The sequence below is a fragment of the Coregonus lavaretus genome, assembly GCF_964263955.1.
Source record: "Coregonus lavaretus genome assembly, chromosome: 20".
Lineage (NCBI taxonomy): Eukaryota > Metazoa > Chordata > Actinopteri > Salmoniformes > Salmonidae > Coregonus > Coregonus lavaretus.
The window spans coordinates 10,265,729-10,331,056 of record NC_140007.1 but is presented as its reverse complement, the minus strand read 5'-3'; the positions used below and the strand labels follow the sequence as shown (position 1 = coordinate 10,331,056).

At 44.6% G+C, this 65,328-nt stretch overlaps 3 protein-coding genes across 3 annotated transcripts in view; 1 reads left to right on the top strand and 2 right to left on the bottom strand.

Annotated features, from left to right (window-relative positions):
* The window catches only part of LOC311147605 (voltage-dependent L-type calcium channel subunit beta-3-like), a gene marked incomplete at both ends in the record, with an annotated part of 22,705 nt that extends 19,236 nt beyond the window's left edge, over positions 1–3,469 (top strand). The window contains one exon of the mRNA XM_084184345.1: positions 3,044–3,469. Within this exon, the coding sequence (XP_084040471.1) occupies positions 3,044–3,469 (426 nt within the window). The remainder of the gene's footprint in view (positions 1–3,043) is intronic.
* Positions 3,470–11,420: 7,951 nt separating this feature from the next.
* On the bottom strand, positions 11,421–20,671 carry ddx23 (DEAD (Asp-Glu-Ala-Asp) box polypeptide 23). Its single transcript, XM_084185175.1, has 17 exons — positions 20,582–20,671; positions 19,535–19,710; positions 18,522–18,647; positions 18,121–18,214; positions 17,940–18,005; positions 17,461–17,599; positions 16,842–16,975; positions 16,385–16,497; positions 15,713–15,856; positions 15,358–15,583; positions 15,093–15,238; positions 14,797–14,974; positions 14,444–14,686; positions 14,125–14,276; positions 13,922–14,030; positions 13,464–13,638; positions 11,421–12,272 (listed from the first exon to the last, which is right to left on the bottom strand). Exons 1-17 carry the CDS (start codon positions 20,582–20,584, stop codon positions 12,049–12,051), a joined length of 2,448 nt encoding a protein of 815 aa, XP_084041301.1. The 5' UTR covers positions 20,585–20,671; the 3' UTR covers positions 11,421–12,048.
* Positions 20,672–40,010: 19,339 nt separating this feature from the next.
* LOC311148283 (rho-related GTP-binding protein Rho6-like) lies at positions 40,011–50,551 on the bottom strand (the record flags this gene model as incomplete). Its single annotated transcript, XM_084185196.1, has 5 exons — positions 50,374–50,551; positions 49,302–49,389; positions 40,799–40,908; positions 40,476–40,610; positions 40,011–40,256 (listed from the first exon to the last, which is right to left on the bottom strand). The coding sequence occupies exons 1-5, from the start codon at positions 50,491–50,493 to the stop codon at positions 40,011–40,013; spliced, it is 699 nt and encodes a 232-aa protein (XP_084041322.1). The 5' UTR covers positions 50,494–50,551.
* Positions 50,552–65,328: the final 14,777 nt, after the last annotated feature.

Here is a 65,328-nt window from a genome sequence, read left to right as displayed (position 1 = left end):
GCTTCTATATGGATGGAGGAGGGAAGGTGGAGGGGAACAGAGAAAATTGGAGACGGGAGAATGGAAAGAGGACAGATAATGGGATAGTGAGGTTTTTTTAGGGCAGTGTTTCTTAATCCTGGTCCTGTGGAGTCAAAGATGATGAGTTGATCATTTGAATCAGCTGTGTAGTGCTAGGGCAAAAAACAAAAATGTGCACCCCTTTGGGTCCCCAGGACCAGGATGAAGAAACACTGCTTTAGGGGGATGGGGGTTGTTTATGTGGTTGTTGTGTGTTGCATCTGTCCTTACAGTACTATGCCAGATTCCCTCTTTCCCCTTTCTCATGTCTGTCGTCTGTCCGTTTGTCCATCTTCTCACTCATCCCTGCTTAACGTTTTTGCAGTTTTCTGAAACACAGGAATTAATTGAATGATCGCTTGCCATACAGGGTGAGTAGGAGGGTTTATGTATGTACATTACTTCTCCACCCCGATAACCCCCCCCCCCCCTCCCCCCCTACACCAACCACACTTGGTGGAATAAGATCAACCAATGTGTCTTATTTCCCTCTCACACAATAAACTCCACACACACACAAGTCACCTACAGTATGTAGATCTCTTATCCACCTGCCACCTCCCAGTCCCTGCATATTTGATTGACACTGTGCTACAAGCTTCAAAGATTATATGATGAAATCCAAAAAGCAGCAGCAGGTTCAGGGCTTGACATAGAAAAAGTCATGTAACAGGCTATATTAAACAAAGTGTAGTAATAAGAATGTAAGGAAGTCTGCTAAATGGCATATACAGGTAACTGCTAAGATAAAAGGAAACACTAACATAAAGTGTCTTAATAGGGCGTTGGGCCTCCACGAGCCAGAACAGCTTCAATGCACCTTGGCATAACGTCTAGAAGTGTCTGGAACTCTATTGGAGGGATGCGACACCATTCCTCCACGAGAAATTCCATTATTTGATGTTGTGTGGTGGAAAATGCTGTCTCAGGCGCCACTCCAGAATCTCCAATAAGTGTTCAATTGGGTTGAGATCTGGTGACTGAAACACACACACACACACACACACACACACACACACGCTCCCTTTAAACCCCCATGATCCTTTGAGACCCCTCTTTCAAAGTCACTGAGATCTCTTCTAGCCATGGAAGCCAAAATAATGGGCAACTGGGCATTTTTATACATGACCCTAAGCATGATGGGATGTTTAATTGCTTAATTAACTCAGGAACCACACCTGTGTGGAAGAACCTGCTTTCAATATATTTTGTATCCCTCATTTACTCAAGTGTTTCCATTATTTTGGTAGTTACCTGTACGTTATAATGCACAGTGGATGTATTATATATCTGCCATAAACAAATGGAGCTGTGCCATGATCATACTCATGCTTTGTGAATGGCACACCCTCTCACGCTGGCACAGAATGCTACCTCGCATAAAATTATTGAAATGATGGTCAAATTGAAGCACGACGAAACAATGCATAGACAATGTAATGGTTGAGATTGCTCCAGTGGAAAGGATATTGTTATGAGGTGATCTCAATGTGATTGGTTCAGAACATAAAAAAATCTAAATGCAAAACATACCAATAATTTAAGAGACTGTATAAAGTTAACAATGTTATTAACACTGTAATACCATGTTATCCATTTAACTGTTCCACTGTCATTTGTGGTGTTTCCTTTGTGTAGAGTAGTGTTATTGTTGGAGCTTGGAGCTCAAAAATGTCACTGTACCCTGTACCAGCATCCTGACTGGTTGCATCACTGCCTGGTATGGCAACTGCTCAGCCTCCGACCGCAAGGCACTACAGAGGGTAGTGCGTACGGCCCAGTACATCACTGGGGCCAAGCTTCCTGCCATCCAGGACCTCTATACCAGGCGGTGTCAGAGGAAGGCCCTAAAAATTGTCAAAGACTCCAGCCACCCTAGTCATAGACTGTTCTCTCTGCTACCGCACGGCAAGCGGTACCGGAGCGCCATGTCTAGGTCCAAAAGGCTTCTTAACAGCTTCTACCCCCAAGCCATAAGACTCCTGAACAGCTAATCAAATGGCTACCCGGACTATTTGCATTCCTCCCCCTCCCCCCCTTTTACGCTGCTGCCACTCTCTGTTTATTATCTATGCATAGTCACCTTAACCCTACCTACATGTAAATATTACATCAATTACCTCGACTAACCTGTGCCCCCGTACATTGACTCTGTACCGGTACTCATGTATATAGCCTCGCTACTGTTGTTTTACTGCTGCTCTTTAATTATTATTATTATTATTATTTATTTTTTACTTATCTATTTTTTACTTAACACTTATTTTTCTTAAAACTGCATTGTGATTTGATTTGAATTACATCTGCAACCCTGTACATGTAATAATAATAATAATATGCCATTTAGCAGACGCTTTTATCCAAAGCGACTTACAGTCATGTGCGCATACATTTTTACCTATGGGTGGTCCTGGGGATCGAACCCACTATGGGTGGTCCCGGGGATCGAACCCACTACCCTGGCGTTACAAGCGCCATGCTCTACCAATTGAGCTACAGAGGACCACATGTGACTATTAAACTCTCTAATCTAATCAGTTAGTCTTACAGTGCATTCGGAAAGTATTCAGATCCCTTGACTTTCTCCACATTTTGTTACCTTACAGCCTTATTCTAAAATGGATTAAATCATTGTTTTCCTCATCAATACCCCATAATGACAAAGTGAAAAAAGGGTTTTAGAAAAAACCCGAAATACCTTATTTACATAAGTATTCAGACCCTTTGCTATGAGACTCGAAATTGAGCTCAGGTGCATCCTGTTTCCATTGATCATCCTTGAGATGTTTCTACAATTTGATTGAAGTCCACCTGTGGTAAATTCAATTGATTGGACATGATTTGGAAAGGCACACACCTATAAGGTCCCACAGTTGACAGTGCATGTCAGAGCAAAGACAAAGCTATGAGGTCAAAGGAATTGTGATGGATCTCTTATTTAATCTATTTTCCCCTCTCTCTCTCCCCCCCTCTCCAACACCAGACCCAGAATAAGAACCAGCCCCCAGCCCAGCACAGCGGTGTGGGGGTGGAGGGTGAGGAGGAGGTGGGGGAGGAGGCCCACTCCCCCCTGGAGCAGGACAGCCTGATGCCGTCTGAAGAGGGCAGCGACTCCCTGTCCCGTGGCCTCCTGGGGGGCCCACGCCTCCGGGGGGACGAGGAGGACGAGGAGCTGGTGGAGGAATTAGAAGAGGAACTAGATGAGGAGGAGGAGGATGCGTTCGAGTCCCCCTGCCACGCCCAAACTTACAGGGACAGGTACCCCCCTCACCGCGGGCACCGCGGGGGCGTCCACAGCGCCAACGGGCTTGAGTCACAGGACAGGCTGCTCCAGCGCGATGCCCAGCAGGGGCACAACCAGCGCAACAACTGCCAACGCAGCCGCCCTTGGCCCCGAGACAACTACTGACATCTCTAACGTACCCCTGACCCCAAGACAACTACTGACATCGCTAACGTACCCCTGACCCGAGACAACTACTGACATCTCTAACGTACCCCTGACCCAAAGACAACTACTGACATCTCTAACGTACCCCTGACCCAAAGACAACTACTGACATCGCTAACGTACCCCTGACCCGAGACAACTACTGACATCGCTAACGTACCCCTGACCCGAGACAACTACTGACATCTCTAATGTACCCCTGACCCCAAGACAACTACTGACATCTCTAATGTACCCGAGACAACTACTGACATCTCTAATGTACCCCTGACCCGAGACAACTACTGACATCTCTAACGTACCCGAGACAACTACTGACATCTCTAACGTACCCCTGACCCCAAGACAACTACTGACATCTCTAACGTACCCCTGACCCCAAGACAACTACTGACATCGCTAACGTACCCCTGACCCGAGACAACTACTGACATCTCTAACGTACCCCTGACCCCAAGACAACTACTGACATCTCTAACGTACCCCTGACCCCAAGACAACTACTGACATCTCTAACGTACCCCTGACCCCAAGACAACTACTGACATCTCTAACGTACCCCTGACCCAAAGACAACTACTGACATCGCTAACGTACCCCTGACCCAAAGACAACTACTGACATCTCTAATGTACCCCTGACCCCAAGACAACTACTGACATCTCTAATGTACCCGAGACAACTACTGACATCTCTAACGTACCCCTGACCCGAGACAACTACTGACATCTCTAACGTACCCCTGACCAGAGACAACTACTGACATCTCTAACGTACCCCTGACCCCAAGACAACTACTGACATCTCTAACGTACCCCTGACCCCAAGACAACTAGCTATACCCAGACTACAACTTTGGCCACAAGACACCCATTAATACACAGTAAGTGTGCTCCTTGTCCCCCAACACTCACCCCAACTATGGAAACAATGTAGTATCAATTGTCCCCATAACAATTACTGACTGCTGTGCACATTACCACCTTCTACAATCACACACTTCCAGGCTTCCAGTTCTACTCATTCTGATTAGCTGGGGTCATGTTAATCAGATAAAAGGCTATACGTCAACAGGGCTACTCACCGCCACAATAGCAGGCTATAACTACTAGCTATAGATCAAGTTAAATTTTAGGCTTCTTCGCATAAGGTTTCCCTAATGTAGGATGACACATTTACTGGCCTTAAATCCCTAAGACGTTTATGTATCTTTATTATTGCATGTATGATTATTTTAGGACTATTTGCACATTATGGTCAGAACAGGAACCATAGGCTCTTTCTGGATAAACAAAAGTAGGAATGTCTACATTTTACTAATCTGCTATGGGAAATAGTAATGCATCCGAATATATTGTACATATTGAATGGGTACCTGGTTATAATCAACCTGGTCTCAGAGAATTTAGTATTATTCTGTATGCAAATCCGGGACTCTCCATTTAGTATGATATGTTACATTTCATATGGTATGTATTAAATTGTGAATGTCCATCGTCCATTTTGTATGATATGCTAGAATTACAATTAATATGATATGTTACAAATGTGCAAAATGTGCAATATGTTATGAATTTTCAAAATGTATAATATGTTACGAATTCCAATTTGTTGTGGCTAATGTTAGTTAGGTGGTTAATGCTAACGTTAGCTACGCAAGGGGTTAGGGTTAAGGTTAGGAGATGGGTTAGGGGAAGGGTTAGCTAAAAGAGTTAAGGTTAGGGTTATTGTTCGGGGTAGGGTTAGCTAAGTAGTTGCAACGTAGCTAAAAAGTAGTAGTTGCTAATTAGCTAAAATGCTGAAATTATCAGCGATGAGATTCAAACGTGCAACCTTTGGGATGCTAGACATTCGCATTATACGCCCACCCATCCACTCCGACCAATCACCCTCCTTTCATTTTTGCCTTAAGTAACCTTCTGTCTTATGTAACCATACCAAACATAACATATCATACTAATTTGAGTGTCCCGGATTTACATTATGTTATGTCTAGTCTATGAAACCAGGCTGTTATAAGTATTAATGATATTTTCAGTTTAATTTGTTTTATTTTGTCAGAGAAATATTGCCATGTTTTCAGTTCAGATTGTTTTTACTGACAAGATGCTGAATGTTTTGGGAGAGGCAGAGATGTGCAGGCCTCTATATGGTTATATGTATGTTAGTGGCGTAAAGCTGCAGTATATTCACATATCTTGTTTCTGTCATTACACATATCACACAGAATGAGTTATGAAGGGAATGTGACAAATCAATATTACTCTTAACACACACACACAGGCAAGCACGCGCACACCAGTGGAGGCTGCTGAGGGGAGGACGGCTCATAATAATGGCTGGAACGGAGCAAATGGAATGGCATCAAACATATGGAAACCATGTGTTTGATGTGTTTGATACCATTCCACTGATTCCGCTCCAGCCATTACCACGAGCACATCCTCCCCAATTAAGGTGCCACCAACCTCCTATGGCACACACAGGCACATGCAAGCAGACACACACACACAAATTCAGGTATCAAAAAAATGTAATATCACATGCCTTTGTGACTCTGGCAGCCCCCAAGTGGTGGGCTGATCTCACTCCTTCCACTGATTGTGCTCCAGTTGTGTGTAGCACATTTTTGTATTGTAGCATCCACACAACGTCACTTTCACACTCACTTATCATATGAGTCTCCAAACACCAGACGAGACACAGCACCTCATAACAAGTATAACCTATTCAGGCTGTTGGAAGTGTTTGTCAGACACGTTCAGCACATAGCATCTCCTCTGAACACATTTGTTTTAACCGTCTCTATACTGTATGTGTACTGCAGTTTTACTGTCAACATCACGAGGCAGATCCTCAAGTCTACCTGTACAGGCAGGTTTTTGATCTAACCAATCACTTATTCGTGCTCAACTGATCACGTCATTCATTGGCTAATCATGTGTGGAACTTGTGGTGTGGTCTCCTGTATTTCTCTTCAATCAATCAATCAATCAATCAAATTTATTTATAAAGCCCTTTTTACATCAGCAGATGTCACAAAGTGCTATATAGAAACCCAGCCTAAAACCCCAAACAGCAAGCAATGCAGATGTAGAAGCACAGTGGCTAGGAAAAACTCTCTAGAAAGGCAGGAACCTAGGAAGAAACCTAGAGAGGAACCAGGCTCTGAGGGGTGGCTGTGCCAGGTGGAGATTATAACAGTACATGGCCATTAAGGCCAGATTCTTCTTCAAGATGACCAGAAGGATCAAATAATAATCACAGTGGCTGTAGAGGGTGCAACAGGTCAGTACCTCAAGAGCAAATGTCAGTTGGCTTTTCATAGCCGAGCATTCATAGGTCGAGACAGGAGGTGCGGTAGAGAGAGAGAGAATTAGAGGGAGCATACTTAAATTCACACAGGACACCAGATAAGACAGGAGAATTACACCAGATATAACACACTGACCCTAGCCCCCCCGGCACATAGACTATTGCAGCATAGATACTGGAGGCTGAGACAGGGGTGGGTCGGGGGACACACTGTGGCACCCTCCGACGATACCCCCGGACAGGGCCAACCAGGATATAACCCCACCCACTTTGCAAAAGCACAGCCCCCATACCACTAGAGGGATATCAACAGACCACCAACTTACTACCCTGAGACATGGCTTAGTATAGCCCACAAAGATCTCCTCCACCGCACGAGCCCGAGGGGGCGAAAAACCAGACAGGAAGATCACGTTTGTGACTCAAACCACTCAAGTGACGCACCCCTCCTAGGGATAGCATTGAAGTGCACTAGTAAGCTAGTGACTCAGCCCCCGCAATAGGGTCAGAGGCAGAGAATCCCAGTGGAGAGAGGGGAGCCAGCCAGGCAGACCGCAAGGGCGGTTCGTCGCGCCAGTGCCTTGCCGTTCACCTTCGCACCCCTGGGCCAGACTACAGAGATGAGTCTTCAGTAAAGACTTAAAGGTCAAGACAGAGTCTGCATCTCTCACATGGATAGGCAAACCATTCCATAAAAATGGAGCTCTATATTTCAGAAAACCCTGCCTCCAGCTGTTTGCTTAAAAATTCTAGGGACATTATGGAGGCCTGCGTCTTGTGACCGTAGCATACATGTAGGTACAGTGCCTTGCAAAAGTATTCATCCCCCTTGGCGGTTTTCCTATTTTGTTACATTACAACCTGTAATTTAAATGGATTTTTATTTGAATTTCATGTAATGGACATACACAAAATAGTCCAAATTGGTGAAGTTTCATAAAATTCTAAAAAATAAATAACGGAAAGGTGGTGCGTGCATACGTATTCACCCCCTTTGCTATGAAGCCCCTAAATGAGATCTGGTGCAACCAATTACCTTCAGAAGTCACATAATTAGTTAAATAAAGTCCACCTGTGTGCAATCTAAGTGTCACATGATCTATCACATGATCTCAGAATATATACACCTGTTCTGAAAGGCCCCAGAGTCTGCAACACCACTAAGCAAGGGGTACCACCAAGCAAGCGGCACCATGAAGACCAAGAAGCTCTCCAAACAGGTCAGGGACAAAGTTGTGGAGAAGTACAGATCAGGGTTGGGTTATAAAAAAATATTCGAAACTTTGAACATCCCACGGAGCACCATTAAATCCATTATTTAAAAATGGAAAGAATATGGCACCACAACAAACCTGCCAAGAGAGGGCCACCCACCAAAACTAACGGACCAGGCAAGGAGGGCATTAATCAGAGAGGCAACAAGGAGACCAAAGATAACCCCGAAGGAGCTGCAAAGCTCCACAGCGGAGATTGGAGTATCTCTCCATAGGACCACTTTAAGCCGTACACTCCACAGAGCTGGGCTTTACGGAAGAGTGGCCAGAAAAAAGCCATTGCTTAAAGAAAAAAATAAGCAAACACGTTTAGTGTTCGCCAAAAAGCATGTGGGAGACTCCCCAAACATATGGAAGAAGGTACTCTGGTCAGATGAGACTAAAATTGATATTTTTGGCCATCAAGGAAAACGCTATGTCTGGTGCAAACCCAACACCTCTCATCACCCCGAGAACACCATCCCCACAGTGAAGCATGGTGGTGGCAACATCATGCTGTGGGGATGTTTTTCATCGGCAGGGACTGGGAAACTGGTCAGAATTGAAGGAAAGATGGATGGCGCTAAATACTGGGAGATTCTTGAGGGAAACCTGTTTCAGTCTTCCAGAGATTTGAGCCTGGGACGGAGGTTCACCTTCCAGCAGGACAATGACCCTAAGCATACTGCTAAAGCAACACTTGAGTGGTTTAAGGGGAAACATTTAAATGTCTTGGAATGGCCTAGTCAAAGCCCAGACCTCAATCCATTTGAGAATATGTGGTATGACTTAAAGATTGCTGTACACCAGCGGAACCCATCCAACTTGAAGTAGCTGGAGCAGTTTTGCCTTGACGAATGGGGAAAATCCCAGTGGCTAGATGTGCCAAGCTTATAGAGACATACCCCAAGAGACTTGCAGCTGTAATTGCTGCAAAAGGTGGCTCTACAAAGTATTGACTTTGGGGGGGTGAATAGTTATGCACGCTCAAGTTTTCAGTTTTTTTGTCATATTTCTTGTTTGTTTCACAAGAAAAAATATTTTGCATCTTCAAAGTGGTAGGCATGTTGTGTAAATCAAATCATACAAACCCCCCAAAAAACAAATGTAATTCCAGGTTGTAAGGCAACAAAATAGGAAAAATGCCAAGGGGGGTGAATACTTTCACAAGCCACTGTATGTACAGCAGAACCAAATCGGAGAGATAGGTAGGAGCAAGCCCATGTAATGCTTTGTAGGTTAGCAGTAAAACCTTGAAATCAGCCCTAGCCTTTACAGGAAGCCAGTGTAGAGAGGCTAGCACTGGAGTAATTTGATTCAATTTTGGGGTTCTAGTCAAGATTCTAGCAGCTGTGTTTAGCACTAACTGAAGTTTATTTAGTGCTTTATCCAGGTAGCCGGAGAGTAGAGCATTGCAGTAGTCTAATCTAGAAGTGACAAAAGCATGGATTAGCTTTTCTGCATCATTTTTGGACAAAAAGTTTAGGATTTGTTCAATGTTACAAAGATGGAAAAAAGCTGTCCTTTAAATATTCTTGATATGTTCGTCAAAAGAGAGATCATGGTCCAGAGTAACGCTGAGGTCCTTCAGTTTTATTTGAGACAACTGTACAACCATCAAGATTAATTGTCAGATCCAACAGCAGATCTCTTTGTTTCTGGGGACCTAGACCTGTTTTGTCCGAGATTAAAAGTAAAAAATGTGCCGCCATCCACTTCCTTATGTCTGAAACACAGGCTTCCATGTTAGGCAATTTTGGGGCTTCACCATGTTTCATCGAAATGTACAGCTGTGTGTCGTCCGCATAGCATTGCATTTCAAAAGGACTCACAGCTATAGCAACTGTGACATGATGTCATATACCTGCATGGTTAGTCTATGAACCGATCAGTTGGGCATTTTGTGGAACAAAGATCTGCATGGTTAGTCTATGAACCGATCAGTTGGGCATATTGTGGAACAAAGATCTGCATGGTTAGTTTATGAACCGATCAATTGGGCATATTGTGGAACAAAGATCTGCATGAACAGGGGTCCCTGCAGACCAAGTCTGGGGACTAACTGGTCTACTACTTCCATGTCTAACAGGCAACTTTATAGTGTTCTGTATTTTTTGAAAAATCACAGCATGATTGAAAAAATAAGAAAATAATTCTATGCAAGTGTTGCATGAAACCTGATTGTTTATTTTTGCAGTTCTTCTACACTTTATTATTAATGCATCGATTCTGATTCTCCTTGTTATTTCTTAGTAATATTCTTGTCGACGATTCTCTTTGTAAAAGGCAGTCACTCCTCCGAGTTACAAATTAACCACAATTATTAACCATTTAAAAAGCAGAATGCATCTCAAATATGGAGTAACCTGACTATAACGTTGAATAATGTAACATTTTTTATTACAACAGTAATGAATAAGGAGTAGTGTGGGTACAGGTGCCGACACTTGTATTCACTAGAAACGGAAAAGGGAAAACAGTTGAGTATTTTCTTCCCCCATAATTATATCTCTTAGATACAAACAAAAAGGCAAACAGAAAGTTCGTATTTTTAATTGCACAAAATGTTTTACTTTAGAATTTGTGTTCTATTGAGCACAATTTGGATTGGCTCTAAAATTATTTATTCCCACCTGCTCCTCGACGACTAATCCGAGAGAGGGATTGAGCGATTTGCTAAATGCAGCCTTGCATGTTTTAGCTCACTTATTAGCGATTTTCACTTTACTTCGGCAGAATATGATTTTCAAAGCGGACCAATGTAGTAATTGATAAAAGGTTTTTCGATTTATGAAGCACAATTTTTACAAGGGTTATAGTTTAGTTTCCTCTGTCTTATATTCTGTATGCAATACAAAGCCTAACAGTGAAAGACTTAAAACGCCTTAGCCCATCTGGACTTCCTCTTTTTGTGTAAGTAGAAAAAAACATTGCACTAATTTAGTTTTTTTATGGTTGCTTTGTAATGCAATAACTGCACTAAATATAACCATGTATTATCTATTCACCGGACTCTATCACAGTGTGCTAGCGTGGCCCAACGGTCATTTCCTCAATTTCTGAGAAGAAAATAAGAGATTTCCTGCCTGTCGCTATATAGAATGCTTTCTATTTAAGAATATATATAAATAAAAAAATGCTAAGTAAAATACGACTAAGTGAAATAAACATGACATTTTATGTACTTTTAATGCTGCCATTGTCTTGTGCTTTCTTGAACGTTGTAGTTCTTAGGACAGAAATCTTGTCAATCGAGTCCAGGGAATTGATATCAGAGAACCTTTGTAGGGCTCTGGTGATATCTGTTTATGAAACATTTATTTTAACAGTGTCAGTCAAAGTTGGTTTTATTTGGTTTTATTCACTTCATAGATATCAATGTAGGAAACATCACATTCCAAAATACTCATCATAACCAGCCGACTGATGAAAGAAAAACCACCACATCTACCAGGTTCCTCTGGGAGACAAAAGTTATGCAATGTATTGGTATTTTTACACAATTTTAAAACTGTCACAAAAGGGTTATCTAATAAAATTAAAAAAACACAATGACAACCACTTCTGTGTGGTTACAGGGGCTCTTTGAAATATGTGTAGGTTTGGAGCTCACATTACTTTCCATACCTTCCCCACACAACAGACCAAGAGCCCTCTATTCTATTGTCTCTAAACCAGACAGCTATATGAACCCCAGGCCCTTACATCAGCCTAACATTTCATACAGTAGCCAGACTACAGTGGAGAAAGCCGAACTATGGAGGAATGAGAAAGGAGGAGAGAAGATAGTGGCAAGAGGAAGAGAAAGCCAAAAAAGCGGATGAGAAAAGTACAGAAGACAGCGAGGGAAGGAGGGGGATACCGTAGATGTTGAGAGACAGCAAAAAGAGAGATGATGAAAACAACTGAACACCCAGTGTGTGGTGGCAGGTCCAAGGGGGGTGTAACCATATAACATGATCTGGCACATCAGGCGAAGATGGTCTCCTCGCGTCTCTTCTTGGTGAGGATGGTACCAGGCTTGTGCTGGGCGTCGGGGTGGTTGGACAGCTCGGGGGGGCAGGTGGACACGGGGCTCTCCAGGAAAGCCTGCTTCAGGTCGTAGAACACTGACGAGTCCTCCTTGGTGAGGAAGGTCAGGGCCACACCGCTCTTCCCAGCACGACCTGTACGACCAATACGATGGATGTAGTCTGGAGGGGAGGGAGAGGGGGAAATGTCACAATAGGTAGTAAGAAAAAGTCTACACGGGTTAAAGCAACAAACAAACAAAATCACGTGACTGAAACTTAAGTCGATCTCGGATCGATTGTCTGGGGCCAAGTTAACCCTGCAGAATATACATGCATTATGATCTGCATGTTATTGTGTCAGTAAGGGGAAAACACTGCATTAAACCTTCTTTACTCTTACACACTGCTCCAAACTTTTAAAATGTTAGCCACCAAACAGAATTAAAGGAGCACCAGAAAGAGATTGATTTTGGATATAGTTAGGTTTACATTAGGCCTATATGAATCTCATGAGCAGCAGACCCTTTTCCTTTCATCCTGTGCTAATCAAATGTGCCTAGACGTACTGTCAAGTTACCAGGTTGTTAGCTAGCTAGGTAGCATGACTGAACAACGTTGTTTGTTATCAACCAATAATTAGAGGCCCGGGATTACTTTAAAAACGGCCTGCGACATGGTTTGTGAAATTATATAAAATGTGTGAATTCGGGATACAAAGGAAAAAAGGTAGCTCTGGTAATATGGGTCATATTTTTGGAATGGTTTGAGCTAGTGACAAGCAGTTTTCTTCGCTGTCAAGCGTGACTGTCGCAAAGATGTGCTCCATTTGTCCTCTATGGCATTCAGGAGGCTCAAGACAGCGAACTTGATCTCTAAATTATGTACATTATATTTTTTTAACTGATGGAGGAATAGATGCTCCTTAATCCATTTGCCGCAGTGAAGGAAAACTTGAACCCCTGTCTACAAATACGGAAGGCTGTGCAAAGTCGCTTTGACGTAATGAAAATCCAACAGACAGGTGAGTGACCTAGAGCTGGAACGATAAATTGAAAATTATCGACACCGACTATACCGATCACTTATCGCAGGCATTTTGCTAAAATTGTTTATTACGATAAGTAGCCTATACTAGAAAAATTTGAAGTTTTAAATGATTGGTGATTGTTAAATGGGACAATTGATGGCTACAACCAAACGAGTAGTTGAAACTATAATTTTAAAATAAATGTGATGCACATTAATGTTATAAACTTATCGTTCTATTTATCGTTATCACATAAATTCAGGCAATTTATCGCAATATGGATTTTTGTCCGTATTGCCCAGCTCTAGTGACCCCAGGGTCAAAGGTCATGGTGGTGGTCTTACCCTCGATGTTCTTGGCCATGTCGTAGTTGAGCACCATGGAGACGTCGTGGATGTCGATACCTCTCCCAGCCACGTCGGTGGCCACCAGGATGTCCTTGGCTCCAGCCTTCAGGTTGGACAGAGCAAACTCTCTCTGCTCCTGGCCCTTGCCACCGTGCAACGTGCAAGCATTGTACTGAGAGAGGGGGGGAAAGTAGAGAAATATAATTAGAAAGGGACCATTATCAACCTCCTGGTTCCTAGATTAGCCATAGTGGTGAAAGACCTGGATTTTAAAAAACATAGGTCAAAATATAAGTATTTGAGGTGCCCTTGATTTAGCACTGAGTTTGCACTTTTGGAGCTATTCCAGTTGTTACATTGTACCGGGAAAACAAACCAGCAAAGCTCAGGTATTAGAAAGTATTTGACCCAGTTCAGTGGTAAACATATCCCCTAATAAGAGCCTGAGGTCTCACCCCCATCTTCTCCAGAGACTTGGCCAGCACGTCGACACCCTTCTTCTGGTTGACGAAGATGATGATGGGCGGCTCGAACCCGCGCGCCAAAACATCCAGCAGCCTCTTCCTGGAAGACGAGAAAACAAGGGAGACTCGGCATTAGCTACAGCTTCAGGGATAGAAGTGGTGTGTGTGTGTGTCTCTGTGTGTGTGTGTGTTACCTCTTCTCTCCCTCTCCCATGAGCAGGACCTTTTGTTCCACTCTCTCGTGGGGTTTACCGGCTGAACCGATGTACACCACGGCCGGACGACGCAGGTAGTTACGGGCCAACCGCTCTACCGCCGCGGGCATGGTAGCTGTGAACATGACCGTCTGAGAAACAGAGAGGAGAGAGACGGATGGAGGAAAGGAGAGAGAAAAATGGAAGGAGGAACGGCAGGGGAGAGAGAATTATCTTCTTAAATTGTACAGCTAGCTTTAAGCTGATATTTTCTTCTGTGTGTGTTTATTTATCTGTCTAGGCTTTAACAATCTCTTACCTGTCTGTACTTGTGTTTTCCCATCTCGAAGTTCATCTTCATTTTCTCTGGGTCCTCTGCCTCGTCAGTGTCTGGTTTCTGATTGGTCACAGGGATGTACTCCAGGATCTTCTGGACGTCAGGCTCAAAGCCCATGTCTATCATGCGGTCAGCCTCATCCAGTACCACGTAGGTACAGCGACCCAGGACCAGGTATCTGTTCTCCAACACGTCTATCAGACGACCTGGGGTGGCTATTACTATCTGGAACACACAGACACGTTTACTCAGACGTCACAAGCATGCGTCTTCATATTGGCAATAAAATTGTGTGTGTGTGCGTGTGTGAATCTGCATGTTTTCTAGTGTCTGACCTCGCAGCCCATCCGGAGGCGGAAGCCCTGGTCCTCCCTGGAGATACCTCCGATGACGGCCACGGTGCGGATACCCAGAGGTTTCCCAAACTTAAGGGTCTCCTCCTCGATTTGCTGCGCCAGCTCACGGGTGGGGGCCAGGATCACTGCATACGGACCCTGGTCCGAGTCCTCAATCCTACAGGGCCAGGGGAAAGAGGGTGTGAGAAGGGTGTGTGTGTGGTTCGAAAGAAGGACATGCAACACTTGGAGAGTAGTTTGAGGGGTAACCCTCTGGCTGGGGTGGTGTGGCTCACCTTTCATCCTTGGGCAGGGTAGTGATCCAGACCAATAGGGGGATGAGGAAGGCAGCCGTTTTACCGCTACCCGTCTCAGCCACGCCGATGATGTCACGGTTCTGTAAGCCAATGGGGATGGCTTGTCTCTGGATAGGCGTTGGATCCTGGACAACAAGGGAAACAAAAAGGAAGTCATTTTTTTATACAGCAAGTAATGGCTTCAGTGCTGGATCAGGGGAAGACCCAAAAGGTGGCGTGTGCATCCGAAGTCTTCACAGCTGACCTTGTAGCCACAGTTGTCGATGACCTCCACGATGTGCGGGGGCAGGTTGTACTCCTTCCAGTTCCTGATGGGGTGGGGGATCTTGCCACCCTTGGTGGTGATACTGTAATCCTCCCTGAAGATACGCCAGTCCCTGTCCGCCATCTCCTCCAGCTTCTTCTGGGACCAGTGTCTGTCGTCCCACCGCTGCTTGGCCTCCTTCTTATGAACCTTCTTCAGCCGCACCCTGAGGAGCGGGAGGGGAGGGGAGGGGGATGGCGCAGAGATTAGAGAACGACAATCAACCTTTTTAAGCTGTTTCGATTTGATGTGTTTGAGAGCATGCTAGTTTGTCAGGTGTGTTTATGTGACTCACTCCTCCTGCTCCTTCTCCTCCAGTGTGCGTCTCGTCTCCATCATGTCGACGTAGAAATGTGACTGGTCTTTCTTCTGTTGCTTTAGGTCGATCCCAGCGATAAAGCCCCGCCCATACAGCTGGACCTGGTGCTTCTCCTTATAACTGAGAGACGGAGGCAGAGTGGGATATTAGAAGGGAAGAGAGCAGGTGCATTAGAGAAAGCCAAATGTCTATTGAAGGAGCAAAGTGGTTAATGGTTGCCCGTATCCAAATTAGAGGTCTTCACGGGTCCAAAAAGTTGGACCCGTGGATTTCCCACCTGACCTATACGCATAAATTAAGTTTAAAAGACCTGTGAAGGACAGTCAGACCCGTTCTGAAAAGGACCGTGGAAAAACAGACCCCTGCCAGTTCGGATCTGAGAGACTCGTTCAGATCCAAGAGAGAGAGAGAGAGAGAGAGAGAGAAACCTCCAACCAGGCGCTGCCAGCGCCATAAATAAACAAGTGACATTTAGCCATAGTTACGTGTCCTTAAAAACAGCCTATAACAAATTACTCAGAATTTCATGTCTGTTGGACCCGTGAAGACCTCTAATCCAAATAATAGATCTAATTCGGACACATCTCATGTAACACCATGTTTGTGAAACTGTGAATGTATCGTCCCAGCGTTCATCTGCAGACTCACATGGGGTTGTAGTCTGTAGATGTGTCTTCAGAGGCGTCCCACTCAAAGACAAACTTCCTGTCGTTCAGGTGACGTGTCCGCCGGCGCTTCTTAGTCCCGCCCAGGTAACGCTCCTGATTGGACAGAGACAGACGGGTGTGAGATGGCACAGTACACCTGCTCAAACACTTAGTTCAACCAATCATATCAAAGCTCATGATTGAACTAATCAGAGAATCTCCAGTGAACATGCTTTTTAGTCAAGGGTCATATTCACTAGGAATCAAACACAGGAAGACAAACTCAAACAGGCAGGGACGACATTACGTTGTCCAATAAGAAACGTTGTTTTCATTTTCTGTTGCAAAATGTTTTGCTAGGTTTTGCTACAGTGTCCATGAATGAATACAATCCAGAAATGGGCTTAACCTGTATTCCTGAAACCAGCCCATGGCAGATCCTCAATCTCCAGACTAACCTTGATGGCCTGGAGCTCCTTGCCCTTATCCTTCTCCTCTCTGATCTTCTGTCTTCCGTCGTCCGCTTGGTCCCCGTTGTTCTCTCGCTCCATCCGTTCTCTCCGTTCTCGTCTGTCCCTCTCCTGGGGGTCCTCTGGGACACGGACAGACATCCACTTTGAGCCAACAGCAGGTTCAATGGAACTATGAAAAAAACTTCAACCCTAACTCCAAGCACTGTCAGAGACCTAACCAGAGGTCTAACAGTGTGATATCTAACTGCCAGAAACCTAGGCCGTATTCAGTGGGGTGAAACGTTACTGAACGTCCAGATAGAAACATGATGTAGAACAGCCATGCTTCTATGTCATGTAGAATATGGAATCAGTTAAGTTCTTTAGAAGACATTTCTATCAGAAACATACAGAATATTGTGACCTGACTAACCCCAAGCCGCTCCTACTCACCCACATCTTCCTCCTGACTAACCCCAAGCCCCTCCTACCTCACCCATCATCTCCTCTCCACTAACCCCAAGCCCCTGCTACTCACCCATCATCTTCCTCCTGACTAACCCCAAGCCCCTCCTACCTCACCCATCATCTTCCTCCTGACTAACCCCAAGCCCCTCCTCCTCACCCATCATCTTCCTCCCGATGTCCTGGAACATCCTCCTCTTCTTCCGGTCCTCATCGATAGTCTTCTTCTTCTCCTCGGTCTGCTGCTGCCTCCTTTTCAGAGCCTCTGCCTCGCGCTCCGCCTTGGACAGGAACTTGGGCTGAGAGAGAGAAAGAAAGAGAGGGAGAGAAATAAAGGGGAAAATGTTTTGAACTACGAAAACATTCAAATTCAATGTGGAGAAACATAGCTTAACATTCTTAATTGTTACACTCCCATCTTGCTCCTCACTGCAACAGGGCCTCGTGTAGCTCAGTTGGTAGAGCATGGCGCTTGCAACGCCAGGGTTGTGGGTTCGATTCCCACAGGGGGCCAGTATGAAAAATGTATGCACTCACTAACTGTAAGTCGCTCTGGATAAGAGCGTCTGCTAAATGACTAAAAAATTAAATAAAAAAACACCAAACAGATTGACTACCAAATGGGCACTATGGTCTCACCTTTGCCTCCGCCTCCTCCTCTGCTTTCTTCTTGGCAAGAAGCTCCTCTAGAGACAGCGGCTGGACCTAAGAGAGATACAGAGAAATACTCATCATGAAACACAATCACACCTCAAGATACATCCCGACGTGGTGGTAGTTAGCTGGGCTTTGGAGAATGGAGAGACTACTCCCTCCTTACCTTTCCTTTCTTCTTCTTGTCCTCTTCCTCATCCTCCTCTTTTTTCAAATCCTTCTCCCTCTTTATCCTGTCCTTGGACTTGGGGGAGATGCTTCTGTAAGAAGAAGTAACCACCCAAGTTGAAAAAGTAAAGAAAGAAAATAAGCTCTGAAAATGGCTCTGCATATTACGTGATGTTTTAAAGACTCATAGCTCACACTCAGTTACTGAATGGCACAAAGTGGGAGTGTTCCAGATAAACATTCTGCTGAGAATATCAGATCTTTGTAATGCCTAGAGACGTTTTTAACGTCTCTGGATGGAACCATATCAATAGGACACTATGATCTTGTAATCGGCTCAAGCCTGCACCGAACACTCACCCTGTGACTAAAACATCAGTCTGACTCAAGCCTACAGACCTGGATTTCTTGCTGCAGTCTTTGTCTCTGCGGTGACCGTCCTTGTCTCTGTCCTTGCGACCCCGCTCTCTGTTCTTGTCCCGGTCATGCTCCTTCTCTCTCTCCTTGTCCTTCAGACGGCGATCTCTTGAGGGGAAGGAAAGGTCAGATACATAGCTGGACACCTTTCAAATACAGTGGAAAGACCTAGCCAGAATAGTTTTGATCGGTCGGTCGCAGTAAGTACATCTTCCCTACAGGTCGAAATGCACTGCTGCCATAATCAGGGCAGTGTGGAATATGGCTTGAAAAATTTACCTCAATCCAGGGATGGAAGATGTCGATATACTCCTAATATTCCCATTATCCAAAGTGATAAATCGAGAAGATTGAAATACTGCTAATTTTTTATTTAACAGCCTTTTTCGTCCTCATGCTAGGTAGCAGAAGACAGCAACCATTTTGGAATGGCACGTAGAACAACAAAGGATAGTCAGCCAATCAGGCTCTGAGCGGACTACTTCGTTACGCTGTGGAAATGTCAAAATAAAATCCAAACATGGCTGCTATGGCTTCTGCTACCTAGCATGAGGACGAAAAAGGCAGTTTAATACAAAACTAGCAGTAATTCAAACTTCTCGATTTGTCACTTTAGATCAGTGTTTCCCATCCCTGGTCCTCAAGTACCACCAACAGTACACATTTGTATTGTAACCCTAGACAAGCACACCTGATTCAACTTATCAACTAATCATCAAGCCCTCAATGAGCTGAATGAGTTGCTTGTCCAGGGCTACAACAGAAATGTGTGCTGTTGGGGGTACTTGAGGACCAGGGTTGGTAAACACTGCTTTAGAGAATAGGAATATTAAGAGTACAGCAACATCTTCCATCCCTGGATTCCACGCTGCCCTGATTATGTCAGCAGTGCGTTTCAACCTGTAGGGAAGATGTACTTAATGTGACCGAAAGGTTGAAACTATTCTGGCAGGTTGTTTCGCATTCACCCACTACCAGTAATGCATCATTCAAACCTTTCTGCGGATTTGGATCGGTTGCGTTCACGAGAGCGTTGGCGTGGTTTCCGGTCCTTGGACGGGGAGCCTTTGCGTTCACGCTCTCGTGAGCGACTGCGTTTCCGCTCCCGATCCTTATCCTTGACTCCTGAGGTCTCTGCTGCATCGTTCTTGTCGGTTGGATCACCAGCCATCTGTGAGGACAGAATAAGTATAGCTTTGAGTTGTAGGTCCTCAAGTCCATTTTACCATAATCTCAGTGCATTAGGTCACCAACCCCCATTATTAAGTTCTGATTGTCTCCCTTTATCGATTTAATGAACAACATCATCATCATCCTATCAACTAGCTAATCTTTTTTTTTAACAACTGGGAACTCTGGTGAAAAAACGAGCTCCGACTGGGGAAAATCGTTTTTAACGTCATCCAACTCTGAATTCCATCTCGGGTCTCTTTCTAGAGCTCCGACATTCTGACCTTTAGATCACTGACGTCATGATCAGACATCGATTTGACCTCAGAGTTCCCAGTTGTTTTGAACGGGGCATTTGCTTCTTGAAAATCCTATATCTTATGGTGCGTTCAAGACAACTGGGAACTCTGAAAAATACAAGGTCAAATCATGACGTCAGTGATCGTCAGGTCAGAAAGTCGGAGTTCTAGAAGGAGGCCCGAGTTCCCGAGTTGGATGACATTTCAAATAGATTTTTCCTATTCGGAGCTCGTTTTTTCCGAGCTCCCAGTTGTTTTGAACGCGGCATCGAAAACTTGACTGCTGACATGCAAAAGATGTTGGGACTGTATCAACAGTGGTCTAATGAAAAAAATGCATGTTTTTGAGTGGATTTTTCTTTTAACTTCCTAACGTTACCTAGCTACTGGTAACGTTAGCTAGCTAGCTAGCTAGCAAGCAAGCTCGTTAACAATGACTAGCGGACAGATATAGTGAGATTGAACACATTTCATGGATTAAAGTCCAAACATTCTTTATAAACACTGCAACTGTAAGGTTTTACAGCATAACATAAGCAAGTAAAATGGATGTATATAACTTAAAATACGAACCATGGTCACTTAAAAACAAGATGCTTACGAACTATCTTCGTTTTACCAAGCCACCATGTTGCACTACGCCACAGATGAAAAGAACAGCGGATTCTGAGTCTGGGAATTGTGGTTTTCTAGAGGCGTTGCACAGTGGAGTTTCAGAATGGCGTTAAAACCCTTTTCAATACATTTCCCAAGAAACACCAGTACAAGATTAGGACCCACATTGTTTAGAACAAGGATACCTAAATGCCTGCGTGGTAATTAATTGAGCTGTTATGTACTTTTGAAACGCAAGGTGGCGCAAACTTGCTCATGTGTTTTCAACAGACGAGAAGCTAGTCTGCTGCTCTCTGATAGATAGTCTAGCCAATGATGTAGTAGCCTATGTAAACAATATAATACAGCCTTTGGATACAGTAGGCCAGATATGAAGAGACTGTTCTACATATACCAATTGAAGATCCCCAAGTGTATGCAATAAACAAGAGCAGAGTCCTTATATTATGAGATGCATCCTGCAGAATTTTCTCATGAGTTACATGTATTGTAGCAAATGCTGTTTGCATATTTTATTTTATTTGTTTGGCACCTAGTTTACTTGTTAATCCCTGGTCCCCCATCTAAATGGAACAAACAGTACATGGAGTCTTCGATTCTTGAGGAATCTTTAGCAAATTGGAATGTAAACACAGCCCCTCAGACAACTGAATGGAAGACTGAATTATAATAATGCTTCTACTTATGAAAGTGGTGGTCATTTTTATTTTTAGATGATGGATGTGATAAGTGTTCAGTGGTTTAATAATCTGTGTTTCCCTTCCTTTGAGAGAGGAACACTCCACTTGAGTCATCTTATTACAATGTTCCGGAGAAGAGAACGGAAGCATTCTATCAATAGAATATCCATTAGGTTTACATTGGTTGAAATTAATTTGTGGCATTCCACTTCTATATTTCACTATGACATTAAAAGGAAAGGAAATCCACCATCAGAAATTTCACCTAACTGTGTATCTATCGCCTATTATTGAAAGGGCTTTTAGCTCCCCATTCATCTGCAGTATCATGAAACAGGTAGGTGATAGAGAGATTTACATTTTTAGTCATTTAGCAGACGCTCTTATCCAGAGCAACTCACAGTTAGTGAGTTATGTTTAATACTGGCCCCCTGTGGGAAATGAACCCACAACCCTGGCATTGCAAACACCATGCTCTACCAACTGAGCTATATCCCTGCCGGCCATTCCCTCCCCTACCCTGGACAAATTGTGCGCTGCCCCATGGGTCTCCCGGTCACGGCTGGCGACGACAGAGCCTGGATTCGAACCAGGATCTCTAGTGGCACAGCTAACACTGCGATGCAGTGCCTTAGACCACTGCGCCACTCGGGAGACTGGAGAGGGAAAAAGAGACAGCCGGTTCCATTTTGCCATGTGAGATTTAGTCAGCCCTCTGTTCATGTAGAGACTGTCGATCATGTTATTGAATGACAGGTGTTTCTCTCAGAACCAATTCCTGCCCGGCTGCCCCTCAGCTTTCCCCCATCTGTCCTTGGAGTTACTGTTCTCCTTTATCCTCTCTGTACAGTCCCTTGCAGCCCCCACTAGATTCCTGGGCCCGCCTCTCCCTATCCCACTAAGAGCCACGTGCCTTATACCCCCCACTCTCTACGGACTCTGCACTGTAGTCAGCAGATTTTCAAAAAATGATGTCTCTCTCTGAAATTGAGGATAGTTGTATCTAGAAGATCTGATTAAAGGATGATTAGCTTTATCTGCCATTTGGAGCCACAATCCCACATCCCCTCAAAGAGGACACACACACGTGCACACAGACAAGCAGACAGGAACAACGAGGCATAGTACAGTAGGCTACTATAGCGGAAGTATAGTTGGGTGATAGGGAATTGATGGCTTTTGTAGGATAGCCTATGTCAGAGTATCAAAGTCACTGTCTTCATATCAGGCCTCTCAATCTACTATAGTCTGTGCAAGGGTAAACACAGAGTTTAAGGACAGACAGCCTCGCCAGGAGCTGAGATGAGAGAGGAGCTGATTCTTATTCTGGGCCTGCCTTTGGCTCCAGGGGGACATTGAGAGAGAGGTGTGGAGCAGCTACGGATGAGAAAACTATATCAGCATGGAGACAGATCAAAGTTGATGCTAAACAGGGGTGAAACTGAAATACAACAGCGGGAAACAATACAATAATTATTCACTAGGTTGCATAGTAACGGTGGATGCTGTTATGAATATGGGGTGAGGCTGTCAATGAAAATCTTTCTCTTTCTGTATTTTGTTTTTTTCTTTTCTCATCTGTGGACAAAAGAGGAGAAATCAAAGATGAAAATGAAGCGCAACTGTAGACAGGGTTAATACTGTATCTGCATATTCATACACAGCTTCAGTGACAGTGTTATGAAACAAAGCAATGCACATCTATCAAACACTATGTATCGATTTTAAATGGAACGGAATATAGGCTATGTAATTGATCTTTAAGGTTGGTTGAGTGACAAAATATGTCTTGAGGCAAAGGATTTTCTCACAAAGAATGCATGGACACATCAAGGTCAACGGCATGATTGTGTATATTTTTGGTGTATGAAAAACCTCAGCCGACAATTCACACACACACACAAACTTTATACCATCCTACTGTTGCAATGACAACAGTTCTTGCCACAAAAATAAATTGCCTGACATAGACAGATTTGAGAGAAAAATGTCATGTTATCATGTGTTCTTTGCTTGCTCCTGGCTAAATCATAATAAGTCTGGAGTGAAAAATAAACAAAATCCCCAAAATGCTCTACACTGTACGAAAAATCTTGTTGTTTCAACTAATTATTATTAAGTAACTATTTAATCAGTCTTTTTTTTGTTTACTTAACTTTTCGGTCCAAGTGTTACCTGAACTAAAAACAGTTAGTTGGCCCAAACTTAGCTCCAACATGAGAAAACGTAGGCAAAAATTCAGTCAACTTAAAATGATGTGTTTGCTCAAATTGTCTCATTGTTCATTCAACTAGAAATTATAATTTGGGCATTTTACCTAAAAAAGGATGTGGAACTAGTTACACACACACACAGTGCTTAAGATCTTCGACTTCCGACTTTAGTGTTTTCAAAAATCGAGCTCTGACTGGGAAAAATCAATTTGAACGGTCATCCGACCTGAAGATCACTGACGTCATGATTTTACCTCAGATTTTTCCAAGTTCCCAGTTGTTTTGAACGTGGCATAAAAGGTTGTGAGTTTAAATCCCAGGTGAGGACATGTTGAATAATAATAATTACTTCATACATGAACATGCACAATGTAATCATGTATGTCAACGTGTGTCAAATATGTAAGTTGAAAACATTGTATGTTAAAAGCACTGTGTGTGTGTGTGTAATGAGTTCCACAGCCTTTTTTAGATAAGATGAACAAATAATAATTTCTAGTTGAATTAACATATGAGACAAGTTGAGCAAACACATCATTTTAAGTTGACTTAATTTTTGCCTACGTTTTCTCCAGATGGAGCTAAGTTTGGGCCAACAATTTTTTTCAGTTCAGGTAACACTTGACTGAAAAGTTGAGTAAACAAAGAAAGGCTGTGGAACCAGTTACTTAATAACAGTGGCGGCTCCTGAAAAAATTCTCAGGGGGGGCAATTTTTCTGATGATTTAGGTGACCTACACACATTTTTAAAAAGATATGTCCAGCAACAACATGAAGACAGGGGCAGCATATAAGTCAATACCAGAAGCATTTATTGACTGATCTCAAAAGTGTTGGCTTACAAAATCAAAATAAGTTATCACAGTAAAAATAATCAAGGGTGTTCTTTCACATTCCTCAACACTGCATAAACAATATGCATTTCCATAAACAAATGAAATATCAGCTGAAAATACAGCATCTTGGTATTTGTTCAGATTGCAGGATCAACAAGAGCTTTTACCACATTTTTTGCCTCATGGTTGAATTGGAAATATGTGCACCTGAGCATAATTCACAACAAGCAAGCAGGAGCTTTTGATAGAGGCTACTGAAAACATTGATGCAAGTTATTGGTAATAAGACATTTTTATAGACTTTCATATTCTGCCCTCTTGTATAGATTTGTGAAAATGAACAGTGATAGACATTTTGCCTGAAAACAGAATTTGAAAGTAATTTCTAGAAAAGGTAAACACAGCTATCTGTATGGCTTTGTAAAAACGAACAACCATATTCTGGCCAATTGTATAGATTTGTAAATATGAACAACCATATTCTGGCCAATTGTATAGATTTGTTGTTTTTTAAAAATGAAAAATAACTATTTTAAACAACATCAACTGTGAACTGATTTGGGCGTGTGTGTGTTAAAGAGACAGACAGGGAGGGACAAAGAGAGAGAGAGGCTACATTACTTGTACTGAAACTGTTCTCTTCTCTGTTTCAATACAGCAAAGCGTTCAATGACTTTCTCATTGAAATCAGGCATGCTGAGGACTAGTTCCCTCTCCATGGAAAGCATGGCCAGTGCATTCAGACGTTCCTGGCCCATTGAATTTCGCAGGAATGTCTTAACTCGTGTCAAAGTTGAGAAACATCTCTCAGCTTCAGCTGTTGTCATGGGAGTAGTTATGAGGATGTTCAACAGAGTCACAGTCTCAGAGAACGTCTCCTGGAGGTTGTAGCTCATGAGAACCTGGTACAGTGCCAGTGCACCACAGCATCCCTTGAATTCAGGATTCTCATAGATCAGAGATAGTTCTGTCTTGAGCTTTGCCTTGCTCAGCATGGGGTATGCATTCACAGTGGCATTCAGAGCCTCATCAGGAAATGAATGGCAGTACCTTTCAAACATGTCTGCTTGCAGTAAGGTAGCACTCACAAGGTGGCCAGAGAAAGAGAACCTTTCTTTGGTGTGATCCAGGATGGTGTTGCAGACCTCTTCAGACAGCCTCTGCTTCTCCTCTTCTCTCAAAGCTGTTCTGGGTCTTTTGGCTCCTGTTGCTTCTTGCAGCTGCTGTTGAGAGGAGTCCCTGAAGGCAAACAGACCAATGTGTTTGTTGGCTTTGTACAGTACTGTTGTCTATGTGATGCACAGGTATATGCAATGTATCCATGTATAGTACAAATACTTCAGTTCCACTTAAAATGGGCAGGGATGCATAAAGTCTTTAGTGTTTAAGTTAGCCTTTGTGTCTCACATAGCCTGGATGTTCAGCACAGTATACAGTGGTGCTCATAAGCTTATGATCCCATGCTAAAGTTGACTAAAAAGAGGAATAAAAAAGAAAAGAAAATTGGTGTCCTTAAAGGTTGGATTTTCCAACTTTTTTAATTAAGTCATTAAGATCAATTTCCAAAAGATTATTTTTTTATTTTTTTATTCCTCTTTTTAGTCAACTTTAGAATGTGTTCATACACTTATGAGCACCACTGTACAGTACACATAGTATATACAATAAGCTAGATTACACCACTGGCCATATATAATGAGAATAATGTAATTTCAAACACAAATGCAGTCTCCTTTCATGCATACATTTTCAAATAAAGCTCTGCTTTGAGAAAGATCGAATGATATTGTTTAATCTTACCTTATGGCCTGCACACTGCTTGTGAAGCTGTCGAGGGCACGTTTGATAAAGACAGCATCGATGTCCTTCTTCTGTAGCTTCTGGTACAGAATGTCGACGTGGGGCATGATTTTGTGAAAAAGCCGCAGGAAAAAAATAAAATCTTCATCATGTAGCATCCTCACGTAGCCAGATGCCTCTCTCACGGTGGGCTGGTCAAATGAACCCAATGAACCCGTCCGAATGGCTTCAAAACATTCTATGAGGTCGTCTCGATTCTCGTAGACAGTGTTCACGACTCTGCTTAGTAGAAACCTGTTGAATTATTAAATTTGGTCTGGGAGGTCCTAATTGTTTCGTTGCCAATTTATCTTGATTTGTTCGCCGACAAAAAGGAACTTCTTTCAAAGAGACAATCGAGTTGCACTGAAGGCTAGCCATTTTGACAGTAGTAGTGAATTGATTGATGAGGCTACCCGCTCTTTTCTTAGTTACGTTCATGGTTATGTTACGTATGACGAAAGCGCGTAAGTGCAAGCCCTCAGAAACCCATAGAGATTGTATTGAAAGCTCTGATATTTGAAAAAAATTGATTTTACATTAGAGGCTATGAGAGACTTCTGGGCGATTTTCAACCTGACTGAAATCGCCCCAAAACGGGCGGGGACATTTGAAGCACGACTTTAGCCTGATTGGACATTTAGTGGCAGATCAGACGTCTAGATTAGAACACTGATAACTACTGTTGCCGTGATATAATTGATTAGAAAAAAAACCCTTCCTTTTCCCGTTTGGCAGTGCGTCGCCCATATCGCCCTAATGAACACACCGCCCCTGCTTAATAATATATTTTTTACAGTGTATCATCGACCTGATACGATACGATGTGCTCTTACTGGATGGATGTTCCTTCCTGCTTCTCCTGTGTGAGGAAGGAATGCCTCAGTACCAGAGGAATGTCCAGAGTTCATACACCTTGGCAGAGGGCTCAGCCTTTCTAAAGGCCACAGAGTCATCAAACAGCAGAGTAGACAATTTGTTGTGCAGTGTACACCCATCCAAAAACCACAGGGTAGCTGTAGTTGTCTGTTCTACAATATACAGTGCCTTCAGAAAGTATTCACACCCATTTACTTTTTTTGGAATTAAGTGGAATTAAAATGGATTTAATTGTCATTTTTGGTCAACGATCTAAACAAAATACTCTGTAATGACAAAGTGGAAGAAAATTCTAACATTTGTAAAAGATTAATGAAAAATAAAACACAAATATATCTTGATTAGGTAAGTATTCAAACCTCTGAGTCAATACATGTTAGAATCACCTTTGGCAGCTATTACAGCTGTTAGTCTTTCTGGGTAAGTCTCTAAGAGATTTCCACACCTGGATTGTGCAACATTTGCCCATAATTATTTTCAAAATTCTTTAATCTTTGTCCAATTTTTTGTTGGTCGTTGCTAGACCCGTGTATCTCAGTTGGTAGAGCATGGCATTTGCAACGCCAGGGTTGTGGGTTCAATTCCCATGGGGGGCCAGTAAAAAAAAAATGTATGTATGCACTCACTAACTGTAAGAGCATCTGCTAAATTACTAAAATGTAGACAACCATTTTCAGGTCTTGCCAAACTGTAACTCGGCCACTCAGGAACATTCAATGTCTTCTTGGTACGCAACTCCAGTGTAAATTTGGCCTTAGGTTTTCGGTTATTGTCCTGCTGAAAGGTGAATTCATCTCCCAGTGTCTGGTGGAAAGCAGACTGAACCAGGTTTTCCTGTAGGATTTTGCCTGTGCTTAGCTCCATTCCATTTATTTTTTATCCTGAAAAACTCCCCAGTCCTTAACGATTACAAGCATACCGATAACATGATGCAGCCACCACTATGCTTGAAAATATGGAGTGTGGTATTCAGTAATGATTTTCCCCAAACATAGCACTTTGTATTCAGTTAATTGCTTTGCCACATTTTTTGCAGTGTTACTTTAGTGCCTTGTTGCAAACAGGATGGATTTTTTGGAAGATTTGTATTCTGTTCAGGCTTCCTTCTTTTCACACTTGTCAATTAGGTTAGTATTGTGGAGTAACTACAATGTTGTTGATCCATCCTCAGTTTTCTCCTATCACAGCCATTAAACTCTGTAACTGTTTTAAAGTCACCAATGGCTTCATGGTGAAATCCCTGAGCGGTTTCCTTCCTCTCCGGCAATTGAGCTAGGAAGGATGCTTGTATCTTTGTAGTGACTGGGTGTATTGATACACCATCCAAAGTGTAACTAATAACTTCACCATGCTCAAAGGGATATTCAACATCTGCTTTTTAATTTTATTTTACCCACCTACCAATAGGTGCCCTTCTTTGCGAGGCATTGGAAAACCTCCCTGGTCCTTGTCTATGTTTGAAATTCACTGCTGGACTGAGGGACCTTACAGATAATTGTATGTGTTGGGTACAGAGATGAGGTAATTCAAAAATCATGTTAAACACTGTTATTGCACACACAGAGTCCATGCAACTTATTATGTGACTTGTTATTTATTTATGCTTGCCATAACAAAGGGGTTGAATACTTATTCTCAATTCTCAAAAAACCAACACTCGATCCCTCTGATGTCAACAACTACAGACCAGTATCCCTTCTTTCTTTTCTTTCCAAAACTATTGAGCGTGCCGTCTTTAGCCAACTCTCTTGCTATCTCTCTCAGAATGACCTTCTTGATCCAAACCAGTCAGGTTTCAGGACTGGTCATTCAACTGAGACTGCTCTTCTCTGTGTCACGGAGGCTCTCCGCACTGCTAAAGCTAACTCTCTCTCCTCTGCTCTTGTCCTTCTAGACCTGTCTGCTGCCTTTGATACTGTGAACCATCAGATCCTCCTCTCCACCCTCTCCGAGCTGGGCATCTCCGGCGCGGCTCACTCTTGGATTGCGTCCTACCTGACCGGTCGCTCCTACCAAGTGGCGTGGCGAGAAGCTGTCTCCGCACCACGTGCTCTCACCACTGGTGTCCCCCAGGGCTCAGTTCTAGGCCCTCTCCTATTCTCGCTATACACCAAGTCACTTGGCTCTGTCATATCCTCACATGGCCTCTCCTATCATTGCTACGCTGACGATACACAACTAATCTTCTCCTTTCCCCCTTCTGATAACCAGGTGGCGAATCGCATCTCTGCATGTCTGGCAGACATATCAGTATGGATGACGGATCACCACCTCAAGCTGAACCTTGGCAAGACGGAGCTGCTCTTCCTCCCGGGGAAGGACTGCCCGTTCCATGATCTCGCCATCACGGTTGACAACTCCGTTGTGTCCTCCTCCCAGAGTGCGAAGAGCCTTGGCGTGACCCTGGACAACACCCTGTCGTTCTCCGCTAACATCAAGGCGGTGACCCGATCCTGCAGGTTCATGCTCTACAACATTCGGAGAGTACGACCCTGCCTTACACAGGAAGCGGCACAGGTCCTAATCCAGGCACTTGTCATCTCCCGTCTGGATTACTGCAACTCGCTGTTGGCTGGGCTCCCTGCCTGTGCCATTAAACCCCTACAACTCATCCAGAATGCCGCAGCCCGTCTGGTGTTCAACCTTCCAAGTTCTCTCACGTCACCCCGCTCCTCCGCACACTCCACTGGCTTCCAGTTGAAGCTCGCATCTGTTACAAGACCATGGTGCTTGCCTATGGAGCTGTGAGGGGAACGGCACCTCCGTACCTTCAGGCTCTGATCAGTCCCTACACCCAAACGAGGGCATTGCGTTCATCCACCTCTGGCCTGCTGGCTCCCCTTCCTCTGCGGAAGCATAGTTCCCACTCAGCCCAGTCAAAACTGTTCGCTGCTCTGGCACCCCAATGGTGGAACAAGCTCCCTCACGACGCCAGGACAGCGGAGTCACTCACCACCTTCCGGAGACATTTGAAACCCCACCTCTTTAAGGAACACCTGGGATAGGATAAAGTAATCCTTCTACCCCCCCCCCCCCCCCCCCCCCCCCCACCCCCCCTAAAAAAAAAAATGGTAAAGTGGTTATCCCACTGGCTATAGGGTGAATGCACCAATTTGTAAGTCGCTCTGGATAAGAGCGTCTGCTAAATGACGTAAATGTAAATGTTATTGACTCAAGACATTTCAGTTTTTACGTTTTAATTAATTTGTTACAATTTAGAAAAACACAATTGCACTTCGACATTATGGGGGATTGTGTGTAGGCCAGTGACCAAAAAAATCTCAATTTAATCAATTTTAAATACAGGCTGTGGTCCTTTGTAGCTCAATGTGGTCCTATGTAGCTCAATTGGTAGAGCATGGCAGGGTAGTGTGTTCGATCCCCGGGACCACCCATACGTAAAAATGTATGCACACATGACTGTAAGTCACTTTGGATAAAAGCATCTGCTAAATGCCATATTATTATTATAATAAAATGTGGAAAAAGTCAAGGGGTGGGAATACTTTCAAGAGGCACTGTATGTATTGTATGCTGCAGTGAATGTAGTGAGTAGCCAACACAAGAACTGGCATGAGAACTGGATAGCGCACAGATGATTTCCATGAATATTCCAACGCGACTGGGAATTCTAACTGACCTAATTGGCTTTTGTTTATCCAGCAAGCTTAATTAACTTCTGTTATGGTACATGGTTTGGTAGCTCTGCCATTGGTCATTTTGCAGGATCGTTAGGAGCGTGCGTAATACAAGCCATTACATTGTCTTAATGGCCCAGAGCTGTCTGTCAATAATATAGGCTTTTGGAAGAGGACGTCAATGATTTGTTGTGTAAGGCGATGTAGTGTTTCTTAATGTTACTTTTTGGTTTCAAAATCATTCGGTTGTTTCAGGTTTTTTAGAACTTTGAAATGCACAGAAATGGTGGATTGCTGATCTATCAGTTTGAGCCTACGCGCAACCTTGTCTTGAGTCAAGGGAATGCAGGAAAGATAAGCCATGCTATTCGTTTCAGGGGAAATTAGGACTATGATGCAAACTAGACAAAACAAAACCTCCAATCAGCAGATGAGCTACAGTAACTTGACCTGACCTCAGTATATCTATACACCTCAAACCTCCAACATCAACCTCCAGCCCCCCACCCCCCACCCCCTACCCACATCCACAACCCCCATTGGAACCCCCACCCCCAACACGCCCTGCGCCAACCCCCACCCCCGTATGCCCTGATGCCAAGCATGATTGTCTAATTAAACAGCTAAATAAGATCATTCACTGTGAACATGCCCACAGGGCAAGGTGAGGGAGGGGCAGGATGGGTAAACTTATGGGGTCTCTGTAGTTGGGCAGATGAGGGATGGATGGGGAGAGGGTTTGTCTGGGGGGGAGGTAGGGGGGGGACGACCCCTGATAGTCACATAGGAGGACATCGCTCCAGCAGACGTGAACAGAGTGAAAGCATGCGTGAGCGCCAACAGGGCCGCTGCTGCTCACCTCTATCAAATACACATGGGAATGAGAGATATGCAGAGCACACAGGATAAACTGCTTAGTAGTATACACAGGACAGATATGCACGCACGCACACAAACAGATGAAAGGAACCGCATAGGGACTGAACATAGAAACACATGGGTACGAATCAATGATGTAGGGTTCAGGCCATAGCACACTTTCAAATAACCACTATTGCTAACTCTCATCCCACTGCTCCAATTACTATCACCATAATATAAGTTGATTACGATGAGCAATAGACGGTAAACCAGACAGAGAAGACTGACTGAATAATACGAGCATAGTCGTAAGAAAAGTGATGTACTATCAGCGGTAGATATTTTACCATAAATGAGGTACACATTTGATTTGATTGTGAGCACATTAAGTATGCTAATATTGTTTAATATAGTTCATATTTACAGTTTATGGCGATGTCCTGCGGGTGTGCGGCCAACAGAAAGGCCCTGGCGTATGCTGTCTGGGGCAGTCGATGTGATTCATTGGGCATCCCAGAGCACACAGCCATGCATAGATTGACGCTACAGGGCTGCCTGAAGTCATTACATGAAAATAGCTCTGGTTAGAAAACTCGAACAAGAATGTATGGGATGTCATGACTGAGGTTCACTTAGATGAAGTCCTATGTGATCATAGAAGCACTGCTTTATTTCTCAAATCAAATCAAATGTTATTTGTCACATATGCGCCGAATACCTACAAGTGTAGACCTTACCGTGAAATGCGTACTTACAAGCCCTTAACCAACAATGCAGTTTTAAGAAAAATAATAGTTAAGAAAAATATTTACAAAATAAACTAAAGTAAAAAATAAAACCGCAACAATAAAATAACAATAACGAGGCTATATACACAAGGGGTACCGGTACCGAGTTAATGTGCGGGGGTTAAGCTTCTGTGTGTTCCTCTGTTTTATAAGCTGGGGATATTAAATTGCTCTAGAGAAACAGACCTGCTCGCACGCACGCAAACATACAAATATATAAAATACAAATAAACACAGTTCCCCCTCCTAACTCTACTGAGCCTGTGTCATAGAGACCAATTTCTACACCATGAGACAGGAATTATGGCCCTGTCACAGCGGCCGAAGCAGCGCTCGCTCAGAGGGAAGCAGAGGGAGGCTTTGTGTGTGTGTGTGTCATTGGGTGCAGATAGCCCATTAGTAATCAGGCAGCATAGCTCTGAATCCCCTAACTCGCCCGGTCTCTCTCTCTCCTGCGGTTGCAGTGCCATGTCTGATAGAGGCGTTGTGTGCGTGTGTGTGCGCGCGCGGGGTGCCATGTTTGATAGATGATGTACTTATTTGGTAACGAGCGTCACTGCAGATCGGCAATTTTCCCGTGCTAATAGTTGAACCCCTATCGCCCCTCAAGAGGATTTCAGACCACTGGGGCAGAATTCTCCCCTAAATCACCCTCTATCCGGCTCCTAATTCCCCATGCCTGCGCACCCACCTCGGCTAACCCGTCACTGCCCCCCACCACCCTGAGCCTCTCTCTTCCATGGACGTGGTGAAGAGAAAATTGCCCTTTGTCTAGACTTCATAGACCAGTTGCTGAAACATCCAGCCAATCCCTTTGTTTTATATTACTGTAGATATATTATCATTGCCATATACAGCTCTATTTCTTACAATGCATCCATCCACAATGGCTGGGATAAAATATAATAAATTGCATATTTATGGTCATGAAGTCTGGGCCTTTCTCCAATGTATTTAAACTGTCAGGTTTCAGAAATGTGCTAGATTCTTTTTTTAAACAAACAGGTTTATTTATGTTAGGATATTTTGTCATCATGATGTTTGGCTTTGTACTCATGAATCTTATCCAAAAATACAATGCAAATTCCTGAATAAATCACGAGGCAGATCCCTTCTGGGAACTTCTTCAACACCAAATTAGAGGTACTGTATTTGGATCCAAACAGTTTATACAACAATAACAACTGTGAAAACAAAATGGCCTCCTTAAACGGCTGCAGTCTATGGCAGAAGAGCTTTCACCAATTCACCATTTTGTAGCGGGTGATGAGGACAGAGTCAGGCGCAGGAGGTGTGAATCACAGAATATGGTTTATTAGTCCAATACAACAGTTCACAGCAATGCGAAAACCAAATACAGTGCAACTTCAATGCGCAATGTGGAAACAAAACACACAGGTGAATATCCCGGCGACAAAAGTAACATGAATGCTCAACCGAGCTAGCGACACCTCCACATAGAAACAATCACACACAAAGACATGGGGAGCAGAGGGAATACTTATACAGGGACTGATGAGGGGATATGAACCAGGTGTGTGTAAAAAACAAGACAAAACAAATGGAATGATGAGATGAGGAGCGGCAGTGGCTAGAAGGCCGGTGACGACGAACGCCGAAGCCTGCCCGAACAAGGAGAGGAGGCAGCTTCGGAGGTAGTCGTGACACATATGCATGGCCTGGAGCAACCTGCCACAGCTCACTGGCTAAATTAACTTGCCATGTCTGGCCAGATGTTTGCCTAATTTGCCAGGATATGCTAGGCATTTTTTCCAACCCTGTGTGTGTGTGTGTGTGTGTGTGCATGCATTTGTGCTTTTGTGCATGCGTACATGCGTTATAATGAGTGCTAGTCCTATGTACTGTATATACTGTAGAAAGAGACAGACAAACACAGTAAATCTTTGGTGAATCACCACAAACGTCGTATCTTCACCACTCTGCCCATTAGCATTGAGGTAAATTGTAACGTAAAATGTAAAAAAAATAATTGCAGGGGACTATCTTGTTGTATAGCTAGTGTGCAACATACAGTTGGAGATGCAACAGCTGTCCCCTGATCCACTGATCCAAGGATCATTGGCAGGATCTTGCAGAAGAGGAGATCTGTTGTAGATTGGTAACAGGAGAGTGTGTTCCCACCTCGGCCACTTTCTGCTGGCTTTCCCTGTGTCTCAGACACCTCGACAGGCAGAGACACCACCCCAGCCCAGATGTTCTCTGAGCCTGGACAGATGTGCCTCTGCCCCTCTGTCACTGAGGAGGAGATGGAGAAGTGTGTGTGTGTGTATTTGTCTGTACGTCTGTGTGTATGCGAGATGTGTGTCCGTGTGTGTGTCACTTAGGATAAGGTTGTCTTTCTCTGTAAGCTCAGGAATCTCAAACTCTCAGCTGCTCCTGTGTGTCATATCATCATGGCAAAGAGAGTGACAACAGGACACAGAGAGGGAGAGAATGACAGCTTTAAGGGAAGAAGGTGAGAGGAGGGAGCAACAGAGAGAGAAAGAGAGAGGCGAGAGGGCGCGAGAGAGAGAGTGAGAGAGAGAGAGAGAGTGTGTGTTATTGAGGTCGGACACTGACCAGGGCAGTTCAGAGGTGCATGGATGTTTTTTAGTGCTGGGTTTGCCCAATGGGTCACTTCTGCTGTGGGCATTACCTCAGGGTAATGGTACATGACTAAAATACTCAACCCATCTGTGCATGTACGTGTGTGTTTTGGGGGAGGGGTGGCACCAAGGCCATACCCACGCTTCAGTGGCATGTGTCCACAGTCTTGTTTGACAGAAATATGAGCTATACACATTTTGGTTACATTTAGTTTCCACCATTTCAATTTTCAAATAATCTCAATATTATTTCATATCAGCAGACGCAGAGGCCAAACATACAGCAGCAGACTACTGAACCCTGGAACCAGGGATAAAACAACCATGTCACTCTTCTTTGAAGACAAAACACACAAATTGCTGTATCACTATCTATCCTACATTCCTTCACTGTAAGAACCTTGAAGTAAACTTAGTTGACCCAACACCACTTTAATATTATGGTTAAGACACCCAAGGATTAATTGCAATTGATTTACCCTACATAATAGCTCAAAGTAAAGTTGAAATACAGTGCATCGATATACTTTTCTATTTACCAAACCGCATAATGTTATGAAGCTGCAATCTTACTTAGGGCAGCTATGTGTCCGCCATCACAGTATAGCAGAGCATGAAGTGTCTGAAGAGGTTTCTCTGCAGGTGGATGTACTGCATTAATGTAATAGCCCTGTTAGTGCTCTAATAGCCAAATGATGTCCTTCTGAGCTACAGTGTGGGGATCATTCACATAATTATAGCTCTCAGTATCACCGGTGCTCATGTTGGTATTCGGTTAAAGATGATCAAATTGGGCATTTAATGTGGACTAAATTACAACACCTCTCAGCAATTTGATCAATTATGCCCTGGTACTATTTGGCTGATCCTTCTAGTCCTAGCACGAGTGCATCACCCGTTGGCAATATCTCAAAGTATGCCCAAAGGTAAGAGGTAATTAGCTATATCTGTGAATGGCTCTTAACTTTCAAGTTATTCTATATGGCTCACTTTTTACTGCAACATCTTCAATAACTTCAAGGATGAGATTTTAGCCAAACACTCCTCTACAGAATTAAGATTAGAGCTTGATGAGCTGGTAGTGCTGCTAGGGTCCTAGAGTGTTCCTCATCATAGGGAGTGTGGTTGTGCCTTAGAGGGTGTAGCTACCTGTTTAAGTTTCATACTGTATGTTATGTTGATAACACTTTACTTAAGGCACCGCCATCAGATGTTAACATTCACAACAACTTATAGATGTTGCTTTTCCCCGTATGGCCCACCAAACCTTTACCCAAAAAAAACTCTGAGACATCTGAGAATATGATTAACAAAAGCAAGCTTTATTCAGAACCCAACAGAAAAAGGATGGACCGAAATCTCAGTGTCCGTTCAAATAAAAAATGTCAAAAATAAAATGACAACATTGAGCAATACAGTATTTCATTAATAAATTAAGGTTAAGCCATTTTACATATCCCAAACGCTTTGTTTTGTTCCAACATTATTTTTGGAGCTTTCAAATGGCATATAAAGCAGGATATGTACAACCAGACATGGTCTGTTCTTAGTAAAGAAGTGGGAGCAGACCCCACTGTAACATGAAGGCTGGGTATTTGGTCAAATTGACTTTTGCCTGAACAGTGTATCAGTAACTCCAGGCAGATTTTGAGCTTCTTCACTCACTGCTCAAAAATAGTGTTTTGGTGGGAACTCAGTTTTGAAAGGTACTCAAATTGCTTTTAGAAAATCCCTGTGTTGTTCTCACACCTGCCACTGAGCTGCCACTGAGTTTGGAGGCTTCAAATTAGGTTTTTCAGATCTTTTTCAGATGTTTTTCAGCAGTGTAGTACTAACTAAAATGTCCAGCCGTCACCTTAGCAGTGGTCTCTGTCTGATGCTACGAATGAAAGGTGAGGAGCCCAGTTGGAAAGCCATCCTTCTTTTCTCCCAGAGACAGGAACTGCACCCCAGTCACCGCAACCCTGCTCACGCCTGCCCATGCTCGCACTGTTGCTAAGCAACATGTTAAATTCCAGTGTTCTGTATGTCCAAACAACTCAGAGCCCCTGTCTGTGCAAACAAATCATGAAGTCCTCAGTTAGCCGAGCCGTAGACAGCTCCTAATACAAGATGACGTCAGTAAGTACAACAACAACAACAAAAACAGCAGACAACAATAAACAGTTAAAGAAGGACTGGGCAGAAAGCAGATTTCAAATGAGAAGAAAACAAAAAAATAAAAATCACCTTATACTTAAAAGATTTGATTACAAAGCAGAAAAAAATTGAAAAATAACTTTCTTCGGACAGGACCAGCCTGTTAGTTCTGTTTCGGCTCAACCCTACCCATCCCACCCCCACCCCTTACCACCCCCAGAACCCTTTACCCCATCTACATTTCTTAAGCTCTTCACACAGTATGAATGAGATCCCCAGCTTTGTAAAGGCCTTGATCCTGTACTATCATGACTAGCCACACTACAAGAATGATGACTCCAGAAAGTCTCATCTCAGGTGACCAATCGTGGAGCAGGAAGGAGACTTCTCTTTCAGCCCAGTGTTGACAATGACATAATCAGCTTATCCCTGCCACCATTAAGCTTCTTGAGGCATAGTGAGTGAGCCCTTGACTCTTTCAATGCTACGGTTAAAAGCTCAAAGTGAAGGATTATTTCTCTTTTATGTGTTACGTAAATGCAAGGTCAGAGGATTTAAGGATTATCAAAATGAGGCTTAGAGGAACCAGGGGGGACTCTTCTCCTTTGGGCATATCAAAGGAAACAGGTGGACATTAAGGGGCTCATGTGAAATGAAGTCAATTTTGTGTTTTTTGTTTAAATATTCACTGGGGAAACCACAACCAATGCTGCAGTCAACTCAGCTGTGTTTACCAGCTTAATAAAGACTATTGGACAGTATAGTTGGCCTTCTCTAATATCACTCCACTCCATCAATGTCTGAAGTTAAAAAACTTGAGATGAAGAAGAGAGGCCATCAGGACTGAGAGGGTGATAAAGAAGGACTGAGAGAGTGACTAAAGAAACACTGAGAGGGTGACTAAAGAAACTCTGAGAGGGTGACTAAAGAAGGACTGAGAGGGTGACTAAAGAAGGGCTGAGAGGGTGACTAAAGAAGGACTGAGAGGGTGACTAAAGAAGGACTGAGAGGGTGACTAAAGAAGGACTGAGAGGGTGACTAAAGAAGGACTGAGAGGGTGACTAAAGAAGGGCTGAGAGGGTGACTAAAGAAGGACTGAGAGGGTGACTAAAGAAGGACTGAGAGGGTGACTAAAGAAGGGCTGAGAGGGTGACTAAAGAAGGACTGAGAGGGTGACTAAAGAAGGACTGAGAGGGTGACTAAAGAAGGACTGAGAGGGTGACTAAAGAAGGGCTGAGAGGGTGACTAAAGAAGGGCTGAGAGGGTAACTAAAGAAGGGCTGAGAGGGTGACTAAAGAAGGGCTGAGAGGGTGACTAAAGAAGGGCTGAGAGGGTGACTAAAGAAGGGCTGAGAGGGTGACTAAAGAAGGACTGAGAGGGTGACTAAAGAAGGGCTGAGAGGGTGACTAAAGAAGGGCTGAGAGGGTAACTAAAGAAGGGCTGAGAGGGTGACTAAAGAAGGGCTGAGAGGGTGACTAAAGAAGGGCTGAGAGGGTGACTAAAGAAGGACTGAGAGGGTGACTAAAGAAGGGCTGAGAGGGTGACTAAAGAAGAGCTGAGAGGGTGACTAAAGAAGGGCTGAGAGGGTGACTAAAGAAGGGCTGAGAGGGTGACTAAAGAAGGACTGAGAGGGTGACTAAAGAAGGGCTGAGAGGGTGACTAAAGAAGGGCTGAGAGGGTAACTAAAGAAGGACTGAGAGGGTGACTAAAGAAGGGCTGAGAGGGTGACTAAAGAAGGGCTGAGAGGGTAACTAAAGAAGGACTGAGAGGGTGACTAAAGAAGGGCTGAGAGGGTAACTAAAGAAGGACTGAGAGGGTGACTAAAGAAGGAAGACGGGATGAGAAAAACATCTTTCTATCATCTCCTGTTTTTTCCCTATCTCAGTCAGATAGCACTCCTTCAGACATACACTCGCTCAGTCCATCCTCCTCACTAACTCTTTTAAGAGCGGTGTGCTTGCCAAATCCCTCCCCCAGACCCTGTTTCATTGCTGACAGATTCAATTTCCTAAAATAAATACTGCAGAGGTCGCCATGGAAATCATTCCTTTAAGGCCCACTCTCTCAACCCCCCCAGTTGCATTACACTGGGTACTCTGGGTACCGATCCCTCTCATTGCCAGGAATGTAGAGGTGGCCACCTCATCCTTTTTTAGCAAAGATCACATTTTAACGTTAACATTTTCAAGTTGAGTCTAGGGCAAGGATGATGGATGGATGGTACACACATCAACATTACAAAGAGGTTAGGTGCCGTGTTTACAACTGCAATTTTCTTGGGGGGGAAAAGTGTAGAAACTGACCTTGTATCAGCTCTAACTGGCACATAGCACTGCGTAGAGAGGAGCATTAGCTAGCTGCCATAGTTACAGCAGAGGCCTCCATAATGTTTCAGGTTAACACCTTAAAGTGCATGCTGTTGTGTGCATGTGAGTAGTACACACGTTTCTACAACCGGAATGTTGTACATTATCACCTCCTTAAAACACACCTTTCATGTGCAGTGGGCATATATTTTATTACATAACAAATAATTTAGTTGCCACCTTTCGCTCTCACTGTCATTATAAAAGGAAGTCTGCACTAACCTATGCTGGTGAGGTGTGTGTGTCTGTGTGTGTGTGTGGGTCTGTGTTTGTAGGGGGAGGGGGAGGGGGGAGGGGTGGGGGGTGATCATGAAGAAGACCAGTATATAGTACACAGAGTAAACCATGGAGGGGTAGCAGTCTTTTTTTGAGAGGGCCGTCAGTGGGGGTGGGGAGGATGTTTGGGGAGGCCTGAGGGATTAAAGAGAAACCCCTTCCTTTCCCCCTTACTTTCCCTTCCCCACCCCGCACCCCCCTTTGCCCGCTGGACCGGTCAATGGAGTGCCTCTCTGTCCACCACTGTCTGGGTTCTCCCCCCTCCCTCACATGATGGAGCAGCCCTTGGCCTTATCCTTGCCGAAGGTGGAGGAGAGGAGGTCAGACTTGCCGGGCAGAAAGAGGAGTCTCTTTGAGAGGCGGCGGGCGGGGCTGGGCTTGGTGGAGGGCTGCAGCTTGTTGATGCAGGCCAGGGCTGCAGTACGGAACACACTGTGGATGCTCTTCTCTGAGGTGAAAGCTGAACACTCCAGGTAGGACTCCGCACCTAGCTGCTTGGCCATGGAGGACCCCTGCAACACGATGGGGAAGAACAGGAGTGAGATGGAGAGAAAGAGAGAGCGAGAGAGAGAGAGAGAGAGAGAGAGAGAGAGAGAGAGAGAGAGAGAGAGAGAGAGAGAGAGAGAGAGAGAGAGAGAGAGAGAGAGAGAGAGAGAGAGAGAGAGAGAGAGAGAGAGAGAGAGAGAGAACGAGAAAGAGAACGAGAAAGAGAAAGAGAGAGACAGACTCACTTGCTCATGTGAGATGGGTGTCTGCTTCTGATTTGACAGCTCCATAAGCGTGCACACGTCCGTGCGCAGGTCTGTTTTACAGCCTATCAGGAGGATGCGTGTGCTGGGGCAGAAATCCAGGATCTCTGTCTTCCACTGCAACGAAAAGGACATATGACTGTCATAAGGTTGTTATAATGTATCATAACCACAGCTGTAATGTGCATGGTGCACAGAGAGAATGATCATGATGATTGTGATGATGACAAGGATGAGGAGGAAGAAGAAATTGACAACAGCAATGATGTTGATGATGATGATGATCACAATGACAAGGTCCTTACCTTTTTCAGTGCACCGTCAAATGAGTCTGGGCGGCTGATGTCGAAACAGAGGAGCACAGCGTCTGAGTCGCTGTAGCACAGGGGTCTGACATTATCGTAGTATGGAGAGCCTGTAGGGTCAAACAGATCGGCTGGGGTCAGTCACAGGGCTTTCAATAGGACAGTACCAAATGAATGAGACTCCATTAGTTGCAATAAGAATGATTTGTACCAGAACAGTATAAAGACTAGTGATGGGAGAAGAAAGATTCAGTTATTGGGATATTATTTTTGACAAAATATCGTATTGTTTTTACAATATTGCAATATTATTTTTACGCTAGTTTGTTGTACCTGTACCAAAACAAGAGAGCCAATTTGTTTTCAGCACTTTCCGTGACTGATCAAAACTTGTTTTCTCATGCTCTCTTGTCCCTCTGCAGCAGACATATGGTGAGCAATATGTTTGGAACATCGAATCGCAATAAAATCACAGTATCGAATCGCAATACATATAGAATCGTGACAATCACAATACGTTTTTTATTTATTTTATTTCACCTTTATTTAACCAGGTAAGCCAGTTGAGAACAAGTTCTCATTTACAACTGCGACCTGGCCAAGATAAAGCAAAGCAGTGCGATAAAAACTACAACACAGAGTTACACATGGGATAAAACAAAACATACAGTCAATAACACAATAGAAAATCTATATACAGTGTGTGCAAATGTAGTAAGTTATGGAGGTAAGGCAATAAATAGGCCATAATGCAAAATAATTTCAATGTAGTATTAACACTGGAGTGATAGATGTGCAGAAGATGTGCAAATAGAGATACTGGGGTGCAAATTAGCAAAATAAATAACAATATGGGGATGAAGTAGTTGGGTGGGCTAATTACAGATGGGATGTGTACAGGTGCAGTGATCGGTAAGCTGCTCTGACAACTGATGCTTAAAGTTAGTGAGGGAGATAAGAGTCTCCAGCTTCAGAGATTTTTGCAGTTCGTTCCAGTCATTAGCAGCAGAGAACTGGAAGGAATGGCGGCCAAAGGAGGTGTTGGCTTTGGGGATGACCAGTGAGATATACCTGCTGGAGCGCATACTACGGGTGGGTGTTGCTATGGTGACCAATGAGCTAAGATAAGGCGGGGATTTGCCTAGCAGTGATTTATAGATGACCTGGAGCCAGTGGGTTTGGCGACGAATATGTAGTGAGGGCCAGCCAACGAGAGCGTACCGGTCATCTATAAATCACTGCTAGGCAAATGGTGGGTAGTATATGGGGCTTTGGTGACAAAACGGATGGCACTGTGATAGACTACATCCAATTTGCTGAGTAGAGTGTTGAAGGCTATTTTGTAAATGACATCGACGAAGTCAAGGATCGGTAGGATAGTCAGTTTTACGAGGGCATGTTTGGCAGCATGAGTGAAGGAGGCGTTGTTGCGAAATAGGAAGCCGATTCTAGATTTAACTTTGGATTGGAGATGCTTAATGTGAGTCTGGAAGGAGAGTTTACGGTCTAACCAGACACCTAGGTATTTGTAGTTGTCCACATATTCTAAGTCAGACCCGCCGAGAGTAGTGATTCTAGTCGGGCAGGCGGGTGCAAGCAGCGGGTGCAAGCAGCGGGTGCAAGCAGCATTTGATAAAAAAAATAAAAAAATAAAAAAATAAAATGTATGGATAAGAGCGTCTGCTAAATGACTAAAATCTAAAATCTAAGAGCATGCATTTAGTTTTACTAGCGTTTAAGAGCAGTTGGAGGCTACGGAAGGAGTGTTGTATGGCATTGAAGCTCATTTGGAGGTTTGTTAACACAGTGTCCAATGAAGGGCCAGATGTATACAAAATGCGTAGAGGTGGATCTGAGAGTCACCAGCAGCAAGAGTGACATCATTGATATACACAGAGAATAGAGTCGGCCCGAGAATTGAACCCTGTGGCACCCCCATAGAGACTGCCAGAGGTCCAGACAACAGGCCCTCCGATTTGACACATTGAACTCTATCTGAGAAGTAGTTGGTGAACCAGGTGAGGCAGTCATTTGCGAAACCAAGGCTATTTAGTCTGCTAATAAGAATGCGGTGATTGACAGAGTCGAAAGCCTTGGCCAGGTCGATGAAGACGGCTGCACAATACTGTCTTTTATCGATCGCGGTTATAATATCGTTTAGGACCTTTAGCGTGGCTGAGGTGCACCCATGACCAGCTCAGAAACCAGATTGCATAGCGGAGAAGGTACGGTGGGATTCGAAATGGACGGTGATCTGTTTGTTAACTTGGCTTTCAAATACTTTTGAAAGGCATGGCAGGATGGATATAGGTCTGTAACAGTTTGGATCTAGAGTGTCACCCCCTTTGAAGAGGGGGATGACCGCGGCAGCTTTCCAATCTCTGGGGATCTCAGATGATACGAAAGAGGTTGAACAGGCTAGTAATAGGGGTTGCTACAATTTCGGCAACTAATTTTAGAAAGAAAGGGTCAGATTGTCTAGCCCAGGGCATGGACACGTTGCAGCGGGGGGGGGGGGGGGGGGGGGGCAGAGCTGGTGGCCGGGGTAGGGGTAGCCAGGTGGAAAGCATGGCCAGCCGTAGCAAAATGCTTACTGAAATTCTCGATTATCGTAGATTTATCGGTGGTGACAGTGTTTCCTAGCCTCAGTGCAGTGGGCAGCTGGGAGGAGGTGCTCTTATTCTTAGGTGCCGGATACGTATTGTATCCGGCACCTAAGTATGGTGATAATATCGTATTGTGAGGTCCCTGGCAATTCCCATCCCTACTAAAGACCAAGAACGAGGAGTGTTAGGTGCTTGGTGTATTGTAGGGTTGGGTGCTTGAATGCTATAGTAAAGGCCAGGGCTGGGTGCATGGATGCTATAGGCTAAGGTTGGCTGCTGGGTGCTGCCAGACAAAGATGCTTGAGCACTGCTCTCAGACTGTTAGCACAAGTCTGTCCCCCACACAGCACAGGACACCACCCACTCCCCCCTGGTAACTACGGCAACAGCCTTGGTAGACAATGCTTGAATCCAACACTCTATTATACCCCCCCTGTACCCGAACCATTCTCCGCACACACACACACGCTCCAATTTTCTTCCTCCCTCACCCTCCGATCTACAGTAAATCATTTCACTAAAGCCCCACGCCTTCCCACTCAGTAGAATAACTCTCCAATAAATCAAATTAACACACAAACAGACAAACACACACACACAAACACAGAAAGAGTAAGAGAGAGCCACAGTACACAATAACTCTATCCCTATCACACTCCTGCGTTACCCAAAGGGTTTATATTGGACTCCTGTTTGTGCAGAAATCCCACATGAAATGAGATAGAAGAAAACAAAGATCTCTGTATCAGGGGAGACTCTTTCATAGATTGTTGTGTTTAGAGTGTGTTCTACAGTTGAAGTCGGAAGTTTACATACACCTTAGCCAAATACATTTAAACTCAGTTTTTCACAATTCCTGACATTTAATCATAGTAAAAAGTCCCTGTCTTAGGTCAGTTAGGACCACTACTTTATTTTAAGAATGTGAAATGTCAGAATAATAGTAGAGAGAATGATTTCTTTCAGCTTTTATTTCTTTCATCACATTCCCAGTGGGTCAGAAGTTTACATACACTCAATTAGTATTTGGTAGCATTGCCTTTAAATTGTTGGGGTAGCCTTCCACAAGCTTCCCACAATAAGTTGGGTGAATTTTGGCCCATTCATCCTGACAGAGCTGGTGTTACTGAGTCAGGTTTGTAGGCCTCCTTGCTCGCAAACGCTTTTTCAGTTCTGCCCACACATTTTCTATAGGATTGAGGTCAGGGCTTTGTGATAGCCACTCCAATACCTTGACTTTGTTGTCCTTAAGCCATTTTGCCACAACTTTGGAAGTATGCTTGGGGTCATTGTCCATTTGGAAGACCCATTTGCGACTAAGCTTTAACTTCCTGACTGATGTTGCTTCAATATATCCACATCATTTTCCTTCCTCATGATGCCATCTATTTTGTGAAGCGCACCAGTCCCTCCTGCAGCAAAGCACCCCCACAGCATGATGCTGCCACCCCCGTGCTTCACGGTTGGGATGGTGTTCTTCGGCTTGCAAGCAACCCCCTTTTTCCTCCAAACATAACAATGGTCATTATGGCCAAACAGTTTTATTTTTGTTTCATCAGACCAGAGGACATTTCTCCAAAAAGTATGATCTTTGTCCCCATGTGCAGTTGCAAACCGTAGTCTGGCTTTTTTATGGCGGTTTTGGAGCAGTGGCTTCTTCCTTGCTGAGCGGCCTTTCAGGTTATGTCGATATAGGACTCGTTTTACTGTGGATATAGATACTTTTGTACCTGTTTCCTCCAGCATCTTCACAAGGTCCTTTGCTGTTGTTCTGGGATTGATTTGCACTTTCCGCACCAAAGTACGTTCATCTCTAGGAGACAGAACGCGTCTGCTTCCTGAGCGGTATGACGGCTGCGTGGTCCCATGGTGTTTATACTTGCGTACTATTGTTTGTACAGATGAACGTGGTATCTTCAGGCGTTTGGAAATTGCTCCCAAGGATGAACCAGACTTGTGGAGGTCTACAATTTTTTTTCTGAGGTCTTGGCTGATTTCTTTTCATTTTCCCATGATGTCAAGCAAAGAGGCACTGAGTTTGAAGGTAGGCCTTGAAATACATCCACAGGTACACCTCCAATTGACTCAAATGATGTCAATTAGCCTATCAGAAGCTTCTAAAGCCATGACATCATTTTCTGGAATTTGCCAAACTTTTTAAAGGCACAGTCAACTTAGTGTATGGAAACTTTTTACCAACTGGAATTGTGATACAGTGAATTATAAGTGAAATAATCTGTCTGTAAACAATTGTTGGAAAAATTACTTGTGTCATGCACAAAGTAGATGTCCTAACCGACTTGTCAAAACTATAGTTTGTTAACAAGAAATTTGTGGAGTGGTTGAAAAATGAGTTTTAATGACTCCAACCTAAGTGTATGTAAACTTCCGACTTCAACTGTATATGATGCAACACACTAACATGATGCATAACACATAGTGTATGTATGTACAATGTCGACACCTAAACTAAAAAGTAAATGCTTCTTATGTTATAAATTGAAGACAATTGCTAAGAAAATCTGTGTGTGCGCGTTGTGTGTGTGCATGTGTGTGTGCGTATATGCTTGCGGGCCTATGCATCAAAGTGTAAAAGTATGTTAGTATGTTAGTGTTGTAAAGGGAGGTCCCTGTGCTAAAAATAGACGCTGACTGAATGTCCGTCCTCTGTTGTGTTCCGTCATCACTTACCACACCAGCAACAGATTCAATTTCCTCTCCCTGCTTCTCAACCTGCTCCGGAAACGTATTAAACATGAACTAAACCAGGTAATAATGAATTAAGAAAAGCTTCATCTGTGGATGTATGACCTACTTATGCCTCTATGGGTAGTGTGAAATGCATTTGGATGATATAGGATTCCCTCCTGCTACTGTAGGCGTGACACTGTTGTCAGATCCAATCCATTATTAAAAACCTAACAAACATTCTCTTGTGAGGGAGACAATTGTCTGACGTTCACAGGGAACGACTGTATAAACAGTGTGTAAAGGCAAGAGATGAGGCAACTGAATGGTAGCGATTGGACTTGTTTTTCCCGTAGGAGACAATGCCGGCATTGGCAGAGAGGAGCCTAGAGTGATGCAATGCTGGGGAAACAGACATGATGATGGCTCTGAGCCCTGGAGCTGAGAGAGGATACAAGCCCTGATACATCCCCCACACACACCTCCCTTCCCTGGATACACCTCACACACACATACCACCCTTCCCTGGATACACCTCCCACACTCACCTCCCTTTCCTGGATACACCTCCCACACACACCTCCCTTCCCTGGATACACCTCCCACACACACCTCCCTTCCCTGGATACACCTCCCACACACACCTCCCTTCCCTGGATACACCTCCCACAAACACCTCCCTTCCCTGGATACACCTCCCACACACACCTCCCTTCCCTGGATACACCTCCCACACACACCTCCCTTCCCTGCATACACCTCCCACAAACACCTCCCTTCCCTGGATACACCTCCCACAAACACCTCCCTTCCCTGGATACACCACCCACAAACACCTCCCTTCCCTGGATACACCTCCCACAAACACCTCCCTTCCCTGGATACACCAGCCACACACACCTCCCTTCCCTGGATACACCTCCCACACACACCTCCCTTCCCTGGATACACCTCCCACTCACACAAAACTGGGAGAAGGAGGACTCTAAAACCTAATGATAAACTGTTTGCTTGTTGTAGGAGGCTGGAGAGGCAGAGGAAAAGTGAACTAAAGGAGCATCTCACTTTGAGTCTGATCACTGTGAGAGAGACGGTGAGAACAGGCAGCCGCAGAGCTTGATAATGAACTCAGAGAGGAGCGGCAGGGGGAATCGTTAGGCACAGCAACGCTGTTACACAACACAACACAAAACAACACAGCCCACTCCACAGAAAAGCACAGACAGCAGCCTGACCCTAAGGGAACCTCTGCCTCTCTTCACAAACCCTCAGCCAAGGAAAATAAAGACAAAACATGAGAATAAGAGCAATCTCAGAGAAAATAATTATATGGCCGTTCATGGATTTATCATCAACAGCAAGGCCTTCTCTCTCTCTCCCCACAGACCATCAGTAAACATGATAATAGCGATATATGTATAATCACCAACTTTATTGATAGGACAATCAGAGAAAACCATGATATGGCCATGAACGACAAGAGCACTGCCAGGATAGGATGTTAGAGATAGATACAGAGCTCAGATAGATAGAAGCGACTAGACTCTTTTGTGGAAAAAATTAAGGTGGGAAGAGCTGGGTAGAGCTTTAAAACAAGGTGGGAAAATATAAATGGTCATTATGTAATAGGACTTTCACTATGGAGTGGACGAGCGTCCAGCTTGGTCCATCTCTTTTGAAGATAAACAGACAAAGCGACAGAAATAAATCCTGTGGTGTTTTCTGTTATATACGGCTTTTTGGCCCGTATATAACTCTTCCCACTGGGCACAGACGTCAATTCAACGTCTATTTCTAATTGGTTCAATATAATTTCATTGAAATGATGTGGAAACAACATTGATTCAAACAATGTGTGCCCAGTAGGTTGAGGCTTTGAGGGGAGGTCAGGGATATATTTAGCTCTCTCTCATATGTGCCTTCTATTCTCTGAAACATGCACACACGCGCGCACACACACACACACACACACACACACACACACACACACACACACACACACACACACACGCACACGCACACGCACACACACACACACACACACACACACACACACACACACACACACACACACGCTTCCCACCACTCATGCATAGGCAACCCCCTGGCCATGAAACCACCCCTCTGCAGGCCAACTGCCCCAAAGGAACTCCCTGGAGCCCAATCAGAAAGCCCCATGATAGAGGTTAATCATAGCAGCCCAACCACATGTAACTGGTTGTGTTCTGTTGATTATGTTTACTAGTTTCAAGATGTAGAAGGGTCCTACTGTGTCAGTAGGTCACCACAACACTGTGTGTGTGTGTGTGTGTGTGTGTGTGTGTGTGTGTGTGTGTGTGTGTGTGTGTGTGTGTGTGTGTGTGTGTGTGTGTAATCGCGCGCTATAGCTGTCATATTTTGATGTAGAGCTGATAAGTTATTAGACATTCCTCTAGTAAGGGGGTAGATGGGGAGAGGGGGATATCTCTGTCTCCTGAGAATGAGATCACTGTAGTGTCAAATGAATTAGCTAGCCCTACATCATTCTATGCCTTTTAAACATAAATCAAAGGGAGAGGAGACCGAAACAGAGAACAAGCACACAAATGGTCATTTGCATTCAAATGTTGTGTCACCTCTGTCTGAGAAAAAGGCCTTCCTCCACTCTAACTTATCAGACCTCAGTAGCCTACCACAGCACTACCTGTGATAAGCAGCAGGACAACAGTACTGTATAAAAGATTCAACAGATCGCTATCTTAAAGGAAAACAATAATAAACAACTAACCATACAGTATACACTATGATGCTAAATAAGACAGTGAGACAATGGTCAATGGGCCTTTAGTTAGCCTACTGTTGTTTACGCAAAATCTCTGATTGCATTGTTTTCCGGGCGGGTGGGTAAGGAAATGGTCAACTGGAAAGCAAATGCGAGTCAGGTTTTACAGTACAATTACTCTGAAAACTTGAATGTTAAGTCAAATTTCAAATGGCATGCCGTTGGACTCTTGGTTGGTCAAGAGAGAAAGGAATTTCATTTCACGCATTATAAATCTTTTCCACTATATCTACAGGTAGAGCACCTTGTATAGAGAGACATGACATATTATATAACCTTTGTTATAAGACATTATAAAGGCTTATACCTGGATATGCTTAAATAGCTGCTTAAATAACTATAAGGTATACTGGATGTATGCATGGGGAGTGCAGAGTGTAACGCTCACCTGATGTGTCCCAGAGACTGAGCTCCACTCGCTGGTCCTCCAGCTCCAGACACGCTGTATAGTTCTCAAATACTGTTGGAACATATGTCTGTGGATAAGGAAAGGAACGGGTTCATTAGCTATGTATTATAATACAGTCAGTCATTGTGAAATAGTGACCCCAGTAATCATCAGCTGTATTAGATTTACATTTAATGATTTATTTATTTATTTATCATCCCAGTTTGAGGCTACTGTGCTGTCTGTCTGACCAAATAAGGCATCTGAACAGTTTTACCATTTAAATATAAAATAATAATAATATGCCATTTAGCAGACGCTTTTATCCAAAGCGACTTACAGTCATGCGTGCATACATTTTAATTTTTGTGTATGGGTGGTCCCGGGGCTCGAACCCACTACCTTGGCGTTACAAGCGCCGTGCTCTACCAACTGAGCTACAGAGGACCACATTTAGAAAGGAAAGCACTTTATACATCTAGTCCGCTCATTGTATTTGGACCAATTCATTTCTATGTGTATTAAAGTAGTCTAACGTGTAGTATTTGGTCCCATATGCCTAGCACTACATGAAGCGTGTGACTCTACAAACTTGTTGGATGCATTTGCAGTTTGTTTTGGTTGTGTTTCAGATTATGTTGTTCCTAACTGAAATGAATGGTAATTACATAATGTATTGTGTCATTTTGGAGTCACTTTTACTGTAAATAAGAATAGAATATGTTTCTGAACACTTCTACATTAATGTGGATGCTACCATTATTAAGAATAATCATGTATGAATCGTGAATAATGAAAGCACTCCATTTGAAATGAATCTCAACATTCAAGTTCTCAGAGGAATTGTACTGACTTTCCTTTCCAGTTTTTTTTTTTTACTTTAGCCTATCTTTCATCACACGCCCCGAAAACAATGCAATATTAAACTTCTATTTGTTATCATATAATTAGAATGACATTTCTATGGCTATTATCATCTCTTTATAGCCCATGTATATAACCTATTCCAGAATGCATTTAGGATATGGGTGTTATAATCCAGTCAAATGTGCCAGGTGTAGAAATTGCATACCTCAGGATAGGAATCCTTGGCCAGGACTTGCAACATTGCCGTTTTTCCGCATTGAACATCCCCAACCAAAACCAGTTTACATCTCACCACCAGAGGCTGGGTAAGTCTCCTTTCCTTCATTGTGAATACGATTTGGTTGGCAACACAATAAATTGATATGCGAAAGAAAAAAACGTGTAAATCCTCTGTCAGTTATCAGTGCGTTACTCCGGGATGCTGTTCTCCTGCGATGAAGCTTGCTGCCAGCCGTATGAGCGGAGTTATGACACTGCTGAACTTTATATTGTCACGCCAGCCAATGGAAATGAGCGTTCTGCTCATTGTTGCGCACCATGCGCTTCCGCTATACAAGATCGAGGTTGGTAGTCAGTCAACTTTGTTCTAAAGTACAAAATTGCCCATAGTCTATCCCTGTCTAGTGCATGATACATTTTGTGCCCCATTAGAGAAGAGGGAGAAATGGCTATATGTTATTTTGGTTTCTAATGTTTGTCATCATGCATTAGCCTGAACGATCACAACAGCAATGATAGAATTAGCCTATTTATTTGAATTCTACTTATGGCTACATTTAATGCATTAATCCTTAGAATGTCACAGTAATCTCAGTCAATGCCTACTAGGTCAATTAAATGTTTGCGCTCTCTCTCTTTCTCTCTCTCTCTCTCTCTCTCTCTCTCTTGATCGACCTGTTGGACAGATGCAGTGAGCAAGCGCCAAATTGGAGTGCATGTTATAGCATCGTGGTGTTGCATAACAGATATCAAACAGTTTATAGCCATAACAGTTTCGATTTATTTGGTTGTTTTTATCATAACGTAAAAATAGAAGCACTGGCCTATATCTGAGCAAAATAGATTTAAATAGGCTTTGATTTTTTTTATTATATATATATATATATATATATATACACTACCAGTCAAAAGTTTGGACACACCTACTCATTCAAGTGTTTTTCTTTATTTTTACTATTTTCTACATTGTAGAATAATAGTGAAGACATCAAAACTATGAAATAACACATCAATCATGTAGTAACCAAAAAAGTGTTAAACAAATCAAAATATATTTTATATATTCAAATAGCCACCCTTTGCCTTGATGACAGCTTTGCACACTCTTGGCATTCTCTCAACCAGCTTCACCTGGAACGCTTTTCCAACAGTCTTGAAGGAGTTCCCACATATGCTTAGCACTTGTTGGCTGCTTATCCTTCACTCTGCCGTCCGACTCATCCCAAACCTTCTCAATTGGGTTTAGGTCAGGGGATTGTGGAGGCCAGGTCATCTGATGCAGTATTTCATCACTCTTCTTCTTGGTAAAATAGCCCTTACACAGCCTGGAGGTGTGTTGGTTCATTGTCCTGTTGAAAAACAAATGATTGTCCCACTAAGCCCAAACCAGATAGGATGGCGTATCTCTGCAGAATGCTGTGGTAGCCATGCTGGTTAAGTGAGCCTTGAATTCGAAATAAATCACAGACAGTGTGACCAGCAAAGCACCCCCACACCATAACACCTCCTCCTCCATGCTTTACGGTGGGAACTACACACTATTATTCTACAATGTAGAAAATAGTCAAAATAAAGAAAAACCCTTGAATGAGTAGGTCTGTCCAAACTTTTGACTGGTACTGTATATACACACTAGGCCCTACAGGGCTTGCAGTCTAGAATAAGATGTGATTTTTCAAATGTGCACAGTGGGTGTGCGGGTAGGTAAAGATCACATCCACTAAAAATAACAATGTTACTTCACCTCTTTACCAGCTTCAGTTCCACTGACACTCCGTCTCTCTCTTGGTCTCACACTTTTCTTTCACTCTAGCTCTCTCTCTCTCTTTCTCGCTCTCTCTCTCTCTCTCTCTCTCTCTCTCTCTCTCTCTCTCTCTCTCTCTCTCTCTCTCTCTCTCTCTCTCTCTCTCTCTCTCTCTCTCACACACACACACATACACACACAGACACACACACACACACACACACACACACACACACACAGACTAAATCATATAGCCTGCACATACCAAATAATCTGAAGCAACCCTTCCATGAATAAATCAATGGAAAGTACCTGCTCACTTCTCGCCATAGATTTATATGAAAAATGCTGTTGTGTGGATTTCGGAAACATGTCCTTCCTGTTTGCATTGGCAAATTCATTTGAATTCCTGAGGGGGGAATGTTTCCTGACAGTAAAATGCTTATCTGAACTCAAAGTTCAAGGGATCACAGCCTTGACAAGCAACTTTGGAAAGTGTTGCCTACCCTTATGGCTTCACAGACGTGGACCCAATGTGTGGACCCAATGTGTGGACCCAACGTGTGGACCCAATGTGTGGACCCAATGTGTGGACCCAATGTGCCAAGTTATACAGAACATGATTGGATATACACACAAACAGCCACAAGCTGTTATGGCATGAAATGCCATAGTATAAATCAGCACACTATGGCAACGAGGATGCTCTTTTGCGCATTGGAACTTTACAGCACATTGGAACTTTACAGCACAGCTAGAAAGACTGGGCTGCAGAGAACCATTTATATTTGAGTCATTTAGCAGACACTCTTATCCAGAGCGACTTACAGTGCATACATTTTCATATTTTTTTTTAGTGCTGGTCCCCCGTGGGAATCGAACCCACAACCCTGGCGTTGCAAGCGCCATGTTCTACCAACTGAGCTACACTGGAATAACCCACGTCTAAAAAAGGATATACAGGAAATAGTGGACTGTGTTAGAATAACACATAACCAAACATGTTCTTAAATTGTCCCTGTTTTGATGTTTGCATTCTTATCATGTCAACTGTTTCTTTTAAACTTTAACACTGTACTTTCAACCTGACCTCTTTTATCCATCTCTTTGCACCTCTCTCTGTGTGTCAGTGGGCTGCCCGGGAGGGGCTTGTCACAGGCTGGTGTGAAGCTGGTTTTACCCTGGCCAAGTGTCACCAGTGTCAGGCAGAATGTGTAGTGCTCCCCCCTGGTAAGGCTCCAGGACCCAGAGGTAATTATGGAGCCCAGAAACCTCCTTCCACCAGGGATACAAACCCACAGTGGGGCTCAGGCAGACTGCCAGGAGTTTAGGAAACCGAAAGAAAGATTAAAGAGGGAGAGAGAGGAGAGAGAGCGAGAGAAGGAGAGAGAAGGAAGGAAAGGAATACCCCCTTTTTTATAATTTGAAAGGTTCCAAGTAACTAGGTGAAGTAAGGACAGCACAGCTATCACTCCCTCCAGGAAATACACGACGCCGCTGTTCTGGTTACTGATGGATTTATTCTTCTACTAAATTCTCCACCGTCATCAATCCACCATCGAACTCGCTGGCTGCACACAACTGAGAGGGAAATGGGTCCACTTAGAAACAAGAATACTTGTAAATAAACACGTCGTTAATTTAACTTATCTTTCAGAGTACTAAACTTTACCGCCGCTACTTTACCGCGATGTCTGGAACTTGTCACCACTAAAAGCGTCCCAACACCACATAGAATGTACAGATAGTTCCTATCACATAAATACAAGCAAAATCAATATTCAAAATACAAGTTGTACAAATAATAATGATATTATGTAAAACCTATTAATAATGACATGAATAACATTAATAATGACATGAATAACATTTATGGCAGTTAAACTCCCACCAAATCACATCCTTTGGGATTTCACCTCACAAAATAACCATAACATTCATTCTGCTTCAAGCAGTAAAACTGTCTTGTATACAGGCCTGTCAAGATAGACTGGCTTTGTAGTGCGTTTTCCCTGGTTATCTAAGGTTGAGTCACTAATTAACAGTTTTACCTTTCTGACTCTTCCATCAGTGCTAGGGTACACCTGTGCTACTCTTGCTAATCTCCATTGATTTCGTGGAGAGCAGTCCTCTTGTAGGATGACAATGTCATTAACCTTCGTATTTCTCTTATCCTTTTGCCATATTTGTCTTTGCTGCAGATTAAGGAGGTACTCCTTCTTCCACCGTGTCCAGAATTCGTTTGCCAAGAACTGTACCTGTCGCCATCTCTTGCGGAGGTAGAGATCCTGACTCACAAACTGACCAGGAGGGGGAGTTGTTATCTTTGACTTCATCATGAGGATATGGTTGGGAGTGAGAGGTTCAAGACTTGTTGGATCATTTAAGTGCTCTGTTGTCAGAGGTCTGCTATTTACGATAGCCATCACTTCATACAGGAAGGTTCTAAGTGATGCACTGTCAAGTCTTTTAGCAGATTGGTCAAGGATCGCTGTTAGAACGCTTCTGATGGTCCTAATTTGTCTCTCCCATACACCTCCCATGTGACTTGATGCTGGGAAGTTCATAACAAACTCACATCCATGTTCCTTTACCTGTTCATGATCCAGGTCCTTCATTGCATTCATGAACTCTCCTTTAGCGGCAACAAAGTTGGTGCCTTGATCACATCTCAACTGTCTTACATTTCCACGTATTGCAATGAATGCACGCAGTGCATTGATGAAAGCATCTGTAGTGAGATCATCAAGCATTTCAATATGTATGGCTCTAGAACACATACAAGTGAAAAGAAGACCATATCTTTTCAGTTCCTTTCTCGCTTCTTTCACATAGAATGGTCCGAAGCAATCTATACCACAATATGTGAATGGAGGGGTCATTTCCAGTCTCTCGTCTGGCAAGTCTGCCATCTTTGGTTCCTGTGTGTTCCTTCTATACTTTCTGCATGTTGTGCATTTGTAGATGTGCGAGGCAACTGCGCTGCTGCAACCTGTAACCCATATACCATTGGATCGCAATTCATTGACAGTTATTCCTCTTCCTTGATGATGCACCTTTTCATGGTAGTGCTTGATGAGTAAAGAAGACACATGACTTGCCTTAGGTACAATGGCAGGATGCTTTACATGTGGATGAAGGGCAGATCTTGTCAAACGTCCTCCAACCCTGAGCACACCGTACTCATCGACAAAGGGACTTAGTTTGTGTAGCTTGTTTGTTTTGTCTTTGGGTTTTACTTCCTTGCATTGCTTTATACCTTTGATTTCAGTGCTGAATACTTCCGTTTGAACCAATTTGATGATGAAAAGCTCTGCTTCCTGTCTTTCCTCAACACTTGTGGCTTCATTTGTTTTAAGTTTGAGACCCTTGATTTGCTTAGCATGGCGCTTAAGACGAGCAATAGCTTTGACGGCTCTTTTCCAGTCAGAAAACCTTGTCAGGCGGTCTAACAATGTCCTGTCCTCTTTTGCTTTTGTGTTGAGCACCTGGGCCTTTCGAAGTTCTGGATCATTGTCAATGACCTCACTTACTTTGACGTCTTCTATGGGCAGCTCTCTTTTCCACAGAAAATCTGGCCCATTAAACCAAGTTGAAGCTACAAGCTGATCTGCCTTTAGACCTCTTGAAGCATGATCCGCAGGATTATCTTCAGAACGTACAAATCGCCATTGCTTTGAATCTGTAGTGGACTTGATTCTTTGGATTCTGTTAGCCACAAAGACGTGGAATCGTCTTGCATCATTGTTTATATATCCAAGGACAACCTTTGAGTCTGTCCAAAAATGTTCTTGAAGACCATCTATTTCGAGCTCCTTTCTGAGCACAACACTTGTCCTTGCTGCTACCACTGCTGCAGATAACTCAAGGCGTGGTATTGTGGTCACTTTGGTGGGGGCAACACGTGCTTTCCCCATGACTAACGAACAATGGACATCCCCATTGGTGTTGATTGTTCTGAGATAAGTACACTCCCCATAGCCTGTGACGCTGGCATCTGAGAAGTGGTGAAGCTCGTACTGTTTGACATCTATGAAGTTTGCTGGAATATAGCACCTTCTGATCCTTACATTAGACAAGTTTTGTAGATCTTGTAGCCAAGATTCCCACTGTGTCTTGAGCTCCTCTGAGAGTGGTTCATCCCAACCGGCCTTGTCTCGACACAGTTGTTGCAATATCTGCTTTCCTAGGAGAATGAATGGGGCTACGAACCCCAATGGGTCGTAGATGGAAGCTACTGTTGATAGCACTCCTCTTCTGGTCAACGGGTGTTCCTTGACTGTAACTCTGAGCTGAAAGTCATCAGAGGACACGCACCATTGCACTCCGAGAGCTCTTTCCATGAGTGGCTCTCCCAAAGCCATATCAAGGTTTTTGACACTTTCAGCGCACTCTTCCTTTGGTATTGATTTCAATACATGCTTGCTGTTGGAGACGAACTTATGTAGTCTTAGCTTGCCTGTGCTGCAAAGACCTCTTGCTTCCTTGATGAGTTGAATTGCCTCAGCATCAGACGTTACACTCACCAGTCCATCGTCAACATAAAAATTCCTTTGGATGAAATTAACAGCGTTTTGGTTAAATTGATCCTGACCTTTAGCGGCTAGATGTTTGAGCAGTGGCGGCTGGCCGATAGAGGGCGCTAGGGCGCCGCCCCCTTAAATAAAATTATAAAAAATTAATTAAAAAAATAATAATAATAATAATAATAATAATAATAAAAACATCAGTATGTCAATATTTGTGTGTTTGAAATATGGAATGCACACAGTAATATGTGTAAGATATGATAGAAAATCATATTCGCAACCTTTCCTCTGCCTGTCAAACGCCTCGTCAGCTCTGGGCGATACAGAAAGTGCCCCGAGGAGGCGGGTCTACGTAGCAGTTAAGCCAATTGCTAATTTAAGATATGAATGTATGACATAAAATGTAGCCAATCAGCGATCTTAAATCGAATCCAAGGAGGGCGATTATTTTATCGCCCCAAGCTCGCCCCTGATAAAATAAGGACCGGGCTCCAGTGGCGCCATTTTTACTAGACGACAATGGCGAGCGCAAACGTTACTCCTCCAAGACCCAACCCTAACTCGGTGAAATCTCTCCTCCAATATCCGTTTGAGAGGAGAACTTTGTCAGAGAAAGTTCGGGTGAAAGAGCTGGGCCCAGATCAACCTGACCTCTCAATCAGACAGCAGGCTAGCGAGAAAGGGAAGCAGTATATGCGCGGCTTCTCCCGTAGCTGGTACACCAGGAAGGCTTGGCTAACTGGGTGCACTGATGCTAATGCTTTATTTTGCTTTCCGTGCTTGCTTTTTAAAACGACGGGGTCAGATTCAGCATGGACAGGTACCGGAGTGAGGGATATGAAGCACCTGTCAGAGAAGGTAAAGAAACATGAGAACACCAGGGCACACATGGACAACTCTGTAAAGCTAGCTGTATTAGGAAGGGTGAACATTGCTACGCAGCTGGATGACGGCCACAGGATTGCGGTGAGGAAACACAATGAGGAGGTGGATAAAAACAGGCACATTCTATCCAAAATTATCGATTGTGTGAAGTTCTGTGGGGCTTTTGAGTTGGCCTTGCGTGGGCACGAGGAGACTGACTCCTCAGACAACCCCGGCATTTTCCGGGGCTTAGTGGATTTTGTTGCCTCCCTCGACAGTGTGCTGGAGGAGCACCTGAAGACAGCTACCGTTTTTAAGGGCACGTCAAAGACGATACAGAACGAGCTGTTGGACTGTATGCTGTCAGTGCTTAAGGATTACATCCTGGAGGAAGTAAAGAGTGCTGATTTTATCGCCATTCAAGCTGACGAGACGACTGACGTTTCCACCCACTGCCAGTTGGTGCTTGTGATACGCTACATCGATGCTAAAAGTAACGTCCAAGAGCGTTTTTTCGAGTTCATTTTGATCGAGAACGCAACCGCCGACACCATCGCTACAGCGCTGCTGGAGAGGCTCAGCACCATACTCTCACATGGACAAAAGGCCAAACTTATTGCCCAGGCTTACGACGGAGCAAGTGTGATGAGGGGAGCCACCGGCGGAGTGCAGCGTAAAATATTGGATGTGTACGAAAATGCGCACTACGTCCACTGCTATGCACATCAGCTGAACCTCATCATGCAGCAGGCTACTTCACGCATCCCCAGGATCGGCACTTTCTTTTCCGACCTTGCAGGATTTTCTGCTTTCTTCTCCAGGTCTCCCAAGCGAACCACCGTGCTTGACGAAGTGGTTGCGCATAGACTCCCCAGAGCCTCTACAACACGGTGGCACTTCCACAGTCGCGCTGTAAACACTGTGTACGAGTACAGGGATGACCTCCTAACGTGTTTCCAGACCATCAGAGACTCTGGGAACTTTGATGCCCCGACTGTCAGAGAGGCGGGGGGCTTTGTGAGGATGCTCGAAGACGAGGCTTTCTGTTTTTTCCTGGCACTGTTCCACAAGATCATGCCAAATGTGGACATGCTTTTCAGCCAGCTGCAGAAGAGGAACATCGACCCTGTCTTCATTAAAGCACTTGTCCAGAGGTTCACAGACAGCATGCTAACAATCAGGTAAATAACTATATTTACTATTGGCTGATAAAGATGTTGTTAGAAAGATGAATAGTTCACTTACAACAGTTTAAAAGCCTAAATGTGTCTGGTCATCAAAGTGAGTGATTATCATAGAGCCGTCACAATTATATTTGTTTTAGTATTTTAAAAGGAAAGAGAAGACACAATCAGACGTTGATAATAATGCAGGAAAGTACTACACAGTTTGTAATAATTATTCAGGTGTCCACCAGGTCAATTTCTAGAAGAGGCCTAGTTGTTATTGAAGATTAACTTTATTGCTAAGTGCACAGCAGAACAAAATGATGTTGCATCCCTCTCACAAATGTAATAGAAAAAGGCTTTAAAACGTAATAACATCAGTTAATTATGTACATCACAGGTTAAAAGCAGTTACTAGACATAGTTTGTGTGTATATACACACTATCTGTCTGTCTGTCTGTCTGTCTGTCTGTCTGTCTATATATATATATATATATATATATATATATATAAAAGTCACTGGTTGTGTGTTGAGGGGGAATTACAGTGAGTTAAGAAGTCTGATTGCAAGTTATCAAATTAAACTTTATTTTTTGGACCCAGGGCCTCAATTCCCTCTTTGTGTGGGGACAGCGCATCTGACGAGCAGCAACAGCCCATCAAGCGACGGAGGATGCTGGGACCAGGAGAACAACAGAGGTTGGCTATAGAGGTAAGTTGTGATGTAATTGTCAGTGTTTCCCCCTAGAACTTTTTTCAGGCCTGGTAGTATGTAGCCAAAACCCTGAACAATCAGCACCTTGGTAATCATATACTTGAGTTGGACATAGGCATGTGTCAGTCAGGATCACTTGCATCAAAATAGCTTAATTGCAAATTAAAGCTGATGATGTATCTTTTACAGGTATGTGATACCATCCTGAGTCATGCCAAAGAGAGGTTCTCCTTCACCCAGCACCTCATCAGCGCAACACTATTGCACGGAGAGTTGTTCCCACAACACAGTGTGAAGTTCTCCGATACAGCGCTTGAAACAACCGTGGAGGCGTACCCCATGTTGAACAAGGCCAAGCTCAAAACCGAACTGTCCCTCATCTATGAGAACAGTGAGTTCAAGGCTTGTAGTGGTGCAGTGCCCCTGTACCAGTTCTTCATGGAGAACAACCTTCAGAGCACTTTCACAGAGACTGCCAGCCTCCTCAAGATCCTCATCACCACACCCATGACAACTGCTGAGTCAGAAAGGTGCTTCTCTACACTGAAAAGGATCAAGACCTTCCTGAGAAACAGCATGACACAGGATCGCCTGAACGCTCTGGCCATGCTCTCCATGGAGAAGAAACTTGTCAGGGACATTCCTGACTTTAATCAAAGGGTCATTGAGAGGTTTGCCACTCAGAAGGACAGACGGGCAAAATTCCTGTACAAATAAGATGACAGACACACACACACAGAGCAGCTCTGGCCGCATGTTTCTTTGTATATAGTTGACCTTAGCATAAAAAATCCAGTTATATATGGTACTCTAGAAAGTCTTAATAGTGTCTTTGCTAATATTACTGTATATATGTTGTTTTGTATCAATTAATTGTTGCAGTTCTGGAGCACATTAACAATTAGTCACATTTAGTATGATCATAAAATACTGTATGCTATTCTTCCAGTCAAAGGTTTGAGTTCATCCACTTGATATCCATTTCTATATTATACATCCTTTTATACAGTGTAAGATTTCCTATAAACTTTATAATAATTTCATGTTATTGTCCACTTTCCACTCTGTTCTGACAGCATGCCTGTTGCGTTGCCTGTTTACTACCAATGGTGAAAAGTTCACTTTAAATGCAAATGAAAGGCTTGGGTTTGTGTAATATGTTTTTGTGTAAGAATGCCTCAACTTTTTAATATTGGCATTAAATAATTACTGAATGTTTCACTGAGCACTGCTGTCCTGCAGTTTGTGTTAAAATATATCGCGATGGTTACAGGAAAAAAAAAGTATGGCACAGCCCCACCGAGAATATTTTTCACCAGCCGCCACTGTGTTTGAGACCAAAATTGGCACAGCCGGGTGAGGAGGCTGCCCCAAACAGATGGACTTTCATCCGGAAAGTTGATGGCGGAGACATCAGGTCACCATTCTCCCACCATAAGAACCTCAGGTAGTCTTGGTCTTCCGGTCTTACATGGAACTGATGGAACATTCACTCCACATCACACATAATAGCAATTGGGCCCTTGCGAAACCTGCAGAGAACTCCCACCAAGGTATTTGTGAGCTCTGGCCCAGTAAGAAGGTGGTCATTCAATGACGTGTCTTGGAATCTTGCTGAGCAATCGAAGACGACGCGTATCTTCCCAGGCTTTTGAGGGTGGTATACCCCGTGGTGGGGAATATACCAGGCTGGATGATTGTTGAGTTCCTTTTCGGGAACCTTCTCAGCATCACCACGAGCAATGATATCTTTCATGAAGTTCATGTAGTCTGAGCAGTATTTCTGGTCTCTCTTGAGCCTTCGTTCCAAGCCTCTTAGACGCTGAACAGAACATGACTTATTATTGGGTAGATTTGGTCTGTCTTGTTTGAAAGGTAAGGGCATTTCATAATGACCATCTTGTTTGTGTTTGATTTCATCTCTCAGCTTAGTCAAGAAGTGGAGATCTTCCTGAGAGACGGTTGCATCTTCTTCAACTCTTTCACTGAAATCAGATTCTAGTACCTTAATTACTTCATTTGGACTGATCATCTCCTTGATCTGAGTCTTGCAAACATAGTGAACTTCACCTTTGAGCTTGATTGTTGGTTTGGGTTCAGGTGTCACTTTCCTTACAATGATGCGGTGACTTACTCCAATTGCATCACTGTAGTGCTCTTGTGGGTCACCATAACTCACTATGCTCCAACCTAGATCAGTTCTCTGAGCAAAGGGTTCGTTTTCTTCTCCACATACGACTTCTCTGGGCATTAGCGCTTGTGGGCAATTGTATCCGATTAGCAGACCAATTTCACATTCCTTTGGCGGTGCAATGTGTTCTGCAAGATGCTCCAAATGAGGCCATGCTTTAGCGGTCTCTGAAGTTGGAATGTGTGTCCGATTGGCAGGGATAAATTCACGAGTGTACGTTGTTGGCACTGTGATCTTCTTAGAGGAGAATAGACCTCTTATTTGTAGGTATTTGAGTCTTTTACAGGGTACAATTGTCACGATCGTCGTAATGAACAGACCAAGGCGCAGCGTGATGAACGAACATGTTTAACTTTATTATCTTTAGTGATAATAGAACACAATCAACAAAACAAGAACCGACTCATGAAGTCCACGGTAACAATGACCGAACACGGAACAAGAACCCACAAACACAAAGGGAAAATAGACAGTATAAATATGGCTCCCAATCAGAGACAACCAACGACAGCTGACACTCGTTGCCTCTGATTGGGAGTCACTCTAGCCAACATAGAAATAAACACAACAGAATTACCAACATAGAAATAAACACATAGAATGAACACACCCTGGCTCAACATATAGAGTCCCAGAGCCAGGGTGTGACAGTACCCCCCCCCTAAAGGCGCAGACTGCGACCGCGCCTCAACTTGAACAAAACAGGGGAGGGCTGGGCGGGCATACCTCCTCGGCGGCGGTTCTGGCTCCGGCCTTGACCACCACCCTCCAATAAACCCCCCATAGCGCCCCTGGTCCAGTCTGGCCCCGCCGGCTGGAGCTGAACTGGACTTAGCAGGAGCGGTTAGCTTCAGCTCCATAGTGGAGCAGTTGACCGGTACCTTACCAGGCACCGGTGACCCAGGCACGGGTTGTGCTGGACTGATGACGCGCACCCCTGGCTTGGTGCGTGGAGGAGGAACGGGCCTTACCAGGCTGACGACGCGCACCCCTGGCTTGGTGCGTGGAGGAGGAACGGGCCTTACCAGGCTGACGACTCGCACCCCTGGCTTAGTGCGTGGAGGAGGAACGGGCCTTACCAGGCTGACGACTCGCACCCCTGGCTTGGTGCGTGGAGGAGGGACGGGCCTTACCAGGCTGACGACTCGCACCCCTGGCTTGGTGCGTGGAGGAGGGACGGGCCTTACCAGGCTGACGACTCGCACCCCTGGCTTGGTGCGTGGAGGAGGAACGGGCCTTACCAGGCTGACGTCTCGCACCCCTGGCTTAGTGCGAGTGGCAGGAACAGGCCGGGCCGGGCTGGCGACGCGCACCGTAGACTTGGTGCGAGTGGCAGGAACAGGCCGGGCCGGGCTGGCGACGCGCACCGTATACTTGGTGCGAGTAGCAGGAACAGGCCGGGCCGGGCTGGCGACGCGCACCGTATACTTGGTGCGAGTGGCAGGAACAGGCCGGGCCGGGCTGGCGACGCGCACCGTATACTTGGTGCGAGTGGCAGGAACAGGCCGGGCCGGGCTGGCGACGCGCACCGTATACTTGGTGCGAGTGGCAGGAACAGGCCGGGCCGGGCTGGCGACGCGCACCGTATACTTGGTGCGAGTGGCAGGAACAGGCCGGGCCGGGCTGGCGACGCGCACCGTAGACTTGGTGCGAGTGGCAGGAACAGGCCGGGCCGGGCTGGCGACGCGCACCGTATACTTGGTGCGTAGAGCAGGGACAGGCCGGACTGGGCTGGCGACGCACACCGTAGGCTTGGTGCGTAGGGCAGGGACAGGCCGGGCTGGGCTGGCGACGCACACCGTAGGCTTGGTGCTTGGAGCAGGGACAGGCCGGACTGGGCTGGCGACGCACACCGTAGGCTTGGTGCGTGGAGCAGGGACAGGCCGAACCGGGCTGGCGACGCACACACCGTAGGCTTGGTGCGTGGAGCAGGGACAGGCCGAACCGGGCTGTGGAGACGGATAGGAGACCTGCAGTGAAGAGCGGCCACAACCCGTCCTGGCTGAATGCCTACCCTCACACACTCTGTGTGAGGCATCCGCACAGGACGTACAGGGCGGTGTATCCGTAACCTGGTGGCCTTCTGAATCCGCCCCTTTTCTGCCTCCGTCAGCCCCGTCGTCCATGCCGTGTGCCCCCCCCTAAAAATTTTCTGGGGTTGCCTCTCGACCGTCCGACGACGACCCTGATCACGCCGTTGCTCCTCTCTCCGTCGCCTCTCCACTGTCTCACTCCATGGCCGGCGATCCATCCCGGCCAGGATTTCCTCCCAAGTCCAGGACCCTTTACCGTCCAATATCTCCTCCCATGTCCAGGCTGCCTGCTCCTCTCTACGGCGCGCCTCCACCGTCTCTTCTCCCGGCGCTTCCTCCCATGTCCAGCCCAAGAGCTGCCCCTGGACACGCTGCTTGGTCGTTGCATGGTGGGTTCTTCTGTCACGATCGTCGTAATGAACAGACCAAGGCGCAGCGTGATGAACGAACATGTTTAACTTTATTATCTTTAGTGATAATAGAACACAATCAACAAAACAAGAACCGACTCGTGAAGTCCACGGTAACAATGACCGAACACGGAACAAGAACCCACAAACACAAAGGGAAAATAGACAGTATAAATATGGCTCCCAATCAGAGACAACCAACGACAGCTGACACTCGTTGCCTCTGATTGGGAGTCACTCTAGCCAACATAGAAATAAACACAACAGAATTACCAACATAGAAATAAACACATAGAATGAACACACCCTGGCTCAACATATAGAGTCCCAGAGCCAGGGTGTGACAGTACCCCCCCCTAAAGGCGCAGACTGCGACCGCGCCTCAACTTGAACAAAACAGGGGAGGGCTGGGCGGGCATACCTCCTCGGCGGCGGTTCTGGCTCCGGCCTTGACCACCACCCTCCAATAAACCCCCCATAGCGCCCCTGGTCCAGTCTGGCCCCGCCGGCTGGAGCTGAACTGGACTTAGCAGGAGCGGTTAGCTTCAGCTCCATAGTGGAGCAGTTGACCGGTACCTTACCAGGCACCGGTGACCCAGGCACGGGTTGTGCTGGACTGATGACGCGCACCCCTGGCTTGGTGCGTGGAGGAGGAACGGGCCTTACCAGGCTGACGACGCGCACCCCTGGCTTGGTGCGTGGAGGAGGAACGGGCCTTACCAGGCTGACGACTCGCACCCCTGGCTTAGTGCGTGGAGGAGGAACGGGCCTTACCAGGCTGACGACTCGCACCCCTGGCTTGGTGCGTGGAGGAGGGACGGGCCTTACCAGGCTGACGACTCGCACCCCTGGCTTGGTGCGTGGAGGAGGGACGGGCCTTACCAGGCTGACGACTCGCACCCCTGGCTTGGTGCGTGGAGGAGGAACGGGCCTTACCAGGCTGACGTCTCGCACCCCTGGCTTAGTGCGAGTGGCAGGAACAGGCCGGGCCGGGCTGGCGACGCGCACCGTAGACTTGGTGCGAGTGGCAGGAACAGGCCGGGCCGGGCTGGCGACGCGCACCGTATACTTGGTGCGAGTAGCAGGAACAGGCCGGGCCGGGCTGGCGACGCGCACCGTATACTTGGTGCGAGTGGCAGGAACAGGCCGGGCCGGGCTGGCGACGCGCACCGTATACTTGGTGCGAGTGGCAGGAACAGGCCGGGCCGGGCTGGCGACGCGCACCGTATACTTGGTGCGAGTGGCAGGAACAGGCCGGGCCGGGCTGGCGACGCGCACCGTATACTTG

What these genes read in the sequence shown, in the direction of transcription:
- ddx23 (XM_084185175.1), bottom strand. An exon ending in CGATCCAAATCCGCAGAAAG is followed by an intron (nt 18,648 to 19,534) that starts GTTTGAATGATG and finishes CTTCCCCTCAAG; the next exon opens with AGATCGCCGTCTGAAGGACA. An exon ending in TCTACAGACTACAACCCCAT is followed by an intron (nt 15,857 to 16,384) that starts GTGAGTCTGCAG and finishes TCCGTCTCTCAG; the next exon opens with TTATAAGGAGAAGCACCAGG.